General features: G+C 42.2%; 1 protein-coding gene across 1 annotated transcript; it reads right to left on the bottom strand.

Moving 5' to 3' along the window:
• Positions 1–20,447: 20,447 nt before the first annotated feature.
• On the bottom strand, positions 20,448–53,823 carry DSC2 (desmocollin 2). The gene is made up of 17 exons (XM_075533243.1): positions 53,755–53,823; positions 42,432–42,516; positions 41,544–41,740; positions 40,500–40,619; positions 38,487–38,642; positions 36,941–37,085; positions 35,319–35,485; positions 33,856–33,990; positions 33,184–33,369; positions 30,820–31,076; positions 30,557–30,699; positions 28,759–28,986; positions 27,016–27,252; positions 24,902–25,026; positions 21,244–21,534; positions 20,668–20,711; positions 20,448–20,577 (listed from the first exon to the last, which is right to left on the bottom strand). The coding sequence occupies exons 1-16, from the start codon at positions 53,821–53,823 to the stop codon at positions 20,685–20,687; spliced, it is 2,568 nt and encodes an 855-aa protein (XP_075389358.1). The 3' UTR covers positions 20,448–20,577; positions 20,668–20,684.
• Positions 53,824–60,577: the final 6,754 nt, after the last annotated feature.

Raw genomic sequence — 60,577 nt, 5'->3', positions numbered from 1 at the left:
AGCCGCCCCTGGGGAGCCCTGCCCCAACAAGGCCCTTCCTGGATGCCAGGAACACCCAGCGCCTCCGCCCTTCAACTCCTGGCCAAATTCTGGGTCCTGTCTCCAGGTTAAAAAAAAAAAGATGCATTTATTCTCCCCAAACTTCACGAAGGAAGACAAGCACCGCCATGAGTGGGAATCGACTGGGCGGCATTGAGGTAGAACATTAACAAGTTAGCATTTCCTGTACTAGAAAATAAAACCAAGCCAACGGAATTCTGACCACTGACCATTTCAGGAACCAACAATCAGAGCTTACTTGCTCTATTATCTATCTATCTATCTATCTATCTATCTATCTATCTATCTATCTATCTATCTATCTATCCATCCATCCATCCATCTAATTTTCCTAGTCAATCCACCCACCCATCCATCCATCCATCCATCCATCCATCCATCCATCCAACCATCCATCCATTTATTTTAGCCAGTTACCTTAGGAGCTCTGGTGGGGTCTGGGGAAGGCTTGCCTGGGGCAGATAGTTCAAGGTCAGCCATTGGAAACCACCAATTGCTCAGTGGAAGAAAGGTTAGGCAGGAACTAACAAGGCAGCTCTACTCTGTCCTATAAAATCAACTCGATGGCAGTGAGTTTTGTAGTTGTTCTTGTTTATTTGTTCGTTTATATGAGCCACTATGCAAGCTTTTGTTGTCCTTATATTCTTGACTTCTGGTAGGCAACCTACAAGGTCCAAGGCCTGGACTGTCAGGCAGTCACAGAAGGACGTGTTGGACCTTTCCACCCTGATCACCCTTCACATACTTTTTGTCTAAGTTTATGGGTTCCCTTGGATTTGTGGGCTTTAAAATTTCAAAATGTTTTAAATTCAGTTCCCCCAACTCTGTCTCTAAGCCACCTGTCAGAGATTAGGTTTTACCTCTGGTGGGGGAGGGGGTGTCTCTTCATGAAAAATCCTCTGAACCTTGGAGAAATCTCCAGGAATGGGTCCCCACTCAGTCTCTTTTTGTAGCTCAACCCTAAGCCCCCTCCCCGTCCCCCTCATTCACAATCCAAAGTTTCTTCCAGTGTTAGCTAGCCTTGAAGAACACGTGAGTCATGATGTTCCTGAACCATGATGAGAAAAGAACATGCATACATAACTCAGTCCTCCCCCCTTCCAATTCATTCTTAGGGAAGTAGCAAGCGGTGAAACATTCAGAAATTCAAGACACTTTGCAAAAGGAAAGATTCTTGGATTAACAAACAAGAGGGAAACAAGGAGGGTAAGAAAGTGTTCAGGGGGAAACAAGGGACTGAGGGTGGGCAGAGCTCATGCAAAGATTGGGGAGAGGTTTATGAGAACTTCCAAGGAATCCAGGGGCCCGGGTTTGAAAAATAGGCTGAAGAGTTGAGTTTTATACTGAAAGAGGTGGAGAATCTTCAACTCAGTCTATAAACAGGATTCATCTTGGGCAAATTCTTACCTTGTTAATGAGATGGCTTTGGGCTTGAAATAGTTTTCTTTTAAGAGTGAACAGTCTGCTTGGTTTTGCTCTGTCTTGTTTTTGTACATGTTATTATCTCTGCAGGTCTGTCTAAATAAGATAGGCTGGATAAACTATCTGGAAGAAAAACAACGGGACCGACAGTTCCGGGGGGGACATGGGATAGTGGAAGATGGGGGGGGTAAGGAAGTGGTAAGCCCAGGGACAAGGGAACAGCAAGGGATCCAAATTGGTGGTGAGGTGGGTGTGGCAGGCCTGGTAGAGAATGATCAAGGGTAAAGTAACGAAGAGGTATAACTGAAGCCCAGGTAGGGATGGAGCATGCTAGTGGGACAGGAGGAAAGTCAAGGGAAATAGTGGAAAGAGCTAGGAGCCAAAGGACATTTATACAGGTGTAGACAAAGACATGCACATATACAAATATATATATATATAGATGGGGAAATAGATCTATGTGCCTATGTTTATAGGTTTAGTATTAAGGTGGCAGAAATGACCTTGGGCCTCAACTCAAGCACTCCCTCAATGTATGAATACTTTCTTCTATTAAATTGACGTTCTGTGATGCTCACCCTCCCAACACAACCGCTGAAGCCAAAGCAGGTGAACAAGCAAATGTGGTGAAGAAAGCTGATGGTGCCCGACTATCAAAAGATATAGCATCTGGGGTCTTAAAGGCTGGAAGATATACAAGCGACCATCTAGCTCAGAAGCAACAAAGCCCACATGGAAGAACACACCAGCCTGTGTGATCACGTGATTCTGAAGGGATCAGTTATCAGGCATCAGAGAACAAAAAATCATATCATTGGGTGCACGCCTCCATGATACAATCGCTGAGGACAAATGGGTGCATAAGCAACTGTGGCGAAGAAAGCTGATGGTGCCCAGCTATCAAAAGAGATAGTGCCTGGGGTCTTAAAGGCTTGAAGGTAAGCAAGCGGCCATCTAGCTCAGAAGCAACAAAGCCCACATGGAAGAAGCACACCAGCCTGTGCGATCACAAGGGATCAGTTATAAGGCATCATCAGGGAAAAAAACTTACCATAGTGAATGAAAGAGGAAGTGCAGAGTGGAGACCCAAAGCCCATTTTTCAGCCACTGGAGATCCCTTTGCAGAGGTGTCTAGGGGAGGAGATGAGTCAGTCAGGGTGTGATGTAGCACCGATGAAGAATACAGCTTTCCTCCAGTTCCTAAATGCTTCCTCCCCACAAACTATCATGATCCAAATTCTACCTTGCAAGTCTGGATAGAGCAGAGGATGTACACTGGTGCAGATAGGAGCTGGAGGCACAGGGAATCCAGGGCAGATGATATCTTCAGGACCAGGGGTGTGAGGGGTGATACTGGGAGGGTAGAGGGTGAGTGGGTTGGAAAGAGGGAATCGATTACAAGGATCTACATGTGACCTCCTCCCTGGGGGACGGACAACAGAAAAGGGGGTGAAGGGAGACATCGGACAGCGCAAGATATGACAAAATAATAATTTCTACATTATCAAGGGCTCATGAGGGAGGGGCGAGCGGGGAGGGAGGGGAAAAAGAGAACCTGATGCAAAGGGCTTAAGTGGAGAGCAAATGCTTTGAAAATGATGAGGGCAAAGAATGTACAGATGTGCTTTACACAATTGATGTATGTATGGATTGTGATAAGAGTTGTATGAGTCCCTAATAAAATGTTTAAAAAAGAAAACATTGTGTTTACACACACACAAACATTGAAAAAGAAAACATTGTGTTTACACACACACACACACAAAGTGAACAGTCTTTAAAAAGTTTTTCCTTGAAGGAGTTAGTGTTCCCTAATGTCCTGCAATTACATATGTAGCTTCAAATCCTCTGGAGCAGTGGTTCTCCACCTTCCTAATGCCGCCACCCTTTAATACAGCACCTCATGTGGTGGTGACCCCTCAACCATAAGATTATTATCATTGTTACTTCACAACTGTTGTTTTGCTACTGTTATGAATCGGGCAACCCCTGGGAAAGGGTCATTTGACCCCCAAAGGGGTCTCAACCCACAGGTTGGGAACCGCTGCTCTAGCATCTGATCTGATCTTGGCTATCTTCCAAATGACTAAAATCAAATTACCTCTGGTAGGTTCAACAGTGATGTGTACTGGGGGTGGGGAGTGGGGGACTTAATGCATGACAATTGCTGAGTTTCCATTTTTACCTTCCACAGACGACAAGTGTACCATCAGCAATAGACATCTTGTATGAAAGCACACCGGAGTTATTTTCAATAGCATCGCAAAATACTAGGTGCAATATGAATTCTGAATACGAACTGAATGGGATATTAGTAACTGTTTTTGATTTTCCTGCTTTTTTATAACATGTACTTGTCCACAATGTGTAGTATAATTCCTATTACAAAACATTTTATTTATTAGAAAAAGTTACCTGTAGTGATGATTACTGTATAAAAATGACCTAGAGGTGAGTTCAAGTTGCATATATCCTTCCTAAATGAATTCTAAATTACAGTGAGTTTGCTGGAAATCTACTTCAAATATGAACTTCAGTTTGAATCTAATTAGCATTTAGTGTCTTCTATTATAAAAGTTTAAATTATCATTAAAATATTATAAAGCATAAAGAACTCCACTGGAGTACTTTTAATACTCTGTCCCCTTAAAAATATACATATATCTTTTCTGCCAAGTCAGTGGAAACCATTTCTAGAAGGATAATGTACCCCAATGAGAAAGGAACTTATTATTTTCAAAGAAAGAGCAATTGGAATAAAGGCTCCCAAAGAGGAAGGGGTTTTAGACTAAAGTGCAGGACTGCTGTAATCCAGACATGCACAGTTTTACGCAAAAAACAAGCAAGATAAATAAGAGCTCTCCATGTATAGATAGAAGGAGGCCTTGCTGTAGAGAGAGGAACTAACCTCAAAAGGTGAGCTGACTCTTGGCCCACTGGGACTGGCTGCTTCCCTAGCTCAGCACCCACAGGTGCTGGGCAGGACCACACCTACTCACCTCGGCGACTTAACGTGCAGTGTGATGAGGCAGGTGCAGGTCTCCTCACACTGTCTCACGTTTGAAATACATGTGCTCATGAGAAAAGACGAATTTTAAAGGAGGTGTTCTCTCTTTCAATAGGAGGAAGTGAATACATTACTGGGATTTTATTTCTAAAACTAAAACAAATTTATTTCTAAAATAAAATCGATGAAAGCTTCTGACACGTGAGTATAGATTTGTATAGTATTTCTCACAGTTACTGGAGTGAGTAATTTGTTCTGTCACTATTTGTCATCCTTACTATAAATCCTAAATAATATTCCTAATGCACTTCTGAGAAAACATGACAGCATTCAGGAGGGTCACTATGGGTTGGAATCAACTTGATTGCAATGTATTTGTTTGTGTTTACTTTTCTTCTCTCTTGGTGAAGAGTCCGGGGGTGGGGGGTGGGGGGGAAGTGGGTTAGCACCTGGCAGGTTGAAACCAGCAGCCGTTCCTCGGGAGAAAGATGAAACTTTCTACTCCTTTAAAGGGTTACAGTCTTGAAAACCCCAGGAGCAGTTCAGCCCTCTCCTCTAAGGTCACTGTAAGTTGAACTTGATCCGAAGGCACTTCAGTTTGGTTTTAGTGTTTCTCTTTGGGTTGAAAAGGTTCATCAGTTTCTCTGCCCTCTATGGCCATCTTCCTCGATGACAACCCCTGTGCTATTCCTACTCTGGCCTCCGGAAAAAGATGTTGCTCACCTTTGTACCACCTTTCCCAAATAGTGACAAGAGGCCTGTCCCTGACTTCTCAGAACACCACTGAGAACAGCCTCAAATGCTGGATCATTTTTTAAAGACCTCCCAAATTAGGGAGAAAATTGAATGGAAAGTTCAAGTGAAGAAGAGCCTGTCGGTATGGCCTGGCTCCCAGGAACCAACCAGAACACTTGTTGACTTCATTCCCCTCTTTTTTTCCCATGACCATACTGTGGCAGGTCTCTATCTGTCTCTTTTCATAAATCAATGATTCAAGAATGGTCACAATGCATTCAGCTCTACAGTGCATGAAGCTCTCCAGGCTCTCTTAAAGAAACAGTCCTTTAATGGCGGTTGGAGTCACCATCTCATGATTTGTCATCAGACTACAAAGAATGGTAACATCTACATAGGAAACAAAACCTCACTGTGCGAGTTTTTTTATTTTAATATTTATTTTAATATTTTTCAAAAATGGCTTAACAATGCCTTGTTATGGTGTGAATGTTTGCTCTTCTTCATTTTTGAAATCAACCCACAATTCTGCACTTGGGTTTTCTTCAGACAAAAATATCATCCATGGGCAAGACTATCGCTTCCCCTAGACAGTCTCATACTCCGGGAGCTCACAGGTGTGTCTGTCTGTTCAGAGGGCATTACTCAAGCACCATGGCCTACAGGTGTGAGTGGGCTGCATTCCAGAGCTCATGTGTCATTTATTCCATCATCATCCTCTGATTCACTGCCCCATCAGCCTTCTCTTTTCCCAGAAGTTAGGAGAACCTTCCCCTTGCACCACATTAGTTTAAGGGAGTTGTAAACTCCCCCCAAACTCAAATGTCAATCACCTAGACCAGCAGTAGAGAAAAAACTGTCAGCTTCCCCTCTCCCCCGGGGACAGTAAATTATTTGATTCCACAATCTGTAATGCATTAGTAATCACTTATTATTTTATAATTATGTATTAATTTATTTTATTTTCCTTTGTAGCCTTTCCAGTTTCCCCACACTTTCTGACCCTATGTGATTAGCGTTCCTTTCTACCAAGTAACGATTTAGTGGTCACTTGACAGGCAAAATGCCACAATAACCCATTCTTGTCTTGCAAAGCTTTCAGACATCCCACTTGTGTTTTTCTCTCAGTGTTGCAATAGGCCACGCTATTCACTAACAGGAATCTTCCCATCTTCTTAATATACACGCACCTCTATCGGGTTAGAGCCCGTGGGCTGGGAGTGAAAGCCGTTCATGGGATCAGTTAATCATTGAAAGGGAGGAGCTTCAATCCCACTCAAGGTTGCCTCAGAAAAAGAGTCTGGAGATCTACTTCTGAATAAAAATTAAAATACAGAAAATCCGCTATTGAAAGCTTTATGGAGTTGCCACGAGTCAGTCAGCTGAGCAGCAACTGCTGGCTTCTGCAGGGTTCTATCAGATCCCTATTTCTCTAGACAACCCTATTACAGAGGTCATGCACAAAGATGAGAGGAGTTGAGGAGAGCCTAGTGGCACTTTCTGTCTGCATGTACACATGACGCACAGATAGCCTGTCCTTGACTCTTCTCCTAAGACTGCAGTGTGCTTAATATGTCTAATGAAATTGGCTGTGTCTCTCCAAAATTTCAAGTCGTGCTAGGATGTTGATCAGTAAAACTTTAGACTATAATATTGCACTTTTAAATGAAAATTTTTCATTGTTTTATTAGGGGTTCATGCAACTCTTATCATAATCCACACATACATCAATTGTGTAAAGCACAATTGTACATTCATTGCCCTCATCATTCTCAAAACATTTGCTCTCCACTTAAGCCCAATTCTAATGAATAGCTCTCAGCCAGGGCCCCAAGGTAATAAATAGGTTTTTCTTAAAACTCAAACACTTCCATACTCAAAGACAGCCAGACACTTCTTCATTTCCTCCTTATCACACAAGATCTGAAGACCTGATCAGCAAGTAACAAAACCAGTTTCTTAACTTTCTGATGCATTCTCTCCCTGCAGCTGCCGTGCTGTTCCGGATGGCAAATGGGTTTGAAGACAACGGACTCCCTCGTACTCCTCCCAGCCCAGGAGGGCAGACAAAAAGAAACTGCAAATGGCTAAGCCATGGACATCCTCTGGATGCATCTTTTGTCCTTTGTGGTCACCTGCCTTTAGGTAATATTGCCAAGATAGTGAACACTGATTTTAACCGATACTCAACTTTCCCTTTCTCACTGCCAGTCAAGTTCCTTCAGCTTTCCAGAGATGTTAAAGATTAGTAAACATCTCAACGGTCTCATAACCATTTCCAAGAACTAACATGCCAGAGTAAGTCAAAAAGTATTGCTACACACGTTCCAGTTCATACATGCACCGATTTATTCCAAACACAACATGTTTAAACCCATGTTGGCAATCCCGACAAGTGGCTCCGGTGAGTTTCTCCACAGCATGTTACTCTTGGTCTCATTAGAGTGTCTTTAAAAGAAAAAAGACCATCAAAACAGTGGTTTTGTGAGGAGAGCCGCTGGACCAATGAAATTCAAGGCACAGAGGCCAACTCAGAAAGTAAGGACGCACCATCTTTGGGTCTTCCCAAGGATGGATCTTGATAGATTTTTCTCAAAGGGCACAGGACAATTAGAGGGCATATGATGAAGAAGTTTGAAGAAAATTGGAAACTGCATTTGTGAGGAAAAGGCCAGAAAGTGGAGCGGAGTTATGTTTTTCCCCTTAATCACGCACCAGATGGTTCTTCTGGGGGTAGCCAGGGCTGGCCTCCAAGAATTCCCTTGGGAAACAACTCTCTCCACCCTACAGGCCTCATCTTGCCCCTTCAGACTTTGTTTACTTCCTCAAACTCAAGGAACATTTACAAGGAACACGTTTCTCCCTCGAGCAAGCCACGGGTGCTACTTTGACATGGCGACCATTGAAGAGTGCAGGATTCTTTGGGGACGCATTAGAGAGACGGAATGCTGACAAACAATAGCTGCATGATTTTCAGGTTTTTATTGGATAAAGGTGTCTATGCTTCTGCAGGAATACCTTTCGCCTCACCCTCATAGGTTTCAGCAGTACTGTCTGGGAGTAACATGGACGGGGTCTCCCTTGACCACGCTTTCCCACTGACAGCTTCCAAAGTCACTGATCCGCAGATGAAGGAAACACCTCACTGTCACAAGTGGGCAGGAGCATGCCCGGCTGCTTTGCCCGCTGTGATCTAAGGGCCTCCAAGAGAATCTTCTCCATTCTCCCATTTCTTTTAATTTTGAACAAATAGGGGCAATGATCTTTAATGCAAAAGAATAAATATTTGCATTGGCCGATGACCAAAGAAAGGGGTTGTTTTCAGTAGCAACATGCTATCAGTCACATGAGAAGATGGCTTCAGAAATAGCAAGGGTCTTCGTCTGGGAGACCTGCACACTCGGACTTGATCTTCTTCAACAGGAAGAATTAAAGCTCTGGATATTTGGTGAGGAGGTCCACATTAGTGTGACACATTAGTGAACTAAATTAGCCCTGAAGTAAAATCTACCTTAAGAAAACTTAAGAATAAGCAAAAGAAGAAGTCTCAAAAGACCTAATTTGCGTTAAATGTACGAGTACATTATCTTTTCAGTCAATCTTTCCATGAACTTTTGGAAGTCCTTCATATGTCTGCCAACATAAAAGTATCTATAGACAGATACATACATCTATAGGTATATGTGTGAATGAATGCATAGCCATCTACACAATAAACCACATGGGACAGAGGTATGGATATTTGTTGTTGTTGTTAGATGATGTCTTAGTTGTTTGTTGTTGCTGTTGTTGTTAGGTGGTCTTGTTGGGTGTCACTCCTAGAGACACCATAGAAACACTTCCCAGACCCTCACCATCCTCACAACCATTGTGCTACCTGAGCTTATTGTTACTGCTAATGAGTCCATTCATTCCATTGAGAGACTTCCTAGGCAAACTCCTCAGGAGGCTGAGTTTTGGAGTTTGAAGACTTAGGACCATACTCCCAAAGGTAAAATCAGCCAATTGGCATAATATAGTTTCTAATGTGTTCGTTCAGTATTCCATCTTGGTGAAGTGGTATCGAGGGTTTTTGGTCTCAATTCAATGGGAAGGAAGGAAACTCCTGCTTCAGGGAAGAGAGCAGTCTACAGGACTAAGCACTCAAATCAACCATGGCTTCAGCTAACTTGAAACCAGAAGAACTAAATGGTGCCTGGCTAATATCATCACTGGTTATATTTGGAAACTCTGTTAATGTTCAACACACTGATGTTCTTAGCAGAAATCTTAGCAGAAATCTCTTTGCATCGTTGTCTCTCCTGAATGAATGGACCAATTGACAGTCCACCTGTCGTCCTCTTATGAGAGTAGTACAGAAAGAACTTTGCCGTGACCTAGACTCTGAAAATATCAGTACTTCTTTTGTTAGAGATGATGCCTCCTCTCTCACACTCACGTACACACAGTGTGTTTTAAAACACTCCATTGCAATTGTCTTGTAGTGTTTACAAATAGTATGTCTTTGTGAAGGTTTTTGCTGTTGTTAGGTGCTGTCGAGCCAGTTCTGACCCATTTGGACCCGATACCCAACAGAAGGACACACTGCCTGGTCCCAAGCCATTCTCACAATTGGTTCTGTGCTTGAGCCCGTTGTTGCAGCCACTGTGTCAATCCGCCCCCTGAGGACTTTCTCCTCTTGCACTGCGCCTCCGCTTGACCAAGCATGAGGCCTTTGTGAATAGTTCTCCTCATGACTAACACAATGTGAAGCCGTTTTATTGACAAATAATTCAATCACCGTACAGTTCAGTGGTTTAACTGTGGTCAAACGAGTTGTTTAACCATTATCCCAATTATTTACATGAATTCATTTAATATTCCATGAAGTACATATTATCTCATTCTACAAATGATGGAACTGGAGACCAGAGAGGTACGGTTACACACATGTTTTGTGGGAGAGTCCAGAGCTGACTCTTCCCACGGGGCTCACAAGGTCCCCGTATTTCCTTCCACTGAACTCAGCATGCTTGCTCGTGTGTGGAACCTTGGCACCATTATCCTCCCCTTTAGGATACATTCCTTTACCTGGTGGAACAGGTCATTTTTCATCCAAGCTCTGCTATTGACCGCTGTGTCCTTCGGAATTAGGTTCTCTGGGATTCTCTATCAATGGGTTTGCCTCCCGTCCTTGGTTTCTGAGAACTTTCTAATTTGGCCTCTTTCCTGAGAGACCTCCTCAAGCCAACTCTTGCCTCTTCTCCCATCTTCATTCCTGTTTCAAAGGCTCCTCAAAGAGCATGACTTGTCCCCTCATAGGACACAGCATCCCAGGACAGCCTTGTGTAGCCCAACAGCAGCCATTTTCTGGTTGGAGTCACTCATTGCAACTGGTACTGACTTTCGGGTCCTGTTTTCTCCAGAAGCACCGAGAATTCTGATTAGTTTTTTTGAAACAAATGCAGCATAAATTGCATGTATCTTGCTGGCTAGCAATGTCTATGTGTCAAAATTAATTTTAAGTGATTTCTGTGTACTGGGCTCTGTGAAAAAGTGAGTATATATACACAGTGAAGAGGAAATCCATGTGGATTAAGTCTCCGGGGAATCCCCTCTGACCAGAGACCAAGGAAGTGAATAGGCTTGCTAACATGCAGCCTGCACTGGAAAGTAGATTGTTGCAGATGTAGTTTGGCTAAAATGTAACAAACACCTTATCATTTGATCCCCTTTTGACCCACTTTAAGTTTGTTTTCCTTTTCAATATTTTCTACCTTCTTTTTGATTAAGGTTTTCTTCTGCTTTATTTGTTGTGTTTATACTTTTTTTCTTGGAATGTTTTTCTCTATAAGAAATTCATGATAAGTAAATCTAATGAGACAGTAACTGGATTAATGGATTCTTGGAGGTAGGGAAGGTAAGGTTGGGAGGAAATGAGGACCTACAAATCATGAAGACGAGAGAAGACAATGTTCTAAAATGGATTGTGGTAATGATTATACAGCTCTTCTTGATGTGATGGAACTACTGAATTGTATTACATGTGGATTATGTGCCAATAAGACTTTATTTTAAGTACATGAGACAAAGTTTTGCAATCCTAACTTCTAATGAACATTTTCACTAATTTTTAAAAATCATTTCATTGGTTGCTCTCACAGCTTTCCCTGTATTTCTTTCGACTAAGATGTGTTCATTCTTCTGGCAGTTGATGGTATATTTGATATACTTTGCCAACACCATAATACAAAGGTATCCATTCTTCTCTTTTCTTTATTCATTACCCAGCTTCCACACCCATAGGAGGTGATTGGCAATGCCAGGGCCCAGGTCAGTCATATAACCTACCCATTACCAATGAGCTTGTTCCGACATGCACGGACCCTACAAGACAGTCTAGAGAAGCTCCCACGGTGTCCAGGCGGTCATTGTTGCCAAGGGTACCAGGCCTCATCTTTCCCCAGAGCGAGTGGGGGGTTCAAACTGTTGACCTTGAGGTGAGCAGTCGAATTCATAACCCACCGTGCCAGCTGGACCCCAATGCTTAAGTCGTTGTAGGTGATTTGTTTTATAGTACTTTAAACCTCCGTTTTTAAGCCAGCCAAATGACTGAATTCAAATCAGCAGTTTACTGGGTATCCCTCATAAACTTTAGCGCATTTTCATAAATCGGGCAAGAAAAGGATTTTATGTGCAAGGGTCTATATGGAGCAGATATCAAGGTGTTCTCAGGTCCATCATCATCATCATCAATCATCATCAATCAGAGCACTTGTTAAGAGTTCCAATTCTCAGGCCCTACCTCCGATCTGCTGAATCTGAATCTCTGGAGTGAGCCAGGGCAATATTTTCATTGGCTGTGAACAAGCCTGCCGAGTGTTGGGTTTCAGGCTCTAGGTTATGAAACACTGGCATAAATAGAAGGCTCTTCCTGGGCCCTACAGCTTGGTGGGTAAAGCAAGTTATTACATATATGCCCTTTCCCTCCACCCCCCCCCCCACCTGTGTCCCCGCAAAAGGCCTACTGACATTGGGCTCTTCCAATTCAGAACAAGTGCATAGAGGTTTTGAAGACCGTGAATCTTTTGGGAAGCAATCGGTTCCAGCCGTACTGGATCCTGCTGATCTACAGCAAGCAGTCCATCACTCTTAGCATAGCAGCCAGTCAACAAAAGGGAGGAAGACCCTCAACCAGATGGAGTGACAGAATAGCTGCAAAAAATGGGTTCAAACATAGCAACAATTGTGTTGGTGGCACCATTTCATTCTATTGTCGATGCGGTTGCTATGAGTTGAAGCTGAATTGATTTAACAGCACATTCATATTTTAAATTATTTGAATTTTAGCATATTTTTTATTTTTATTATGGAAAAGTTTATTTATACAGCACATTTTCCACCTCCTTTATGCTCATGACATAAATCAGAAGCCACATTAGAAAAAGAGAAAGTTAACTGTTCTTTGATTTAGGCCTTAGCCTTGAATCCCCTGAATTTATTTTGTATTTATTGTTGTTGTGGGCCAACATGTTCATTCCAATTCGTTGTGACCCAATCTAACAGAGTAGAACTGCCCCCATAGGGTTTTCAAGGCTTTAATCTTTGCAGGAGCAGACTGGAAGGTCATTTCTCTCTTAAAGGGGCTGATGGGTCCAGAGCGGCACCTTTTGGTTTGCAGAAAAATGCTTAACCACTGTGTGTGCAGGGCACTTTACACAATACTTACTGCTATTTACACCGTGATTTATTCTGTCCCCAGACCTTTGGCTTTGACTGTAGTTGCTCATGCTCTCATTCTTTATCCTGTTTACTTCTTGGTATAGTTTTTCTTTCCTTTCACCAACATTCACCTTCTCTGCAGGTAAATTTCATCAGATAGCCTTACCAGGTGTCCGTTCAAGGTTAAAATCCTCTCCATCTTATGTGTAGAAATCCTAGAGAAACTTTATGAATCACTCCATTTCAACTTATACATTTCTATCATGCCATTTCTTTTAATGCATCTTATATGAATCTATAAATGTATAATATGTTTCTTAACACCCTTTCCAAAATTAATCACTTAAGCTGTTAATAAATTCCTGTCAATGGTTCTCAGACTTTATCCATGGCCAACAAGTCATTTCAAAATCATATCAACCTTATACAGAGTTTCTGGGACAATAATTTTTTTACATCAACATTGATACATACAGTATGTCACTGTATATCAGAGCAGAGATCCACATCTTTCTCCTGTGGAGCAGCTGGTGATTTTGAACACCCAATGTGATGGTTAGGTGTTGTGACTAGGTCAGGGTTGTCAGTAGTTTGACAGTGAAGGCCTATGATCTAACACAATGTAATCCACGCCATCAGGGATCTAACACAACGTAAAAACACTCCATGAGCAGCCAGCAGTTGTGACATGTGATGCCATCAATCAGGTCATAGGCTGATGCAATTGCAAGACTTATCAGGTGGGGGGCCTGCTCCTTTTAAGCACTCTGTGGGAAATCTATTCACTTCTGCTAGATCTGAAGGCTACATTTAGTTTGTCATCAGCAGACTGCTGACCTTGGAGTAATTTGACTTGGCATCCATCGGCTATTGTCTTCTGCTTCATCTTCCTGCTCTCTGGTTCATCACCCCCACAGCTGGCTGAGCCAGGAGAAGTTTCCAGATTAACATGTGATGCACAGTCTTGAATGGGAGTGAACTCACCATCTGGTAGAACTTGGTGAGTCATTTTCTTGGTATAAATTTCTTTATGTATACATTCTTATAGATAGATAGATAGATAGCATCCCTGGGTTTGCTTCTCCAGGGAACCCAGCCCAGCACATTTGACCTTGTAGCAACCCAATGCTTAGCTGACGGTGCTACTAAATTTCCTTTTGAGGATGGAGAAACATATTGAAGAAGCTTACTAAAAAGTGAAGACTTCTACACCCTATCCTCTCTCTTCCACATTGCCCCACCACCTATGTGATCCCCATTGAACGGACCTGGAATCCTTATTTTACAATGCACCACAGGTTATCCTGATGCAGGTGGTCTGCGGACTACTTATTTTTTTAAGTGCAAACAAACTTTTCAGCGAATTTAACCTACTATTTGTCAGCTGCAAAAGAAATAATATTCTTCTCCGTCTTCTTTTCTAAAGGAAGGGAAGGAGGGAGTGAAGGAGGGAAGGAGGGAGAGAGAACGAGAAACACTATAATTCTAAACTTTCTACCTATGTCAAAATGTCCTGTAGGGCCATAAGGCTACAGTCTCGTGGGAGTTAAAGATGGCAGAGAACAATCCCTAATTTCCCCTTGTGGCACTCTCAGTTAACACAGGAGTCTCACAGACATCAGTGAGATCTTCCTTTTGAGTGCCACGTCTATCAATTTTTTTTTCAACATAGCTGGTTCCCTTATAGTAAAGAATAACCAACTAACCAAACATATTTCTACAAAAGAATCTGTTTTAATAAAATCAAAGTTCTCTGTGCTTCTTTCTACCATCTATATCAATGAAATAGTTCTTTTTCCTTTTAGTATCCTATTGTTTTATATTAACAATGTATGTGGGATGTCATTATTGAAAGCGAAACAGAGCGATGCATTTATTTGTTTACTTACACTATTAAGCTCGTGATTAAAGTGGTCTTTGGATATGGTGAGAGTAAGGAGCAGGAAGGGAGATTGGGGTTGGCAGGAAGGCCACAATTGACCTTTGGGGATTTGGGTCACCAGAGCTACCACTAGAGACCTGGAAGAGAGATGCAAGAAGGAAAGAGAGAATACAAATATTCCAAACATCACACCAGACGTGCAAAGCACTTGCTCACTATTTACTAGGTCATGCCTACCATTAACTTGACAGATCCGTTCCTTGCATGTCAGGCAGAGCAGCAGGGCAGGGATGTATCTGACATACTAACCTCCATGTGATGTGTTCAGCCCAGGATTGCACGTTACTTTCCTGTCTTCTGGTCTTCATCTGAAGGTTGTCCCTCCTTTTGGTGACCACAGCAGCACCCTGGAGACTCACTGCTTACTGTGTGCCCACCCAGGCCAACACAGAGGCAAAGCTTAGCCCCTTTCCTTGGCTTTTTGTATCACAAGATACTTTTAGGGAGTCTTAATTTTAAACAGTTTACAAATAACTTTGATAAATTCATAAGCCCTATTCTGTGAGTTCCTAAAACTTCAGAGACCCTGAGGGCGCTAGTGAATCATCCCAGAGCAAAATTGCATGTATCACTCATGTTAGAACATGGTGACCATGGCATGACCATCACAAATAAATTCCCCTTTGGAAAATGTTTCCCCTCAAGGAAAAAATACTTCTTTAGAAAACCTAGCCTACTAGTTAACGTGTGTGAATTCATTCACTCATTTAACACATGACGACATGTCTACCGTGCCGTGGAGTGCACAGCAAGTGACGAACAACACAGACGAGGACTCTGGGAAGGCAGATTGCAGTGTGGTGCACCAGCTTACTAGAACCAAGTAAGGGCAGGTATTGGTGGCAGGAAAGACCCAGGGACAATACCTGCCTCCACCAAGAGGAAAGCAGAAGAAAGGGACTGTAAAACCTTAAGGCCACCCTTCTGTGAACTACGCAGTGAACCCAAATGCTTCATGTTCTGTGAACTCATTTTCTCTAAAATAAAAAAGAAATCGATGCAAAATGCAGCATGCATCTATAGCTATAATGGAAACTCAATGTCAAATCAAAGTAATATAGACCCACTCCACCCTTATGGACATTTCATATTTACGGCGGTAACAACAACGTCTCTTATTTTGTGCTTTAACCACGGACATCTAGTATTAGTGATCACCACAGCTCAAGTTCACAGGAATGATGGCTATGATATGGTTATACATCAACTAGGCTAGGCCATGACTCAGCAGCTTGGCAGACATGTAAGGATGTTATATAATTTGACATTTAAATAATGATGTAATTTAACAGCTCTGTAATGATAATGCTCGGCAATTATGTGATGATAAAACGAGACAGTTATGTAATGATGCTATCATGTCAATTCTGTGATCTGATGCAACAACACTGCATCTTTAGAGAATGCCAGTTTTGGCAAAGCACCCTGGTCTTTGGAATGTTACCATGTTGAAAAATGAAGAGTGGATGTAGTGTCCAAGAAAACAAAAGACCTAATTTGCATTTATTTGTAACCTACATAATACAATTTGATTCATCCAAAGGTATTGATGGTCCCAATTTCAGCAGCATACAAATGTGAACATTCTTTGTTCTCCACCGGTGAGAAAGGCACAGACACCTCTAAGTGAAAACTTTGCAGTCATGTTTTCAATATACAAAATTATGTTCTGGTGAATGAGGAATTTATTACTTATTTATTAAAGATTTCCGGGTAAATGAAGAATTAAGAAATGGAATTGTTTCTAAAATTCTTAGAAAGCTTGAGTGCTTTTGACAACAAACAAGATAGGCAATTGAGAGGAGAAAGAGGAACCCAGGACACTGTCTTAAGCCTAAGTATCAATCAGGAGGGCACCATTTATATAGAAAATCCAGGAAGACCTGATATGATGTGGAAATGATTACAGAGAAGCCGCACATATTAGCTGCCCTGAACTAACAGAAAATGCCTATTACTTTCTTCCTGTTGAAGAAGCACTATGTATTTTCAGGAGAAACCCTTAAGATTATTTTCCTCCTTGAAGAAACAATGGCTGACTAGGAATTTTATCTGCCGGTTAAATTCACTCTAAAGATTTGTCCCACTGATCAATGGCTATGGCTTAAGTAAGATGTCACTCTCAGAGTGCAAGAATCACAGACCTGGAGACTACTCTGGGCTATGACATTCTCAAAGACCATCATAGGGAAGGTCTCAGTTAAACATCCAGGAAGGAGGAAGAGGGCAGTTATTATAACATGTCAGTCGTAACGCCGAGCAGAGGCTAACGGCATGAATATTCTCAACTAAGGTGTTATCTTTCCATAAAATATTCATAACAAAAAACAAATATTAGGTGCTAACTCTGTCAAAACCTTTCATTAATTAACACTTTTAACACTGACAAACATCTTATACAGCAGACTTATCGTCACCCCACCCAATGCAAGTCCTATAAGTAATAAATTAGACACCAGGGTTGACTTCTCAAATTCCATAGGTTGTAAAACCAAACCAAACTCATTGCCATTGAGTGATCACTGACTCACAGTGAGCCCCTGCAGGTTTCTGAGTCTGTAATGGTTTAAGGGAGTAGAAAGCCCAGGCGTTCTCCAGCGGAGCTGCTGGTGGTTTCAGACTGCTGACCATGCGGCTCGCAGGCCAACTCGTATCCACTGTCCTACCAGGACTCCGAAAGGTAGTAAGAATATAGCAAAGATTTACATGGAGTATTTCTTATTGTAGAGCCATTGCTCTTAAGAGTTACCATGGTGATGGCCAAAGACCCCAAGCTTCTCCGACAATTGAACACTGATGTCTAAGAGAAAAGCTAGAGAGCAGGTGACAGAGGCTTGATCTTACACACTTTCACATACAGCTTTTTATTTGGAAATCCTATACAGATGATTCAGCAATTTTTGAAGTTTACATTTTGAATGATTCATCATACAAGACTCTAACATCAGCCAAGTCTTAGGAAGAGAAATATCCTCAACTGACAGTCTAAAGTAATAATAACAAATTCTGGTCTATTTTCTTAATTGGTTTTGTTAATGTGAAATGAATTATGAATTGTGAATTATTTGAAATCACTTAGTATCACTAGGTATATCTTTTTACGTGAACCACTCTGTGTGGATTTCATGTTTAAAAGAGAATGTTTATTTAAATGCTTTACAACTACTCTAGAAAATCAGTTCTATTACTACCTCCCAAGATGAAACATATCAAGAAATTATGCAACCTAACCAATATCCCATCACATTAATCTTTAGGATAGTAAACTTATGTAAAGGCAGTATTAACAATGAACCAAAGACCTCTCCGAATCAAGTTCTAAAGCCACACATGAAACACATGAAACACACACACACACACAAACACACACACCGCATATATCAGGGATTCTAAAGAAGGCATTCATTTTTCTAAGTAAGAAAATATGCAATCTTTTAAACTTGTATCAAAAATATAATTAACAAACTTACAATAATTTTTAAAACTATTTTATCAGAACTGGTAACATATAGGAATTTTGTATGTAATTTATTAAAATTAACTTTGGCAAACCTTACTGTGCAATAATGAAACTCTTACCAGTATACACTAATTACTGAATATGTCATCCCTTACAAATAATTGTTATTTGGAAATTCAAGACAGACACATTATGACCCATGATAAGGACTAAACGTACATTTTAAATGTTAATATAGTCAACATACATGCAGAATACATTGGCTAATATCTGACCTGGATTTTTTTAACTATTAATTTTACTTGCACCTTATTTAAAAATTCAAATCGTTTGGCACAGTTCTACATTTGCTAAAAACTGTAATTTTGAAATACTACAATGGCTTTACAAGCACATAGCTATGACTAGCCTTCATCTAAAATGGTATGAAAGAATCAGCTCTAACTAGTTTTTAAGATGCTTAATTTTGAAGCTTATTTCAAAAACACTGTCACTGTTTTGCATTTATAAACTGTATTCTATAGTAAATACATAAACTGAAAATATGCTATTATATAGATGTATATATTATACATGTATATATACCCATATACACACATATATACACACATCCAAATTTTAATTATACTCATCCTTTCCTTAATGCACCTATTCTTCACTTAATGTCAATCCCATGATCCACTTCTTTGTATTTATAACCTATTAAAAATCTATCTATTTTGCACATTAATGATGCACTTTGGCAGCATCGGACACCAAGGTGCAAAGTAAGAGAAATGCTGGCTGTGATGGCCAAGTTATGTGTTCACTTGACTGGGCCATGAATCTGAGTGCTTTGGTCATTTTGGAGTGATGCAATTTGGTGGTTATTATGTAACGATGATGTCATTCTCCATGTCATGTTGTCATCTGATGTGGTCCTCCATATTCACATAATGCTGATCGTCCCATAAGGACTGGAATTTAACCATGTCGTGGGGATAAGTGAGGAGTAGTTGTGTATAATGTTACTTGTAACTAAAACATGAAATACAGTTTCAATGCCTTAAGTAAAGGTTCTTGGTTGAGAACGTAAGAAGTAATCACCAAGATACTGGAACAAAAAAGGTAACATTATACTGCTTTTAAGAATGCACATATGTTTACACAAAACAAAATCAACGTAATTCATTTTGTAAATGAAGATAAGAAATACGACTTTTAAAAATATTTAGATGGTACATCGCAAGCAGCACATTTTAAAGATAAAGACATGGAGAGAGAGAGAGAGAGAGAGAGAGAGAGAGAGAGAGAGAGAGAGAGAGAGAGAGAGAGAGAGAGAGAGAGAGAACGACAGCACCCCTTGACATTTCCAAGGCATCAAAGCAGCAAGAGTAAATATATATTTTGAAAGCTTTTTGAAGTTGGGAAAAGTAACAAAGAAAATTTACATTCAGGGCAGGACCTTGAAGAGGACCAAACTTAGAAACTCAACTCCAGGAAAAGGGAATTAGAATATTTATGATAGGAAGTCTCCCTTTGCATTATGAAGGAAAGCCATGCTACAAGGATAAGACAACGTCAAGAATGGAATATATACACTTTAGAATATTTAGGAGAACAACATTTTTTCAGCACCAAATAATTGGTTAACCAGAGCTAATTTTAAAGCAAGTCCTTTCTAATCGTGCATTAGATAGCTCAAGCAGTGTATAGTGCAGACTTGAGCTCATTAAATTGCATTGCACAATTGATCAGCTTTTGTCATCATTCCCAAATGTAAACAACAATGGAGATGTCCTTAGTTTCTTTGCATCTGTTGATTTCCCTGGGTGGAAGATAAATTAGCAAAAACGACATGAAAATTGGAAAATATATGCGCTTATTTTTAGGGTCTCTCCATAACCAGGCACTTGGCCAAAGAACTTCCACTAAAATACAGGGTCAAGGTCCTTGATGTAGGATCTTCTATTTTTCAAAAGCTCTGGTTTTTATTAAAAAAAAAAAAGAAAAGAAAAGAAACACTAAGAAAATGGTAGCAAAGACACCTGCTTCAGTCAATTTCGTAAAGCACGCTCATCTCTTTACACATGTTTCTGCGAGTGTCCTAAACTTGGGCTCCAGATGATCCAAAAATGCAAGCCCATCTTCCTCTTGTTCGCTGCAACAACCTACAGATCCAGCCACCGAGCCCTTGCCTTCGTAATTATATGTGAGGACATAGTCTTGGGCAGGATTATCATCAGCATTCTGGAAACACTGCTGCACCTTCTGCCAAAATGAAAAACAAAACAGATTTTATTATTATTATTATTTTAAACACCAAAACTTACTAACATGAAAATAATAGCTTTGATTTACCTTTCATTGTTTAATTTTTAATCAGTGTGTCCTCTAATGGATTCCTACATATAGAAAATGCACATGATTGGTCTAGATCATAAATCACACTATCAAGTCAATATATGTTATATATAGCAGGGGTTGAAAAATCACACAAGCGACAGTAAGCACTCGATGGGTCATGACAAGAAGTCACTTTCTCTGTCACAATTATTGCTAAAAGAAAAATGCATCCATTAGATGCGGTCCAACTTGACGAGCAGGCACCACGCGTTCAGAATTTCAAGAAGGGCACAGTGCTTGCGCACATCAATATAGCTTCCTGTCATACTTGGCTTTCTAAGATATTTCTTGACAGGTTGAAAAGATTAAGCACAAAGTCATAAGAAAAGTAACTTAAATACCATTCCTCAGTAAGAGAATGAAAATGAAAAAAAAAAACCCTTTAAACATCTACTTACATCTGACCATAACCATGTAAAACTGAAGGAAAGATAACTTTCCAGTGACTAAACTAATAATTACAATAAACCATAATAATTCATAAGCCTAAAAGAAAATCAAAGTCAGTTTGTAGAACACAGTGAAACTCACTTCACCAAGACGGGGCTGAGTGAAATGATGCCATTCTGAGTAGGTGTGTCTGCAGTGGTCCACCTCCACATGTCCTCCCCGGCCAGGGTCCAGCGTGTGGTGTCCACCGCCCTTACACAAGTCCAAGGTTTGGTGATGCCCTGCCCCTTGGCAGGATTCCAAGGTGTGGTGGCCTCCTTTCACCATTTCAAAGGTTTCTTGACCTCCAGTTTTTATTCCTGGTCCCATGGTGCCACAAATTCCCTGGGCAGAACTGCCCACTACATGGGATGTACAGCCATTTGTGATATACTGAAAGAAAAGTTTGCATGGGGAAAAAACAGCAGTGAGAATCACTTACGAAAAAACAAAACAAAACAAATATAATGCCACATTGATTTGTTGTGCTAGAAGGTAAGCGCTTTATGGGTAGGGACCAAGTCTGTCTTGATCATTCTGCATACTTGCGGGAGCAAATTGCCTGGAGATGAACTCTGGATAAAGAATAGGTGCTGAAGTCTCTGAACACAGAAAACCTGGAGCAGAACGCTCTCCTGGGTGTCTGCTCTGAGAGACAGTGCATTATTGGGATAGTTTGAACCTCAATTCCTTCCGCAAGTCAGACAACACCCTCACCAGTAGTTTAAGCAGGGCCTGTGGCAAAGAGCTGCAGGCTCAGACGCAGGGAGCTGAGACGCTGCAGGTCTGACCTTGCACTACTTTCTCTCCTGTTCCCTGGGAGACTGTTGAAACACAGCCTTCTGCAGGTGGTCAGTTACACTTCCCTCTAGACTAGAGAGGAGAGGGGCTGAAGATAGTATTGCTTCAGTGTTTGCCTTCGAGGTATATTGTTAACATCCTCTGTGTGGGAACCTGTCAAAATATATTGCCAACAAACCTTGTGGATGCTGGATATGTGGCAATAGCCATACATAAAATTTCCTCGATGAAAATTCTGGGCCCAGGAGTCCCTCTATAACCTCCAGGAGCTCCATGTGCCCGCCTGCATCTTATCTCTTCTTAATCTATAATTTTCTCAATTCCAAACATGCCCCTTTTGATCCCACGTTCAGTTTGCGAGAGACCTGGTTCTTGTTAACCTCACACATACCAAGATAGACTTCAGAGAAAGCCCTGGTGATCGGACTCCCCCAAACCAACCAATGAGAACTCCACTGATGACAATGATCTGATCCACAGTCAGTCTTGGGCACGGTGGTGCCACACGTCGGGGCCCTAATGGACGTCAGCTACAAACACCTATTGGAAGGCTAGGATAGCACTGGATGTGTGTTAGTGGATAACCCGGTGAAGTAAGTGCAGATGCAGAGTGATCTGCCCTCGCATGGATCAGGCAACTTGATGTGTACTCCTTGGTTAAAACACATGTAGAAGCACGCCTATGGTCATTTTAGCAACAAGGTAGAAACAACCTAACTAACTACCAACAGATTAATGAATTACAAAATTCTGAAACAGACCCACAGTGGAATACTATGCTGTCATAAATAATGATGTGTTCTCAAAATCATGGATGAATCTTGAGGAACTCACAAAAGGAAGAATGGCGTGTTAAGTAAATAACATTACCCATGAGCACTAAGCTCTAATCAATGAGAACCTAAAAAGAAGCAACAGTTCATATTCACCCTAGACCAAAGGGGAACAAGGAAGCTAGATGAATGAAAACGGAACCACCAGAAGGAGAATAACGAGGATAATGGCACCTTGTTTAAAATGTTATCCATGTCACTAAGTAATATGCAAAGAAATCCTTAAAGGAGATTCGAACTTGTTATATAAATTTTCTCTAAAAATTGCAGTGAAATAAATATATTTCTTTAAGAAAACTTCTTAAAGTACTTTCAGCATCTCACACCCCCAAAACAGGACTATTATATATATATATATATATATATATATATATATATATATATATATATATATATATATATATATATATATATATATATATAAACACACTCACTGCAATCAAGCTGATAACTCATAGGGAACCTAGAGGAAAGCATAGAACCAGCCCTGTGAGTTTCCAAGACTATAACTTGTTACAGGAGTATAACCCCCCCACCTCTTCATCTCATGAAGCAACACATATATATTTACATATGTTATATATGACACATATTGTTTCCATATATAGGATATGTATTAGTGTTGTCATTGGGTTACATCAAGTTGGTTCTGAGTCCCAGCGACGCTATGAACCACAGACCAAAACACTGCTGGGTCCTGAACCATCTTCACAATTGCTATTTGAGCCCATGGTTGTAACACTGGGCTCCAACATACCCTGTTTAACCTTATTCCCCTTTACAGCAGAAAGAGACTCAAGAGTTTTAATAATAAAATATTATATGATTCAGAGCCCAGTCCATTTCCTGTCAGTTAAACCAAGAAGGATAAAGTTGCTATCCCGATCTTGTCTGCAAAGCAAATCCTTGGGTTGCAATTCGAAGTGAATCAGGCAGGGAGAACAGCGAGACCCCAAAGCCTTGGCCACTGGTCTTCTGTGCTTTGTTTTTGTGGGAAACGTTTCCTTCGCTATGAGTTTCGTGTTGTCCATCTCTCCCCACATGCCATCATTTGTTCCTTCTAAAAAGCTTTCCCTGCCATAGTCAATGATTATGCTTTTTACAAGGACTAGAAGTACTCCCCTCCACAAAAGGGAAGAGAAAACAAAGGTGGGGCTAACGACATCATTTGCCAGCATTGCTGCCACACATACTTGACTCTGGGCTGCTTTCCGGCTCACAAGAGCATAAAGAATCCTTTCAGTTCACGCTCCCAAACAATGCAGCTTGCAGTGAAGTAGGTTGCTCTTGTTGGGGGTTGGGGGACTATGGTAGTTACATAATCTGTGTCAGTCTGAGGATTCAGAGTGGAGGGGTCAAGTCTAGCCTGTCAATCAGGTAGTAGCTTGATGACCTCATTTGGAAGCGTTAAGGAGATAAGTGGCTCACTGGTGGTGGGGCACATGCTCACTGCCTGCGAGACAGCCCTGTGGAGAAGCCACATGGAGATCCCTGCCAGTGCTGAGATGCTTATGACGCCCCTGGATCCACAAGATCTCCTACCCACTGACCTGTGATCTTCCTGCACTCAGCATCATTGCATGTGTTTGGTGAGTCTGAAGAGGACTTTATAGAATGGTATCGGACATATGGGCTAATATCGGACTTATGGACTCGATCTGGACTGGGCTGGGATGTTTTCTCAATCTTCAACTGCTCTTGCATAAAAAGCTCCTTCTTATACACATATGAGTGTCTCTGTGAATTTGTTTCTCTGGTCTACCCAGACTAACACAATACTTAGTAATTATGCTAGTGATCTGTGAATCATTAAATGCAACATTTTAATGTCACAAACAGCAGTTTAAAAATACACAAAAGTCCAGGTCTAAAGTTAAAACCACAGAACATTTGAAGTAGACAATAATAATGACAAGCTAAACTATTTACTATTAAATAACACCATGTGGCCAAATTGAAACACCTATATTTTTACTCCAGGGGAGTCATTTGATCTGTCCCTGGGAAGTGATGGCACACTCTATATTGCAAGCGATCTGAAAGGGGAATACTTCACTGCAAAAAGTTCATCCGAGCGAATTGGGATAATTTACCATTTTCGTTTCTTAAAATGACACATTACTTACCACTTTGTCATCTCCGGGAGCTTCGGTGTTGGACACAATTAGGTTCTGCTGAATTACATCATCCGGAAAGGCTTTTTCTCCTTTGCTCATCGCAGTAGCCCCGCACACTAGTGTGAATAGAACACCTGCAGGAAGGGGGGGGGGAGGGTGTGGCTGAATAACTCAAGTTCATCATCACAGGTGATACACTTATGACTTCTATACTCATTAATACACACATGGAGTCATTTGGTCGTGCAAATGAGAAGTGTCCTTCTACTAGCTGAAAGGCTGGGTTTGAACCTACGGAGAGGTGCCTGAAAGAAAGGCCTCACAACCTCCTTCAGAGAGGTCCCAGCCTTGAGAACCTTATGGGCCAACTCACTCCTGCATCTAGGAGCCATCAGGACTTGGCACCAACTCAATAGCAATGGACTGGGCTTGGTTTTCAAACCACAGACCCATCGAAAATGTAAAAAGTGCTTATTAAAAGATGATATCCTTCGAGATCACCTAAGTATGAGTGCATCTATCTCTATAGTTTACAGTAGAGAAGCGTACACTACACAGATATGCCACCAGCAAATATATGCTTCATGATCTATTTCTACGTTGAATTCTATGAAGGGATGTCAAAAAGTTCATGGAAATAATGGGTGTTTTATAAAATAAGAATAAAAAATATAAACTTCACTTTTGAGCCCGATCTCCTTCAAAACACGCTGTAAGTGATAAGAGTAGTCACTTAACCCTTCCCTAAAAGACCTGAAGGTCTTGGAACTGAACCATGCCAATGAAGGTTTGTTGACATTATTAACTAAAGACAATGGGTGCAATGTAAAAGGTCTTTTAAGATTAGGAAATAATAACAATTCAGAAAGAGCCAAATCAGGACTGAGAGGTGGGTGCCGAATGAGTTCGCATCGAAACTTGCAGACTTCCCCTTGCTTGACGAGCGGGGTGAGCAGGGTCATTGTCTTGGTAAGAAAAGGGCACTCTCTAAGGAGGCTTTCCTGGGAATTTTTCTGCTAAAACTCAATAGAAACTCACTGCCACTGTCAAAGTCACATGGACTCTGATTCATAGTGGCCTTAAGAGTAAAACTGCAAATCTTTATGGGAGCAGAAAGCCTCATCTTTCTCCCCTGGAGTGGCTGGTGGTTTTGAACTGCTGATCTCAATGTTAGTAGCACAACTCGTAGTCCCTTCCACTAAAAGCTTCACTAAAGCTTTCCCTAACTTTCTGCTTTTGCTTTGACTGGGCCACTCCATGTCCTCGGGGTTCAGAGTCTGATTATGCTTCGTCTTCAGGGTCATCCTGGGAAAGCCGTGCTTCATCTCCTGTTATAATTCTTTGAAGAAATGCGTGTTTCTTCATCTAATTGATTGAAAATTGCCACAGAACGTTCTGCTCTTGTCTGTAGCTGATCTGGGTACAACAGCATTGACATCTATCAAGCAGCGAGTTTGCTTGACTTTAATTTTTCAGTAAGAGTTGTGTAAAGTGAACCAATTGAGATATCGATAGCTATCATTTCTGATGTTAATTATCAGTTCTGGTCAATTAGGAAGTGATCGGGATTTTTTTTTCCTTCAAAAATCGATGCAAATGTTCTGTCACAGTGGGTTTTAATTTCAACATGGTGTTAGACCTTCTTAAAATGAGTCATCTGTCTGTAAACTGCTTATTTCTGTGAGGCTTTGCCATACAAACTTCCTGTATGGCACCAATGATTTCACCATTCTTCCACCCAATGTCACCAGACATTTGAGGTTCGCGCTTCAACTTTTGTAGAACTTATGCTTCTCTGAGACGGGTTCTTTTCAAACTGATGGTTTAGTATTCTGAGTACCGTAACTGAGATCCTACTGAGGCCTTTTCTAACAAGTTAGTATGAACATATTTGGATGCAAAATGAAAAGTGGGGGAAATCCATGCATAGTTTTTACATATATACAGTTCATAACCTTTTTGAAGACCTTTCATATTTCAATTTTAACCAGAGATACTAGAACTAAAAACAAACGCAATCAAATATATAAATTAATGATATGTGTGTGTTGAATGGAACTACAGCTACATACAAAGGAACAGCTATAGCTAACAGCATTGATTTTAAAACAATGTCTACTCACAAAACAGCAACGCGATGCCCAACAGTATTGCAAGGATGGCCCACTTTCCCAGCCTCATGTTTGCATTGCCAGTTCTTGCACCTACTCGGAGTGTGCAGTCATTTTCAATAACACAGTCACATAGCAAAACATTGACTACAGTAAGTTTAGACTGGCCCAATACATCAGTGACTCTGATAGGTACTTCGTATGTTCCAAAAGGGGGATCATTCTTATAGTGAAGACGTGCGGCAGTATCTGAAAGAAAAGAAAGCCAAACATATGCGACGTCAGTGAAATTCTCTCCTAAATATAAATAACGAAATATGGAGTCTTCATCATTTGTCCCTACAAATGGGTGTCCCAATGGAATGACACAACTGCTCCAAGACTGAATAAGAGAGTGGACTGTGCAGATTTATCTTACGGAAAACACACTCCATATAAGAGCTGTCTCTACTGTCTCGGAAAGGCCTGTTGGTTTTTGGAAGCATGCATTTTAATCTGTTCATCTGACTCTTCCAGCCATAATTATTGGACTAGTCAAGACGTTAGTTTTATCATTTTATTTACATCACCAAATGAAAGCATTCAACATATATTTCCTTTGGTCCCTGATAGATGAGAAAGACTGCATTGTTACTGTTTAATGACTTTTGGTAACCTAATAATTCCCCGAATACCCCCCTTAATTAGGAGCATGTCTGTGAGTTCCGTGTGGCCATTACAATGAAAGATGGAAGTCAACATAAAAACCTAGAGTGGTGTGGGATGAGCGGTGGGTGTCACAGTAGGGTCAGAAAGCCTGGAGGCAGGTCTGACCCCTGCTGTGTGGCAATAGGGAAGCCAGAAGAGCTCAGACAGGGCTGTCCCATAGCGGTTACTGCCAGGGTCCAGGCACAGGGTGGGCAGAGGACCAACGACATGCAGAAGAGTTAGGAGCTATGCATGTAGTGGTGCAATGGTGGTGTGTAGAGGGCTTCCCTTCCCTTTTCTCCTTCTTATCACATTAGATCTGTCCCTGAACTGAAATGACAAGGAGGGACTGGGGATTGGGTTGGAAGAACCCCAAGGAGCATAAAATACAGAGGAAATGATCAGAAGTGAACTTGGTGACAGAGAAGCGGGATGGCTGGCAGACAGGAGGATGCGCGCCAAGATCCTGCTGTGATGAACGGATCAGTGTTCTGGGGGAGCTGTCTATACCTTTTCTATATGGGCTGCACTCCTCTGGGTGACCCACAGCCACTGGGTGAGTGATGAGCAATAATACTGCTTATCAAAGCTCGCTACGGGACCCCTGTGAGGGGCCACGGGAGCCGCACAGTCCTCAGAGCATACCCTGGGGCTGCCATCTGGCCTGTGCTGCCGCTTCACTGCTGTTTCTGCACAATCTTGTTTCTCCTTCTTATGACAACTGATCCCAAGTATATTTCTTAGTGAACCAACATCTTTTCCGATTAAGCTCCACTGTAGAGTCAACTTCATAGAGCGTCAAAACCAATAAACGAGGATCTCTTCCTGGAGGCACACAAGTCGGGGCTGGGACGCTTGCAGTGGAAGTGAGAATTCATGTAATAGCTAAGTGAATTACTGCACCGAGTTAGAGAGGGACCCCAGGCCACCTCCCACCACACGGAAACGGATACACTTACTGGCTTTCATTGGTGGTTCCCCCACGGATTATCCCTTCTAGTGCACCAAGAGAAAGAGCTCAGACATGCTGATGTTGAGAAGACCAAAGCAATATTTAGGAATGCATACCATTAAGTTTTGTCAGTTCCCACATGGCCTGTACATCTGAACCCGGGCCACTCTCCACCATGAACTTAAAGGGTGGGCCATGCTTCGGGTCATCAGGATCAACAGCGACAATCTCCGCAGATGACATGGTGGGTTTACAGATTATCACTGTGGGTCTGGGAATGAATGGTCCATTGTCATTCACATCTTCAAGCATAAGTCCCAGCGTTCCGGTACACGTTCTTCCATCTAGAAAAACAAATACAGTTGTGAGTTTTTACCATGATACTGTCAGTTGAATATATTTTAAAACATTTCATAAGAATCTACACCATACATACTATAATAACAAGCACCATAAGAGGCTAGGTTCTCTGGAAATACTAAAACATAACTCTTGGTTGTTTTCAACTGGGTTTTGTACACAATCATTGTTATTTGGCTGTATTCCATCATTCACTAAAAAGCTAGAATAGACATAAGAATTTTAATAGAGGCCAGCATTGACTGGTTTTCAGGGGAGAAAATGAGAGTTCATGAACAAGGACATGTCTGATATATTTGAAAGGATAAAAAAACTTAGGCGGTGGAAGCATGCGATAGACTCACAATGTGATCTGGGGGCACTGAAGGGAAAGAGAGACACGGGTGTTGAGATAAGCAAGGCTCCTCTTATAAAGAAAGCAAACACAAATCAAACAGACCAAAGAGAACAGCCTTCAGGAGTTACCAAGTGGGACAGTCCAGAGGGGAGAAGATAAACAACAAGTTCGAGAGTGAGAGGCATTCTCTTGGGTAAACGGTAAGATACTAACGTACAAGAGAAAAAAGATACATCAGAGGTGTTGGGGGAAGGTAAGCTATTGGGATAGCCGAAACATAATTTACACTGTTGAGCACAAAACTTATTACCTAAAATGTAAAACCCCACTTTAAAAAATTTTTGTGTCAATTTAAAATATTGAAAAAAATTTAAAACAAACAGCAAGAAAATTAAAACAAAAGTCTCCTTGACTGCTCGAGTCAGGAGCTTGGAATTGATACAGGATAAAAAAGGATGTGAGGTTTAGAACAGAGAGACTGAATGTTAGAAGTGATAACCTTTGGACAATTAGAACAAAAAAATAGCAGTTAAAAAATGGGTGAAGACCTGCAGAAAGGGAGAAGTACTTGCAAATTGAGATCATCACGATGGACTGTAGTCTAAGGAATTCATCTATCTACTTCCATAGCATTTTTCCTGAATAAATCCTCCTCTGAGACACTGCAATGCAAAGTCTGAGCGTTTAAAACGTGAAGCAGTTGTGGATCTGGATTGTAAATAGGCAACAAAGTTATGAAGTCAAAGCTGAAAGCCAATCCAGGATCTCTGTTCAAACCTCTCTTCTCTCTATGGGGGCCTTGGGCAGAGGATGAGGAAGAGGAGAAAAACAGGTGTGCCATCACTGCTGGGGCTATGGTTTATGCCGCGCTGTCACCTCCGGAAGGTGGAAAACGCATCCAGCGTTGACCAAGACAGCTACGGCATCATGATGGGACTGTGCTATCTTTAGAATCGCCTGAGGACAGGAGCTGCAGAGAAGCACGCCAAGACCTGGTTCTGAGCCATCAAGACTGTGCACACGGTATTCTCAGACTTCCACGGAACTCCAAGACGTTGTCATGCCACATCCGACTCACAGCAAGCCTGCAGCATAAAGCAGAGTTGCTACCAAGCCTAGCCTCTTCTTTCAAATTTCGTTATTAAAAAGAGGAATTGTTCCGCAGAGACACGTGCTGTGATGTATGTGAGGTATGTGAATGCACATACAAGTCTTACCTTTGTCTGCGGCAAGGACTGTGATATTATAGATGCCATTTTTGATGGCCTCGGCTTCTCGATCCAGGCTTCTGAAAGTGGTGATTGATCCTGTGCCCTCGTCAACGGTGACCCATCCTCTCGGATCATTTATCTTCCTATAACTGCTCATTTCGGTGAATTCAGACAACGAAAGTTATAGTGAGCTCAATCATCGCATGGCCATCGAAATAAAAGTGATGCATTTAGAACGCACGTTAAATTTACAGTAGAGTGGTACATACCTGATGCCGCTGCTGCTTCTGCTCTCTGGGTCATACGCCTTATACCCATTGCTCCGTGACCCCGCGGGGGCGTTTTCTTTAATCCGAACCATTTGAAACGGAGGGCTACACTCGGGGCCCTCATCCTGGTTTCTCACATTAACAGTAACGGTCGCAGTGCTCATGGCTGTTTTGGAGGTAGACTCTTTCACATATGGCGCTTCATTGACAGCACCGATTTGCAGGACCACCTGCTGTCTTTCTTCATAGTTCAGAGGCTGCATTGGCATAGGGGTGGAACATTAGCTCAGGTCCTTTGAAGTTTGCCCATGCTAACTACAACACACCACTAGTTGAAATTAAAAATATGCACATGCTGCCTTCGAACTCATCACGAGACTAGTAAGCCTACATCCAGACACTTGGTGATGGAGGAAGGAGAAAATAATCAATCATTTAGCGGATCCAATATTTGTGTGAAGCAAACAGATCAAAACAACAACAAAAAATTAGCCCGCTCCTCAACCGCAGAGTTAACACCAATAATTTCACTGGTTCTGATAAAGATTTCAAAGTGCAATAAATATGATGGGAGGTTAGGCCATTCGGATCCAACCAATACTAATTTATTAATTACTCTATTAATATTTGGATAGCTTGTCCTCTCCTCATCTAAAAAGGGAAATTATTACCTGTGCCTGACTTGTCATAGAAAAGCGAGTCAAGTTTTATAAAATACCTTTAAAAGGAAAGGGATATGGAAACAGAAGGTTTATGGAAATTATGTTTTCCTTTTCTCACTGTTATCCCAGTTATCGTGTGCCCTGGTTGCACAGTAACTAAGCATTGAACTTAAAAAGGAGTGGTTCGAACCCATCAGGAGGCAGATGCAGCAAACCACCTCCATAAAGGGCTACCCTTGGAAACCCGAAGGGGAAGTCCTTTTCAGTCCTCGGGGGCTGCTAGGAGTTGGAACTGACTCCACATGCTGGTCAGTTTCATATTCCAGTTACTTTATTTTTGCCTGATGTATAGCTGTCAAGAGAACTGGTGAAGGCACTTTTGGGAATTCTGATAGTTCGCTAGGTCTCAGCCTTCACAAAGACAAATTCCCTTCTTAGAATATCACATATTAGAGCCACGAAATGAATTCATGTATTTCAACTAATCTTTATGATTGTAAAAACAAAGCCTATTTAGCAATTTTGATTTGTGCCTCTTGAGAAAGAAGTATAAGGGAAATTCCATAGATCTATGATGGCATCATAACCGAGCTGATGACTGGGCGGAGCCAGACACAAGCATTTCCCCAAGGGAGCTAGAGCTCCAAGAGTGTCAGGGACCTTCTGGCGCTTCGGAGTGAAAAGTGACTTCCTCAGAGGGGCTGTGGAAAGAACAGCAGTAGGAAGGGGTTTAGGAATATTCACGTACTGGAATGGCTGAGGATGTAGATGGTAAGGATGTTATTTATGTGTAGTAGGTACAGAGGAGTCGAGCTACAAATAGCCTCTATGTGGCTCTGATAAGGCCTAACAACACATCATTTGCACAATTCAGAAATCAAGTATGAGCTCCGCGATGCTGCTACGGAAAATATGGAAAAGTACGCCACTGGTATCAAAACTGTGCTAGCCCGGGGATCGCTACCAGAGACGAGAGACGGAGTACAAAGTCGATACTGTGTTCTATTAGTTGCAAACAAGAAGAGGGAAACACCCTGAATGTCGAGCCCTGGAAGAATGAATAGACAAACTTTGGCACATCCACACAAGGGAATAAATGGTAGGCCATGTTCAAGAATGAACAAGAGTCTGTGAAACATCCACGTCACGGAGAGAATTAAAGAGCATGATGCTGAGTGAAATTAGTCCATCATGAAAGGGCAAATTTGGATGAGATCATTGCTCTTACAAAATCAAGAACAGGTTTTCACATGAAAAGAAGCAGACTTTTATCTGAAGTGGGAAGGGAGAGAAAGGAAGGAGAAGGAATAGGCTCGAGGTGTTAGCGTCTGTTCTAACCTTGAGAAAGGGGAAATAACATCCAACAGAAGGGTGATTGGGGGAAAAAGATGGAAACAATAAACCATTGATCAGTATGGCAAGTTTGTTGAATACAAACATGCTGATGTGACCTGTAAATGCTCATATAATTCACAGTTGTTTTAAAGATAGCAATTACAAGGTGGATACTACAGCAATTCAGTTGAAAACATGTGCTACTGCTGTCCATCCTACCTTCCATTAGCTATCGTGCGAACATTTCATTCATGCTTACTTGCAGAGTGATGTGTCTACACTACACAGAATCACTTTCATTACACGTAAGCTTGCCAGCCTTTGGCATTATAAACTACAAGTCACTCACTTCCTACTTTATTCTTACCTTAACCACCCACAGAACTCCTTCATTGGTCATGGGATCTGTCACAATTTTAAAATTTCCATTTTCATTCCCCTTTAAAATGGTATAATTAGCTCTCCAATTAGCAGTATTAACTAAATCTTTATCTTCAACAGTAACACGTAAGATTGCCACGTCCACTGTATTTTCTTCCACTGATGTCACATACTGGGGAAAAAAATGCGATTAGTAAATTTCACAAAAACAGAATATCATGCAAAAATAAAGCTTCATTCTTCTAACTCCCAAAAAGCACCGTGTTTGTTGCAAGAAGCCCATGAGCTGGTTCCGACTCACAGCAGCTCGCTGGACAGAGGAACGAAGCACAGCCTGGTTCCGTGCCTCCTTCACTCTCATGCCCACCCTGGGACCCCCCACTGTAGGCCCTGTGTCAATACAGTGGGTCGTCGGCTTCCTGCTCACTATCTACCTTACCAGCATGATGTCCTTCCCAAAGGACTGGTCTTTCCTGATAGGCTCTCCAAAGAGCAGAAGACACAGCACGACATTTAACTGACTTAAGACCTGAGACCGAACTGCTGCCATGTCACTGGGGCTACCACATTGGAAGAGATCATAGGAAACATATGGGGAGAGTATTGTTATTATCTCACGGCATTACAGATCTTCCTCTCATCGATATTATGTACTTACAGAGGTACGAGTGAACGTCGGCAAGTGGTCGTTTACATCTTCTATATTGATAATACAAACTGCGGTTGTCTGCAATCCAAAATATTGGCCATCCATGTCTTGCACTTTTATTTTTAACTGGTACCTATTAACTGACTGAAAACAAAGAATTGTATGATTAGACAAAAGCAATGCCATTATCAATGAAACCTTCATTTATATATTCTGTAAGTTTCATCGCATTAATAAATTTAGGTATAATCTTCTATTTCATATCCTTCCTGTACTGGCAGGAGACTAATTTCCTCACACTAGTAATTTTCAAGTAGACTATGAAATTACAGTAATTTATCAAATTTAAATTGCTATCAACTTTAGATTATAGTCAATAGGTTTGGAGTTTTGGTCAGGGAGGGTGAAACAATGAAAACAGAAATAAGAATATTGACATTTAAGACCAGAGGAATAACTTATTAAGTGAGCATTCTGTGATACTGGGATGAATGAAAAAATGTCATGAAAATGAAAAAAACAACAAAAACCAAAACGTGCAGGGGGCCAAACACCAGAGAAATGCTGCTCTAATCATGCAAGGTAAAAAGACAAGAATCTGATAGGAAGTTTGAACAACCAAAGAAACATCTAATAAATAATATTACTATATTGGTGAGATTAAAGGTTATCAGTTTAACAAATAGGTCATTTAAATCACCATAATAATTTGTATGAATAAATGATTTTTGGTCAAGGTGATAGTTGAATAAGTATCCAAATTATGAAGATTTTGGTAGAAATGAACTAAAAAGAAGTGCAAAACAAAATGTGAAGTAAGATGAGCATGCTTTGAAAAGTTTGCGGATCTAAGCAGCAGGAGGAGGCATGTAACACAGTCTCCACAACACGGCTCCAAGGGGACAGCAGAATAAACTTAGGTGAGGGGGAAACAAGGCATTCACGTGACCTTCCATTGGAAATGTGGAAAGCAATGTGTAGTTAGAAGGAAAAAAGAATTTAATGTTCGAGGTGTGTACCTTGGGGACCCATGCCATGTTCAAATAAGAATGTCGAGGAATCAATTGAAAAGGGGAAATCAGAGATTAGAGATGCAGAGTTTGTTGTTGTTGTTGTCTACCCAAGGGGAAAAATTTAGATGACCTTATTGAGATGAGAGAAAAAGAAAAGCATTTCTCGCTCTGTAGATAGAAAATTTTCACCCACGGCCAAAATTCATTCTTTTTATTTGACATATTTTATATTTATAACAGATGTTAATATTAGGATTTTACAAAAGTCAGGAAAGAATGAAGTAACATTTCAAGGACAGTATACTGTAAGCTATTTAATAATCTTCCCTAATGTATTTTCAGTATGAATTTTTCTCAAATACAATTCTCAACACACTTTTCAAAAGCACGGATTAAAGGAGATATACCAGTAGTGTTAGGTAGTCATATTGTAGCTTTTCATTAATATTCATAAGTTACCTCTCTGTTCAGCTGAGGCGAGGACAAGGTGATGACCCCAGTCTTGGAATTCATGGAGAACAGAGTTGGCAATGCTGGCATCTGCTCAATGATGGAGTACTTCAGGCGGGTATGCATCGTGTCAGGCTCATCTTTGTCATTTGCACAGACCTGTCCCACCGTAGAACCTGTATATTGAAAAGTACTCTGTGGTGTGCAAACCTTTACAACACGTTCAATGCCTCTACTTCACTCCTCTCCACCTGCCTCAAAATACTGTTGGATGACTCGATGATAGAGGAGAATGATGGCTTCTTCTAGAAGTCTAAGTTCTAGTCTAAGTTTCATTTCCGTTTACATGCATTAACATCCTAGCACTTTGCATTTAGTTTATAGTTTTACAAATGTTGACCACATTCTTCCATGGCCTTTGTCATTCTAGATTATAGGATTCTATTTAGTCCATTAAAATTACTTAGATGGACCACTTGGGTCAGTTTGCTCTGACAATCATTAGCTCAGTTACCTCTTCCTAGAGGAAGTCTTAGAAACTGCGTTCTGAATTCTCACTTCAGTTACAATGGCCCATTTTATAAGTTGGATAAAATATTTGTAGTATTTTTGATGATCTTTAACATAATGCCTGCGATATTGTCATTTAATCACTATTAATATCAACTATAACAGTAGATATCCTCAAAGGTAAGTTTAAATTGTTCAAAAATGTACTTCTTTTATCTTAAAAGTAAATCTGTTTCAGCTCACATTGGAGAAGCAAAATAACTTTTTTTGAGTAACTTATTTTTCAGGTCATATACTTGGCATTCCAGGTCTATCATGCCTCATTTAATTTACACGACAATCTTATCTATCAAAAATAACTTTTTACAGATAACGACACTAAGGTTTATTAGGAGTCCAAAATTTCTCCAGGATCACAAAGCTAATAAAAGGTCAAGTAAAATTACAGCCAATGCAGCCTGGCTAGCAAGTCCCTTGTTTTGTCCCCAGGACATGCTAGCTTCCACTGGCCATAGTGAAGTTTATCTCATGAACTGAAACACATGGAAAGAGTCATATATTGTGGGGCAAATGGTGCAGTGCTCTCCTACTAGCCAAAATGCCAGCAATCTGAAGCCACCAGCAGCACCTGGAGAACAGATCTGGCATCTGCTTCTGAAAACTCACAGCCTTGTAAAACCTATGAAGAAGTTTTACAATGCGCACTTGGGGTTGCCATGAGTCAGAATCAACTAGAAGGTAACTAACAACAAAAACAAGAAAACTATGTTTTACGCTGACAGCGGGGTGGTTCAGTGGCAGGACTCTGATCTTCCACGTAGGAGACCCAGGTTCAATTCCCAGTCAGTGCATTTCAGTGCTGCCACCACTCCTCCATCAAGGGAGGATTGTATGTTTGCTCTGAGGCTGAACGGGAGTCGGCAGAGCTACTAGACGGGAAAAAACACAGGGATCTTAAAAGCTTGGTGGTCTGTTTCTAAAAATCAACCTATGAAAACCCCATGCCTCACGACAGTTTCATCCCATTGTTCATGGACTTGCCATGAACTGAGCTAGGGGTGTGGCGGGGAGCAACTCAGAGCAGTTGATAACATAAACAAAAAGTTTAGGTGGGTACTCACCAACTCGGCAATTTTCAAAAATTGTAAAACTGTAAGTTTCCTCTGTGAAAATTGGGTAATTGTCATTTTCATCTTCAATTTTGATGAGTAGGGTCAGCGGAAGTTCGGGAGTGTATCCATCTGGAGTTGTTGCAAAGGCAATTAGCTATGAGGAAGAAAGAACGAAAATGAACTGTTCAAATAGATATAATTCAAATTTGGCCTTGAATCTGGAGAATGCTCAGTGCCATAGAATGAGTTTTGCTACTTGTTATTGTTTTAATACCAAAAGAGATAATAAAATGATGGATGTAGGATAGCATTTTATGGTAGACATTATTAAATTTAACAGCATAAACGAATTTAGGCTCTTCACTGCAGTATTATTGTCAGGAACTTAACAGTTTCATTATTTTCCTAAAATAGTCTTGAAGATTTTTTGTTGTGTTTGAAAACTTTTGATTTTAAATGTTAGATTTTTCAATGCAACATTCTAGATCTTTTTACACTTTGGATTTCTTTTGTCCTGAGAAAATTGGGTTATTGTTTTATTTTCTGTTAGGATTTTAAGCAGTTTGCTAGTCAGATTTATACAGTTCTTTCATAAGCATTTTTTGTTTTATTTGAAAAACAAGAGTCGGAAATAAACAGCCTCCTTTTGATTTTATAGCATAAGAATTGATTCCAACTTTTCTTGGAATTGTCATCATAAAAAGAACAGAGCATTACCAGTACCTGGAAAACTACACTGTAGTATTTCTAAATCTGAACATTAATTCTAAGTTTAAATATCTATTAAGTTAATTTTCTCTACGGATAATGAACTCACCCATAATAAATGCAAAATCATTAAAATGTAGTTGCTCACAATGACCAAGTCTCAGTGAGAAGTCCAAATTTGGTAAAATACCTCTTTCCCATCATCCCACTGTGGGAAGTTACCTAGGTGACTAAAGGGTTAAATAATCCCAGTGAACCACGATCCAAACTTCTTACTTGCGCTTCACATGTTAGCTTTCTTCCATTACAGAGGTGGCATATCTGGTACTGCGGTGTGCTGTCTGCCCCCACTAACCTCTTCGGCATTTCTGCACCCTAAAGAGGTTCAATAATCTTTTCTGCCAACAGAATAGCTACTTTTAAAATGGCCCTTTTGAATAAAAACAGCACATCAAGAACAAGCATTCGCTTGCTATTGATTTTTTCGATGAAAATTCCCTGTTTCATGTAAAGAGGGTGTTATTAATATAATCACAACCTACTTTGAGAAGCTCAGAAAACAAACCAGAGGAAATGAATTGAGGAAACTCAGTACCATCGAGTCAATTCAGACGTTCAGGATGGAGTAGAAGGGCCCTGTAGGGTTTCCTGTGCGATTACTCTTTAGAGCAATGGAGTTCCCTCTTCCAACTGGGGACACTGTGGGCAGCCACCCAAAACTTAGCCCACTTCTGGGTGGACAACCATAACACTTACTGATACAATAGATGAACATTATACACTTAGCCCACTCCTGGGTGGTCAACCATAACACTTGCTGATACAGTAGATGAACACTAGACTTTACCTCAAAAGATTCGTACTGTTCACGATCTACAGCACCAGTACAATACAGGTTTCCTGTGTCTCTCTCTACATAAAATAAATTAATCGGCTCTCGATCAACGCCAGGCCCTCTGATGGAATAGTACACGGTGTAGTTTTGTGCTGTATCAGACTGAATCTAGAAAGTAGACATATACATAATAAACAAATGTATGTTTCATCAAAACTTGCATTTATATATGCATGCTGCTTACTAGTCCACATAAAGAGTCCATGGGAAACGACTTGCTCTATCATTTATTACTGCGCATGAATAAAACGTGGCTAGAGGACAATGAAGGCTACTGGCTGAGTCATCTAAAAGACAAGCCCGAAGAAAATAACAGAGTAGCATCGTAGTTTTCTAGAACCAGTGAGGAATATTTTAAAGGCTAATGACACTTATAGAACCAAGCACTGCCAGGTGAGGACAAGTCCCTGTCTTAGAAAACAAAGAAAGTATCCTGAACATAAAAGTATGTTTACTTTAAAAAATACAATCTTCAAAGGGCTAAATTTGTCATGTATGGGCCTTAATAGTACAGACATTAGGTTTCAGGTGTCCTGACTCCCGGGTATAAACTTGGGGTGGGTGTTCCTTAGTTAGCTTCCATTACTTGTCAGTGGCTTCCTTGTGGTAGGAGCTGAGCGGGGAAAGCAATGTGTGAGTGAGAGTCAGAGACTATTCTGACAAGTGCGTAATTCTGGTTTTTAATCCCCAAAGTAATTTTCTTCCAAACGGTCTCTATTCTCTCAGTAAAATCTGGACTCTCTTTTGATCAGTATGGCCAGCATAGTTGTTCTCTAAACTATTTTTCCCCAAAGCTTTAATAAATGCTCCTCTCATCTCATCTGTAGTTGGGCTATGGGGGAGAATTTATTTTCCTATTTAAAGGAAGGGAAAAGTAACCCGAACCATACACTGAGCGGTAGCCAGCACGAGCAGTGGAAGGAGGCAGGGCTTGCTGGCATTTCTATGAACCACCCATTCAGAGGGAGACAGGCGATGTGGATCCTGTGTGCAGTGGGAACCAACCATTCAGAGGGAGACAGTCAATGTGGATCCCGTGTGCAGTGGGAACCCACCATTCGGAGGGGACAGTCAATGTGGATCCCGTGTACAGTGGGAACCCACCATTCAGAGGGAGACAGTCAATGTGGATCCCGTGTACAGTGGGAACCCACCATTCAGAGGGATACAGTCAATGTGGATCCTGTGTGCAGTGGGAACCCACCATTCGGAGGGGACAGTCAATGTGGATCCCGTGTGCAGTGGGAACCCACCATTCAGAGGGGACAGTCGATGTGGATTCTGTGTACAGTGGGAACCCACCATTCGGAGGGAGACAGTTAATGTGGATCCCGTGTACAGTGGGAACCCACCATTCGGAGGGGACAGACGATGTGGACCCCGTGGGCAGTGGGAACCCACCATTCGGAGGGGACAGTCAATGTGGATCCCGTGTGCAGTGGGAACCCACCATTCAGAGGGGACAGTCGATGTGGATCCTGTGTACAGTGGGAACCCACCATTCGGAGGGGACAGGCGATGTGGATCCCATGTGCAGTGGGAACCCACCATTCGGAGGGGACAGTCGATGTGGATCCCGTGTGCAGTGGGAAAAGCCACAGACAGCTGGATGGGGATTTCTCCTTTCTGACAGCTGGCTTTTGTCATCCTTTCTCAGCGAGTGTTTTTTGGAGTTCCAAAGCTACATCAGGTTCTCTGACACCCTTTCTGATATGAAAAATCATTACACTACAATATGTTAAACCCTGTAGACAGTGTTCAGTTTCATATATGACATTTCCATGACTACAGCAGTGTAAGCGTGTAAGTATATATAAAATCTTATAGGGATACCCTATATGATTTATATAGACCCATGCACTCATACGCTCATACACAACTAATTTGTAAATAACTGTATGCTCAGAGCCCCACTTGTGTTTTGGAAACCATAGTCTGACAAAAGACAAGGCAAACCAAAGGTACCTGTTGAAGAAACAGTGGGAAAGGGCCCAAGGAATTCTCTTGCACGGAACAAGGAATGGGAGCCCATCTTCTCTTGGCTCGCTGGAGAACTTGTTCTTTAGAATGCCTTTTCTTTAAAACCTCAATTGAGAAAAGAGGGGAAAAAAGGACAAGGACATTTATGATTTGTTTCATCCTCAAACATTAGCACCCGGACGCATCTTTTTCTGTGCATGAGAAGAAGCTGGGAAAATTTAAGATCCTGGTAGAACTTGGAAACCAAACTGAACATGAACACCACAAAATAAGATCATGAGGAAGGATCACTGTCACTTGTCCAGCCATGCTCCTGAGACGGGTTTGGTGGCAACATGAAAGAGAAATGGACCAGGAAACTTAAAAGACATTTAAAAAAATGAAATGGATCACAAAAGCACTGTTTCCATGCAATAACATGGGAGGAGAGAGATGTAATGAGAGCAAGCAAAATATGTAGCCTAATGAATTTAGCACAGGCATCTCCCACTCACCAGCAAGGAGGCAGTGTCGGGAAGCTGACAGAGAGGCCTGTGTCAGAATGAGAGGAGAAACACAGAGACAATTTTCAGAAATGGCTGCAGTGGGAAGTGGCCAATGGCTGACGAGAAGTCTCTTTGATCTTGGGTTGTCATTGCACACTATACATGAGCAAGGTTCCACACTTCAAATAACAGTCATCTAGTTTCTGAGATTATAATTCATTCATTACAACGAATGAAACCTCCAGAGATGGAAAGGTTTAAAACTTGTTACTAAGCACCCATTCTATAGGATGCACAGAGAAATGTTGTTTCGTGTCTCAAATTATCATGTTGTAGCTTATGGAAGTTCCTCTTTTGTGTGAACTTAATAAAAGGTATTAACAAGCCAAGCCCTAATGATTTGTTTAAATACAGTTAAGTTGTCTAGCAGTTTTAATCTCCTCCAAACCAAATCATCCCACCACTTTCTGATTCTCCATCTTCCCTTTTAGTTCCACATGAAGACAGCACATCATGAAATTTCACTTGTATCGTCTGGTTATACCTTTGTTGGATGCTCTAAAACCACAACTATTTTCTTCTCCTGGTTCTCAGCATTGGAAAGTAAGATGGTAAAAGTCCTCTTTGCTGAGGACAGCAGTACAGCATTTGTGGTATAAATTGAGCCATCTTCTAAAATTCGGAAATCGGGATCACTTGAGCGAATTAGATGTGCAGATTTAAGGCAATCCTTCAGGTTAACTGTAGACAATAGACATAGCAATCATCATTTGGAAGGTAAAAAGAAGAAGATAAAATTTTCCAGTGATCGGTGCATTTGGAAGGAAGCCAAATACTTAAAAATTAATCAGATTGAGTCTTGAAAAATTGTGCATTTTTTGGAGAGATGCTCATATATATCTCTATGGCGATTTAAGTTGCACTTAAACACATGCATCGCTTCTAATACTACATAGTTTCATTATTTTCTCATGGGTTCAATGTTCTCTCAAATAATGAAGTTATATAAACATGTAAATTTATAAACAACCATTTATAAAAAAAGTCAGTCAAAATATTTTAAAAGAAAACTTTAGAAATTGCACCTTTAAATCTACTAAATAGTTTTATACTACCTCTTAGTTTCAAAGAAGCACTTCATAATACTTCTCATATACTTTGTTTAATATTAGCTTGGAATGATTAATATGTTATTAATCCTAGAATAATTATCTTATTACTTAAGTTAAAGCTTTTTATCTACCTGACATAGTGATGTTTTCAATGGAGAACAATATTCCTTTCATTGCAATATGCCAAATGCAGTAAAAATATAATGTATCACACCAATCTTAACTTTTGGTCTCACTACATTTATTTCCAAAACTTAGAGTAACTTCTAAAAGGCTAAAACAAAATGAAGACATATTGCCCAGTTTTTGAAATTTCTTACCTCTACCAATAAATTTCTCAGCATCTAGCCTGGAAGGGACACGAAGTACCACATTTTTGCAGGCATCACAGGAAAATATTAAAATCTAAAAAATAAAATTCACATGTGAACATATTACCTTTATAATGTTTACCTGCCAATTTATATAACTGACAAATTAAAATGAACATATGCTGAAGCAAAATGCTAGAAAACTTTTTGGAAGGAGAAATAAAACCGTATACTCTCTCCTGGATAAATCATAAAAGCTTGAGGAATACCTTATGTCTTAGGCTGTGTCCTACCCTGTAAGATACGGGTTATTAAGATGTTCACTAACTAACTGACAAGGTAACCAAAAGAAAAAGAAAAAGGCGACGGTCAGTTAGTCTGACTCAAAGTGATCCCTATAGGACTGAGCAGAACTGCTACCAAGCGTTTCGACGACTGTTTGCTTTTACTGGAGCAAACAGCTTTTCTCACTGACTGACTGATGGGGTCAAAAGGCAAACCTTGTGGTGAGCAGCCCGTGAGTAACCCAACCACTAAACCCCCAGGATTTCAGTTCCTGAAAAGTCCGGATCAAATAGCACCCAACATGAAAGGATGCTGGAAGCCATGAGGATGACCGGGCAGGGATGGAAATAGGAAAGGAAAACAAGTTTAATGAGTTAGCAACACAATTTCAGTACATCTCCAATCGCTACATTAGCAATGAGCTAGGGTGTGCAATTATTAATATCCTAATATAAAGGTAATGCTTTTCTAGGGAAGCATGGTTTTACTATCATGGGGTGATGCGGAGAGCGGCTATAGATTGCCTTGTTCCAAGAACTATGGAAGGTGCATCATCTCATAGGTGAATTCGTCATTTTAAAAAAAAGAACGGATGTGTTTCAATGCACACGCTTTAGTGAGTTATTCGAAGCTCTGGTGGCTACATGTTTTAAAGCGCTCAGCTGCTAACAGAAAGGTCAGCAGGTTGAAGCCTTCGGTGCCCCCCTCTTGGGGACACAATGTGGCAGTCTACTCGCACAGGATTTACACCCCTGGAAGCCCTGTGAGGCAGGTCTACTCTTTCACAGGATCCATGAATGGCCATCGGTTCAGGGGCCATGAGGGGACCAGGGATTAGGGGAACCAGTTCCAGTGGAATATACATTTGAACACAATGACACTTGGCTCAGCATTACGAAACCTCACCAGGGATGCTCCCACAAAAGGCCTTCCTTTGCTGCCATGTTGCAAAGGTCTTGGACCAAAAGCAGGGAGGCTAGCTAACATTGATGCTATGTGTACATTGTCTACAAATGTGAGTTACAGTGATAAACATTTATATCTCAAGTAACATTTAAAAACCTTCCATTGTTTCATTTCATTTATATATGAAGGATCAGGCAAGGAAGAGATCAGGTCTCATGAGGGAATTAGGGATGGGTTCCCCAGTATGGCTATATTTGAATTAGAAATTAAAAGACGATAGTGATGTTCACTGGCTTCTATTGCAAATGGTGGTAAGGAATCCAGTCGAAAGGTTACTTCCACTTAACCAGATCGAGAAATACTCAGCCGCTGATTCAGTGGCAGTGAATTTACTGAATGCTAAGAAAATGAAGCACTTGAAACACTTGCGGATGAAGACCACAGATTGCAGCCTTTGGTGTGGACTGTAAAGTAATGTAAAAACAAGCCAAACCCTCACGCTGTCTCAGTAGGTGATATCATGATAGACAGAAAAGACTGAAGTTGTCAAGGATTTCCTTGAGCTTGGGTCCACAATCAATGCTCCTGGAGGCAGCAGCTATGAGTTCGAAGGACACATTGCACCGGGTAAATGTGCCACCCAAGGCCTCTTTAACGTGGTGAAAAGCAAGGATGTTACGTTGGGGACTAAGGTGTGCCTGTCCCGAGGTATTGTATTTTCAATTACTTCATATATATGGGGAAGTTGGACATTGAAAAAAAGAGTATTGAAAAAGAATCAATGCATTGGGATTAAGGCGCTGGTGAAGAATACTGAAAGTAGCGTGGACTGTCAAAAGAACCAACACATCTACGTTGGAAGAAGTACAGCCAGAATGCTCCTAATAAGCAAGGATGGCAAGGCTCCACCTCAAGTACTTTGGCCATGTTATCCAGAAGAAACCGGTCCATGAAAGAGGGTGGAGGAGCCATGGAAGAGAAAGACCCCTGACAAGGTGGATTGACCCAATGGCGCCAACAAGAGGCTCAGAACTAAGAACAAGTGAGGAAGGCATGGGACGGGGCAATCTTGTCCTTTTATTGTACACAGTTTCACTATCAGTAGGAACCAACTCGCCAACGACAAGAAAATGTTGCAAGCTAAAACCCCAAGCCAAATCCACTGCCACTGTCTCAATTCAAATTCATAGTGACCCTGCCCATAGAGGGTTTCCAGGGCTGTAAAGCTCTGAGGAAGCTGGCAGCCGCATGGCTCTCCTGCAATTAGCAGTCTACTGTTTACCTGGCAGCACCCCAGCACCCTTTGTTTGACTCTATTGCCATGAATAAAGCAAACCCCTTTCCTTCACTGAGGGTTCTTTAAAATGGGAGAGGAGAAATAAATAATCAAATGCACAAATGCCACACACCCCGAGGTAAATGTTATCAGAAAACTGAAGCAGGAAGAGAGGGTAACAGAAATACCAGAGCTTGAATGAGGAAGGGAAGCAAACCAATCCCTTCCACGGGCTGTAAACACCACAGCAAAGCACAGCTCTAGGCCGGAACTTTGCCTGGTTGGTGTTGGAACAAAAAGACAGGGAGGAAAGGAAGAGATAAGACATGGCATCAAAGGGACCATCAGGCAATCACACAGCGTCTCAAAGGTCAAGGTAAGAAGTGTGTGTTTTATTCTGAGAACAAACCAAAGTAATAAAAGCTGGAGTTGCCGCAGTGTCATAAATGGGTGAGCGGCTGCACTGCATCACAAGGGCAGTACCTGCTGAGCAGACTATAATGAGACAAAAAATAGTAGACAGTCAAGAGACAACTTGGAAGATGACTGGAGGATTGAGGAAGAAGCTAATGATGACTTAGACTAAGACCGTGACTGGGAACAAGTAAGACATGTCTGGATTAAGAAAATGCTTCGGGTATTAGTATCCTGGACATCCATTCAGAGCCCTGGTGGCATACTGAATTACACACTGGGCTGCCAACTGCAAGGTCAGCAATTCGAAACCACCAGCCAGTCCTTGGAGAAAAAATGAGGCTTTCTACTTCTCCCCTCCCCAATTTAGGCTTTCTACTTCTCCCCTCCCCAATTTACGCGTGCCCACTGTGACAGTTCCTCATAGTCCAATATGTCACGATGAGTTCTAATCAACTCAATAGCATTGAGTTCGAGTTTTAAGAACATGCAGTCCCTCATGCATTCAACAAACATGTATTGAGTGTCTGCTATGTAGCAGACAGAAAAATAAGAAAAATATTCACCTCTCATTCCAGGAATAACACATATTTATGATTCCAGTATAAACAGGGAAAGTACATGGCGTTTGGTGACAAAAGAGCAGGTGGAGCTAACTAATCTAGAAGCCAGGTGAGTCACTTGAAGAAAGGCTATAAATTAGCTAGGTAAGCAGAACTTAGGGTCCCTGGTGGAGCAAAAGGATATGCATTGTGCTGCTAAATGCTAGGTAAGCAGTTCAAAGCTACTAGCCACTCCTTGGAAGGAAGATGAGGCTCCTGTAAAGATCAAGAGTGTCAAAACCCAAATGGGGCAATTCTTCTCTGTTCTATAAGGTCACTGCGAGTCAGAGTCAACTTGATGGTAATGAGTTTGGCTTTTATGAAGCAGAATCTTACAAATGTTCGGAACAACACACGTTCTGACCCAGAGATGACGCACAGGCAGGTGAGGTAGAAATAAGTGTGACATGGAATCAGGGAGATTAAGGTGAGGCATATTCTGAACAGCAGTCATAAAGACTAAAGAACAAAACCAAAAGATTCATTCTGAGCAGTTGAATTATATAAGCAGCATTATACTGGAGCAATGTAACTCTAGTCAGCGCAGGAAAGGGATCAGATGAAAACTAACTTTTATTTCCAATAATGGCGGGCTAGGTCATTCAGAAACGCCCCCATCCCAGCAGTAAGTCAAAATGCAGCATAGGATGTCTTACATCTATCCTAGAGCATCGAGGAGGTGACAAAATCATAAAATTGCTACATAAGAACTGTGGAGTCCTGCTGGAACAGAGTGGTCAAGAACGACCCAGAAACAGCTTCTAACCTGCCAGAAAGAGTGAAATCAAATCAAACCTGGGCAGACCGTCCCTGCTTTAATCTGGGAGTCCAACTGCCACACCTCTGTTGAAAGCCTGCGTCAGAAGTGGTCCCAAACCAACCCTTGCATCTGTAATCCCCTCTCATATCACCTGCTCGCTTGGTCTAGAAACCTCAAGACATTAATTAAAGAAGACCTGACATGTACACATGCCCATAAATTAAATGCTTAAAAGCATTCAAAGAAATTCAATTTATCCTCGGGTGTGTGGGGGTGGAGGGGAGGAAAGCAGCTTCCCAAAGTAGGAATTGATGAGTACTTCCTTAATATAGTTTTCTATATTGGAATCAGAACCGCAGTGAGAAAGAGCTAGAGGTAGCCTCAGGAACTGAAACCAGGTAGCCTGGCCAGCGTCACCATGGAGTGGTAAGAGCACACCGGGAAGGGCTACTACTCTGTTTCCCCAAAAATAAGACAGTGTCTTATATTAATTTTTGCTCCCAAAGATGCGTTAGGTCTTATTTTCAGGGGATGTTTTATTTTTCCATGAAGAAGAATACGGTACACATTTATTGTTAATTGTTTTTATTAAAAGAGACCTCGCACTTTCTGTCTGCTACAGTTCAGAGTCCAGAATTACGGAAGCTTCGGGAGGCCTTATTTTTGGGGAGGTCTTATTTGGGGGGATTCCTTATATTTCAGTGGGAGACAAAACTGTAAGTAGGTCTTATTTTCGGGGGATGACTTACTTTAAGGGAAACAGGGTAGGCCAAGGGAAAATGTTAGGTGGAACATGGATTACACCAGGAAGTAAAATCATCACTTTTTGCATTTGATATTTCTGTAAACCTGAAATACCCAAACAAACCAGCTACCAAATTACTAAAACACAGTTAGTGATTCAGGAAGCAGAAATAACTATTAAAATACAGAAATCCTCCGTCTTCAGAGTTAAACTAAACTAGCTAAATAATATAGTGGAAGAGGGCTGCTGTTGAAAGCACTCAGTGGTTAGTTACAATGCCAATTTGACAAGGGAAACATGCAGAGTTTATTTGAGTAAGGGCTAAAAATACATCTATGGGAACAAAAATAGATGTGACCAAAAAGAATGACATACTAGCATCTTTAATAGGAACAAAATCAGCAGCTTAAACATACTAAGTTAAATTATGTATATTATAGGATCCCAATGCAAATTCCAACTGACTTTGGAACCTGACAAGCTGATTTAAAAGGTCATAAAGTAGTGGTTTTCTTACCAAAAGAAACAGACTTTTGGATGGCTACCAAGGGTGAGCAGGAAAGGGAAGATAGGGAAGTAATAAAGTGGAGAGTGTGTAGACAGGTGTTAACTTGATGGCAGGGAAGATAATGGCTGACAAAGGGATGATGGGAAAACAGGGGACGGAGCAAGCTGTGGGAAGGGGTGATCAATTGTTAAAGGTGTAGAACACACAACTGATGCTCTGATCCGTAAATCACCACCTCCCTCAAAGTAAAAAGTTTTGCTTTTTTAAAAGGATTTAAGGAAAAACAATAAGAAATAAAAATAGAGAACATCAAAAAGACATTACCCCAAGCACATTTTAAAATATGTCCTGTGAAAATAATCGTCACAGTGTGCTATTATGTTTTGAATAACCCATCCTCACAAAAACAAAACAAAGAATCACAAAAACCTCATTCCCATTACCCCTTAATGACTCTCTCAGGCAGTACTGAACTGCCCCGTAGGGTCCCCAAGGCTGTGAATCTTTATGGAATCAAGACTAACCACATCTTCCTCCCAACCAGTCACTGTGGGGGGTCTGCCACAAACCTTAAGAGCACTCTATCACCAAGGCTTCCTTTATAATGAAGGCTTCAAAATGTTCGTGGAAAAATGGGATTGAAAGATAATGGAATTTTTCCATGACATTTTAAAAAGCCATCTATCTATCTACCTACCTACCTACTATAAAGATCCCTGGTAGTATGATGGTTAAGTGTTCTGGGAACCCACTAGACCCTCTGCAGGAGAAAAGGCCTGGCAGTCAACTTCTGTAAAAACACCACACAGCCTAGGAAACAATTAATTCTACTCCATCCGACAGGGTTGCTATGAGTCAGAATCATCTTAGCTGCACACAGCTACCACATGAAACTCTTCTACCACAAGTGGGACCTCACATCAGTGAGGCTATGTATGGGATTTGGACAACCTGAGTCAGTCAGTCATTTCACAAAATATAAAGGTGAATCCACAGATCAGGCAGAACCTTACCCCCAAAAAACAAACAAAAACCCCCCAAACCAGTCAAATATGTAAATTTTAAGCCTTGCTGTTGCTGCTGGGTATTGGAATGCTAAGCCTAAGGTTGGTAGTTCAAACCCACCAGCCACTCTTCAGGAGAAAGACTAGGCTAATGCTACTGTAAAGTTTTACAGCCTCACAAGCCATATAATTAGATGACAGTGGGTGTGTTTTTATTTTAAGCTTATAAATAACAGAAGAAAATAGGGTTAATTCCTATATAAGCTTGGTGCCAAACAAGACTATGAGTGAAATTTCAAAAGCCAACTAATTAATATTTAGAAAAAGTCTTGTATTTTTAAAAAAATACAAACTTCAAGGCAAAACAAGACAAAATAAATCCACCAAAAATTTAAATTCAATAGATAATCACGAAAAATTCTTTGTTTGCCTTTAAACCCTAAAAAGTTAACCCTTACTATTGTAAGAGCTCTAATCAATCAGTAAGAAGATATTCAGCAAGCACTCCATCTGGCATAAACACTTTACATAAAAATAGCCTTTAAACATATAAAAATTATGTCAATCTCATTAATAATATGAATACCAAATCCAAACACACTGACATCAAGTCACTGTTGACTCATAGTGATCTTACGGGACAAAGTAGAACAGCCTCTTGTTTCTCCTACACAGAAGCAGGTGGCTTTGAATCATTAACCATAAGGCTAGCAGTCCAACTCAACCCATTGTTCTACCAACGAACATATCTTTCTACACTTGATCTTAGCCAAAAGGTCAAGAAGCAATCGCATTTGTTTCTAATAAGAAAAGGTGGATTAAAAACTCTATTGAAATGCCATTTCTCACTGGCAAGCTTTCAAAAGTATAACAGCACACTCTGTAGGCAAGAAAGGAAAATATATTTTCATTAATTGTTGGTGAGGATACAAAAAGTTATTCTATTCCTGGAGATGCTGGCAATATTGACAAAAATTATCGAGATATTTATATTCTAAACCAGTCATCTCAATTCTGGAAATCTATCCTACTAATATACTACCTCAAATATGAAATGACATAGAAGCATCAAATTATTATTCATTGCAACATTAGCTGTAATAAAAAAATTGTTAGCAGAGAAGACAGGCAGAATAAAACAGATGCATGAGTTCTTGCTGATGGTAAATTTAGTAAGACTTAATGATAGATTGGGAGCCCTGGTGGCGTACTGGATTATGTGTTGAGCTGCTAACCACAAGGTTAGCAGTCTGAAACCCCAATTGGTCCAAGAGGGAAAGATGAGGCTTTCTACTTCCGTAAAGATTGACAGTCTTGGAAAGCACAGAAGCAATTCCGCCCTGTTGCATAAGGTCACTGTGAGACAGAATCAGTTGATTCCGTGAGTTTGGTTTGGGAAAGAGAGATGGATGGCATGGTAGCTTGAAGGAGCTCTGATAATGAGTTGCATATGGAGCTGCTAAAAGCAAACGTAGCAGTCTGAAGCCTCCAGTCACTCTTGGGGAGAAAGATGACACTGTCTGCTCCCTAGAGGACTGAAAGTCTCAGACTCTCACGGGTGCTATCAACTTGATGGCCATTGGTTGGCGTATTGACTTGGAATGATAGACAGAGGAGGGCTGGGGAGGACAGTGAAGAAGGAAAGACAAATAACCTCCAGGCTTCCTACTTGAGGAGCAAGGTGAACAGAAGAGCCATTCTTGAAATACAGCGCACTAAAAGCAACATTGTTTGGGAAAATAACAAACATTGGGTGACACATTTAATAGGGAGATACAGAGGTCCATTGCTCAATGTAGGCATCTGGATTAACAGCCTACATTTAGGATATGCTGGCATATAAATGTCATTCACAAAAGTGCATGAGATGGCTTAAGAGGCGAATTGCAAAAGTTCATGGAATAGGGCCAAGAACACCCAAGGAACCAACATGTGAGAGTGTAGAAAAGAAGTTAGTTCGGGGTGAAATTGGGAGGGTCAAATGGCAGTAACTCACTACCATCGAGTAAATGCCAACTGATAGCAGTCCTACAGGACAGGGAAGAACTGCCCCTGTGAGGTTCTGAGTCTTTAACTCTTTACTGGCGTAGAAAGCCCACAGAGTGACTGCTGGTTTCAAACTGCTGACCTTGCAGACTGCCCCTCAAGGCATAGTCACTAGGCCAGCAGGACTCCTCTTACACTTTACACTAAAAAGGGTGCCTTGGTGATACAGTAGGCTAAGTGTTAAATTGATAGCCAAAAAGGTTGGTGATTCTAACCCACCAGCCACGCCAAGGTAGAAACAGCAGGCTGTCTGTTCCTGTAGAGATTTACAGTCTAGGAGCATCTAGGCAGCCGTTCTACTCCGTTTCATAAGTTCCCTATGAATCTCCACACGTTTATTATACCCAAAGCTCACAACCCCAACAATCGTCTGAAGCTGGAAAGGTTTGGTACAGATAGCTATGAGAACCAGAATAACACGCAGTCCTTATGCCAAGCCTTCTGGCTAGAAAAGAGCAGAACCAGGGGAGAGCAGCCAGTGCCAGGGTACCTATTCTTGCGACCTCACTGTCCTAGCAAAGCATACAGCTAAGGAAGACCAAAGAATGTGGATTATTTCTGTTTCAGTTAACTCACTCATAGGAGTACTTGATCTTCTAGAAAGTATTGGCGATGACACACAGTACATTCTGTGTGTCTGTTTTATGCAGGGTGGGTGACCTGAGTCGTGCAAAGAGCTAACACACTCAGCTGCTAACCCAAAGGCTGCTTTTTTCCCCCAGTCCACTCTGAGGCACTCAGAAGAAAGGCCTGGTGATCTATTTCAGAAAAATCAGCAACTGAACCGCCTCCCCACCCCCCACCCCCAGTGTGTCTCCTCTGACATAGAAGTGATTGCCAGGAGCCTGATGAACAGGGTCAGGTGGTTTGGGGTGAAGGTGCTATATGTAGCACCAGGGTATTTAGTGCATATTCCAGTCCCTGAAGACGGGCATCATGCTTGGTAAAGGAACAGAAAAAAAGAGGAAGAGCCTGGCTGGACAAGATGGATTGACACGGTGGCTGCAAACATGGGCTCAAACCTAAGAATGATTGTGGGGCGGGCAGGGCCCGGAGGTGCTTTCCTTCAGTTGTACATAGACTCGTTGTGAGCCACCACCCACTCGACAGCACCTAACCTTTTCCTCCAGTGAAGAATTAGGGCCAGTGGGTCTTCAAGAAGCAATTGTTTCCTAGCTGGCTAACTGAAGTTGCTTCCTGGGTCAACCACATGTCGGAGCCTTTATTTCAGTGGTTCTCAACCTCCCTAATGCCGTGGCCCTCTCATGTCGTGGTGACCCCCAACCATAAAGTTAGTTTTGTTACTACTCCACAACCTGTCATTTTGCTACTGTTATGAATCGGGGGACCCTGTGAAAAGGGTCATTTGACAAAACCCCCAGGGGGTCACGACCCACAGGTTGAGAACCACTGCTTTATTTCATTCCTTGTTTCCTAATTGTAATATATTAAGCCATGTACCTAGCACTTTCTGTGTTAATGGGGCTTTAGTTAACAGTTCCAAGTCTATTGGGTCTTTGGGAAAGATATGCTATTAATACAGCCACGACTTTATTACAATATTTGAACATTTAATCCGGAATCGACCCTAAGACTAAAGTTCTCAGAAAGGGCACATAGCCTAATATTACACCTGCTCAAGTTCTCTCGGCTCCACTCAGGCTGTCAGAAAGCGGGCTTTGTCCTCTCCTTGCCCAGGTCTCTGGCCTCCTTTGGCTCAGTCCAAGCTCCCAGTCGCCCGTGGGGCGCTGCTTGTTCCCAAATCCCTGTGTTCCCTCCGGATGTCAGCTCCCAGAGTTCCTCTCATCAGTCTTCAATGTGGCTTTTGCCCTGAAAGCTGAGGCCCAGCGTGGAGAGGAGAGTGTCTCCACTGACTTGAGCAAGCTTTTGTAATTGCTTGTTTTAATGTCATGCCCCCCCACCACCACCACCCCTCTCCTCACCCTCCACGCCGGAAACACCAAGAAATCTAGTCTGGGTTCCATTGGTGCAAAACTCTCCAGTTGGGGTGGGGCGGCCTGTTCCCCACCTTTTCGCCCCCGCCCCCCCTCCAAGTAATCTATTCTGCCCCCAGTAATCTATTAGGCCTGGGAAAGGAGCTGCCTGTCCCCCGCCCCCACCACCATCACCACCTCCAAATAAAGCCACTCATCTGGATCCCAGCTCCAGAAATGGGCCGGCCAGGTAGTCTTTGGCAAAAGAGACCAAAGAGGGGGCGAAGAAGCCAAGAGCCTCCAGAAGAGATGAGGAGGAAGAGAAATGTACCCAAACATCTGGGAGACCTGACTGCAAAAGCAGACAAACACAAAGATCACCTGGGGCGCCTTCACCTACCACTCCTGCTGGCCCCGCCACAGAGAACCTAGAAACTCTCTTCCTCCACCCTCTCTCCACCCAGCCCCAGAGCAGTCCACAAGCGTCCCCTCGTCCCTGGTCTGCCCAGCCGCTGCCCCTGAACCCGGAGCTGCGTCCTAATCTGAAGGCCAACTCGAGGAGCAAGGGGCGCAAGGCCCCAGGGAGGAACGCGCGCGGCTCCCGGCGCGTCCCCAGAGGCCACGGTTCTGGATGGGCGTTTGCAGGTGACAGCGCCCGGCGACACCTCCGCCTCCCCAGCACCCGTGGCGCCCGGGTCCCGACCCGCTTCCCGCCGCCCTCCCCCACCCCTCAGCGCCCCAGCCGCTCCGAGTTCTCCGCCCTACCCACCCCCACTCCCCGGAACCCCCTGCTCTCCGGCGGCTCGGGGCGCGTCCCCTCCCCGGGCCCAGGTGACCCAGGCAGCCACTCACCGCGAGAGTCAGCAGAAGCTGCGGGCCCAGGGCTCTGCTCTGGGCGCTCCGGGGGCCGGCGGCCGCCATGGGAGCGGGCTGCGGGCGGCGGGCGGTGGGCTCGGTGGCGGCGGAGGAGGAGGAGTACGAGGGAGGAGGGGGAGAGCGCCCAGCGCCTTTCTCCACGCTGTTCTGCGGCGCCAGCGCCTCCCGAGGGGCTTTTCCTGGGACCGAGGGTGGGGCTCCCGACGCGTCGGCCAGGCCCCTCCTTGGTCTGTTCTGCAGTCTTTCCCGCAGGAGGCCCCAGGGAGGAACTCCCTCGCGCCGCCACCCTGGTGACCTGCGCTCAGGGTTTCTCACCAGAGGACGCCACCCAGACTCCCGGTGTCACCCCCCGCCCGATGAACGCCGGCCGGGATTAGAGGTGGCCCTGCCCTGCAGAAGCCCGGGCTCCCCACACGCCCTCCCCCAGCGAGCGCGGCCCAGCGCTGCCGCCCCGCCCCGCCCAGCGCGCCGTCACCTGGAGCGGATTCCCGCTGTGGCCTCTTACAGACTCAAGTGAACTGCTGGGGGGTTTGCTTACAGCTTCCTGTAGCCTACCAGCCAGAAGGCTGATTCCAGGTTGACAGTGAGACACCCACTTTTGGATAGATACTGTGGATATCTGCCCTCTAGGCTCGCGATGAGTCGGTATTGACTCCAGGACAGGGAGTTTGGAGGGGTTTGTTTTTTGTTTTATGGACATCCATGCGCAATATACCAAGAATCTTCTGTTCCCATTCTTTGGGATCTAACTCAAACCAAACTCACCGCCAGGGAGGCCATGCTGATTTTCAGCGACCCTGTAGGACACAGCAGAACTGCCCCTGTGTTTCTCAGACTAACTTTACAGAAGTAGAAAGCCCTCCCTTTCTGCGGCCGAGGGGCTGGTGGTTTCGAACTCCCAACGAATAACCACAACCAGGGCTCCATAGGGTTTGTGTGTGTAGTATAATATTACATAATGTGTAATCTATTAGAAAGTTTTATGGATGAGAAAAATGTACAGGGAGATTACCATAATTTAAGATCAACACAGTTTTCAAAGATCCAATGTATGAAAAATAACAGAACAAGAGCAAATTAGTACAGCAAAGGAACCTCCTAGGACCCTAGGTGCTGGCTCACAGGGCCACTCTTTTCTCCAAGAGCCTCCCATGTCTCAAGTATGGCAAACTTGAGACTTCTCGTCAATCTGCTGAATGAGAGGCAGGAGCAGCGCCTGGTAGAGATATCTGTCTGTCTTTGCTCCGATACCAAACTCCCCCACTCTTAGGGGAAAAGGGAAAGAATAGGGTAATTAGCAATCTGGTTTGCAGTGTGCGAACACTGGATGAATAATGGCTGAGCTTAGCCTGGGAGAGTTCCCTTCTGAAAGCTCGCTGAGCTGGCTTCCTGACTCACCCTCCTGCACTTCTTGTCAATTACTAACTTAAACCCGGTAAGTCGGACCGCAAAGGAGACACTTGTCTGTACCACTTTGGTTGGTTAAAATCTCCTCCGTGATGTTTGGAGAACCCTGTGTGAAAGCCTAAAACCCCACATTACTTCAATCCTTGCAAACAAATCTTATCCCGAGACTAGAAGCACAAAGACAAAATTTATGTTCCTCTGGAGTAATATTTCCGTCCCAAATAAGGTACATACCTGCATGCATTTGTCCCATGTGCTATCCTAATGAGTGACTACCACATGCACTATCTTATTGTTTCCACATCCATATTATCATTGATGTTTTGCTAGTAAAATATGGTTGGACGGTGGTTGTAACAATAGATTCAAACACTGTTTCCTTCTGTGGTGCATAGGGTCGCTATAAGTCAGAGCCAACTGATTTGTTGGCATCTATAACAACACCAGGAGCCCTGATGTCATAGTGTTTACATGTTGGGCTGCTAACTTCAAGGTAGTAGTTCACACCCACCAGTCACTCCTTGGGCGAAAGATAGGGCTTTCTATTGCTGTAAAGAATCACAGTCTCTGAATCCACTCAATGGCAGTGAGTAGTAGCAATAACCCTAGCCCTAGTAGCTCGAAGTGGGTAATGCATCGAACTGCTACCTTCAGGGGAAAGATAAGACTTTCTACTCCAGTAAAGATTTACAGTCTCAGAAACCCACAGGTGCCACTTTTATCTTGTCCTATAGAGCCACTATGAATTAGAGTTGACTTGATGACAGTGAACAATAATAACATTATTAATGTAAAATCATAGGTGGCATCCTTCTATAACCATTTTTAACCCTTCAGGGTTTCTCAGCAACCCTGGTGGTACAATAGGTAAAACACTGGGTTGCTAACCAGACAGCCATCAGTTTAATCCCAATCATCACAGGAGAAAGATGTAGCAGTTGACTTCTATGAAAATATGCAGTCTCGGAAACCTTGGGACTGTTTGACTCTTCTGTAGTATCGCTATGAGTTGGAGCTGACTAGACAGCAGTGAGTGGGTTTGGTTTTTTGCGCAATAATTATGAACTGGTCTCTTTCATAAACACAGTGCTTTTTGTTAATGATGACATCATGCTCTCCACCTTGAAGCCCTTTTGGATGACACAGAAGCCAGTGAGTCTCAGGTTCTAGAAATTCAGACTGCCATCACAGCTCAGGACAACAGGACCATTCCAAACTCTTGCCTCTCTCTGGGCTCTGATGCCTAAAAGGGAGCTCACGTGTCTCTTCATTCCAGAAAAAGAAAGGGTGAAAGTTCAATTTGAAAAGAATTCGTTATAGAGGTTTATTTTCATCTTTCACCCTAGACAACTGATTGAAGTTTATAAAATGATAATTTGAAAAAATGTCATGAAATAATTTCAAACAAATTCATGGCGTATTCTAACAAACAGAAAACCTCACTTTACTTAATAGGTTTGAAAGAGTATATGTTTACTGAAATGGATTGCTCTAGAAAAGGTTTGTGGGAACAGACATAAATTTTAGAAGACAGTGAAACAGCTATATTTAAAAAGCATATATCTAGGTAGAATTTGGGCCTTTCAGCATGTTTTCTGTACTTGGAGATGATTGTGTTGTCTTGATCTGGGTTTTCACTGTGTTGTCGTAAGAGAAGGAACTGTAGGAGGTACCTGTGAAAGTCAGTAGTTGAAACCCCAGCTGTGCTGTGAAGAGAAAGAGTTTTTACTCCCAGAAATAGTTACGGGCTCAGAACATCACAGGGACAGCTCTGACCATCCTACAGGGTCTCTGTGAGCCAGGGTGGATCAGATGGTCACTGTGAGCCAGGGTGAAAGATCTACCACCGCAGCAACTGACTTCCTTCATGCCTTGCACTCACTCCGTAGGCAGCCTCTCAGGTTCCAACACCCCCGTTTGTGAATTTGCACACACACACACATACACACACACACACACACCCCTCACACTCAGTGCCTTCAAGTTGAATCCGACTCATAGGAACCCTATAGGACAAGATAGAACTACCCCCATGCATTTGTGAGATGATAAATCATTAAAGGTGTAGACAGCCTTCTCTTTACCCCATAGAGCTATGGACGGTTCTGAACTGGTCTTCTAGTTAGTCACTATGCTAGCAGCGCCCCTCTATTGGTAAATTTTAGATCATGATAATTACTCTGGATGTCCCTATGCTAAGCTCTCCATCTAAAATTAAACTCTTTAGACTTCTCATGACAGATTTTTCAAGACTTGATGAGAAATGGGTCTGCCTTTCACAGTGACCATGGAATGGCAGGGCCAGAAGGACCCTTAAAGAATTGGCCAATCCACCTGAGGTCTGCAAGCCATGTCTATACTGCCTAGCTCAACAATTTGATAATTTCAGAAAGCCATTAAAATCAATAAATATCACACTACAGTTGTGTACACGAAGAAGTCTCCCCCTGACGTGTGTGGGTCCTGCCAGTCTTCTTCCTATGAGAGGACAGGGAGAGAGGATACACTCTGGATACGTGATGTCCAGGCAGGTTAATCTTGCCATGGGGTATGACACACAATGGAAACCAAGAGCAAGGGAAACACAGATGAAGTGGTGAGGTGGTGTGTGTAAAATCAAAGAACATTGTCAAATTAAGTTTATAGGCGGGAGGATAGAGGGAAACATTTGTTAAACAATAAAATGAGCACAATTAAAGTATTTACCCTCAGAATTTTTGTAAAGATTAAATGCTATATTGCATGAACACGGCCTGGCACATGCTAAGGGCTCCGTAAGAGCTCATTAATACAGAGATCCACCTCTACCCCCACTTCTGCAACTACAGCTTTCAACTGGCTGCAGTCACCCACACTCCCTCCTCTCTATCGCAGATCCCTGTTCCTGTTCACATGATACTTTCTTCTGGCTGGATGCTAGTACTAATTCAACTCATCACTAACCAGTCTGTGTTCGTATGGGTACATTAGACAAACAAATCCACAGAAACTCATGTATAAGAGAATGTTTTATATAAAGGGTAAGTACGCATCAAGAAAACATCCCAACCCAGTGCTGCCCAGGCCCACAAATCCAACATTAACCCATATGTCCGACACTAATCCACAAAGTCCTCCTCCATCTCATAAAGTACATGCAATGATGCCGACTGCAGGAGGAAAGCAGAGTCAGTGAATGTGTAAACATCTCAGCGCTGGCAAGGGTCTCCACACGGCTGCTCCAGCACCCAGGGCTACATTGGGGTAGGTCCACGTGGCTTCTCAGGGATGTCTTGCAGGATGTGAGCCTTGCCAGCTAAAGCAGGGAACTGGCTAAGGTAGCTGCACCCTGGTCCAACCATCACAAAGCAAGAGACCCGAGTACTAGAAAGGCGAGGTTCACTGAACCCTTTATCCCGCTGCCCTTCAATTAACCCCACATGTGTTTATCAGCCAGGTTGGCACAATAAACTAACTCAGTGCAGACTTCACAAAGTTCCAACTGGAATGAAGACTCTTCATGTCAAAAAAATATGATTGTCTTCTCAGAGAACTGGGTTGATGTAATTAGGCAGTATATAAATTGGATACCAAAAGTTAGGGGATGAAAGCATGAAGTGGTTGACTTACAAATTTCTTTTTTTTTAATTAATTAATTTATTTTTTAACATTTTATTAGGGGCTCATACAACTCTTATCACAGTCCACATATATACATACATCAATTGTATAAAGCACATCCATACATTCCCTGCCCCAATCATTCTCAAAGCATTTGCTCTCCACTTAAGCCCTTTGCATCAGGTCCTCTTTTTTTTTCCCCTCCCTCCCCACTTCCCCCTCCCTCTCTGCTTCCCCCTCCCTCATGTGCCCTTGGTAATTTATACACAGTTATTTTGTCATATCTTGCCCTATCCGGGGTCTCCCTTCCCCCTCTTCTCTGCCATCCCTTTCCCAGGGAGGAGGTCACATGTGGATCCTTGTAATCAGTTCCCCCTTTCCAACCCACTCACCCTCCACTCTCCCAGCATCGCCCCTCACACCCTTGGTACTGAAGGCTGAAGGTATCATCCACCCTGGATTCCCTGTGCCTCCAGCCCTCATATGTACCAGTGTATAACCTCTGCCCTATCCAGCCCTGCAAAGTAGAATTCGGATCATGGTAGTTGGGGGGAGGAAGCATCCAGGATGTGGGGGAAAGCTGTGTTCTTCATCGGTACTATCTCGTACTCTGATTGACCCATCTCCTCTCCTAAACCTCTCTATGAGGGGATCTCCATTGGCTGACACTTGGGCCTTGGGTCTCCACTCTGCACTTCCCCCTTCATTCAATATGGTATGTATATATATACATATATATACAGACACACACACACATATATATACATATACACACATATATCTTTTTTTTTTTTTGCATGATGCCTTATACCTGGTCCCTTTGCCACCTCTTGGACTTACAAATTTCATAGGTCGAGGGGGGCCGGGAAATTCACAGGATTATATGGTTAAGGTGTAGGTTACTTAATTGCAATTTTGAGGCTAAAGAATGGTGTACAGGTGCCAAGTTGGTAGATTGAGTTAGTTAGTATATTGTGCCAACCTGACTGATAAACATATGTGGGGTTAATTGAAGGGCAGAAGGATAAATGGTTCAGTGAGCCTCGCCTTTCTAGTTCTTGGGTCTCTTGCTTTGTGACGGTCGGACCAGGGTGCAGCTTCCTTAGCCAGTTTCCTGCTTCAGCTTGCAAGGCTCACGTCCTGTAAGACATCCCTGAGGAGAAGCCACATGGACCTACCCCGATGCAGCCCTGGGTGCTGGAGCTGCCACGTGGAGACCCCTGCCAGTGCTGAGATGCTTACATGTTCACTGGCTTGGCTTTCCTCCCGCAGTTAGCATCATTGCATCTGTTTTGTGAGATGGAAGAGGACTTTGTGGATTGGTGTTGGACAGATAAGTTAATGAGTTAATGTTGGATTTGTGGGCCTGGGCAGCACTGGGTTGGGATGTTTTCTTGATGCGCGCTTAACCTTTATATAAAACTCTCTCTTATACATGATTTTCTGTGGATTTGTTTCTCTAAAGTACCTATACTAATACACAATCATTTAATGCTTTCCTCTCCACATGAACCCCAAACCACATCTGATACAAGGTTTAACTGCTAAATAATAAAACTAGATCCTGCAGTTTTTGTTAGCTGTGTACTTTTGTAAAATTCAGACTATTTTTATAAACTTTACATTGCAAGAGCCCTGGTGGCATATCACTGTGATTGGCATTTTGAAACCACCAGCTTCTCCTGGCAGAGAGACAGGGCTTTCTACTCCAATAAAGAGTTGCAATCTCGGAAACTCACAGGGGCCAGTCTACCCAGTCCTATAGAGTCGCTATGAATGGTCATTGACTCGG

The sequence above is a fragment of the Tenrec ecaudatus genome, chromosome 15, assembly GCF_050624435.1.
Source record: "Tenrec ecaudatus isolate mTenEca1 chromosome 15, mTenEca1.hap1, whole genome shotgun sequence".
In the NCBI taxonomy this organism is placed as follows: domain Eukaryota; kingdom Metazoa; phylum Chordata; class Mammalia; order Afrosoricida; family Tenrecidae; genus Tenrec; species Tenrec ecaudatus.
The sequence above is the reverse complement of the archived record's forward strand: the minus strand, read 5'-3'. Positions and strand labels throughout refer to the sequence as shown.

What these genes read in the sequence shown, in the direction of transcription:
- DSC2 (XM_075533243.1), bottom strand. Translation starts at nt 53,823, where the DNA reads ATGGCGGCCGCCGGCCCCCGGAGCGCCCAGAGCAGAGCCCTGGGCCCG. An exon ending in TGAGAAATTTATTGGTAGAG is followed by an intron (nt 41,741 to 42,431) that starts GTAAGAAATTTC and finishes TATTGTCTACAG; the next exon opens with TTAACCTGAAGGATTGCCTT. An exon ending in TCCCACTGTTTCTTCAACAG is followed by an intron (nt 38,643 to 40,499) that starts GTACCTTTGGTT and finishes TCTACTTTCTAG; the next exon opens with ATTCAGTCTGATACAGCACA.